Source organism: Phoenix dactylifera, chromosome 8 (assembly GCF_051530095.1).
Source record: "Phoenix dactylifera cultivar Ajwa chromosome 8, Ajwa_hap1_PhDact_Kaust_v1.1, whole genome shotgun sequence".
In the NCBI taxonomy this organism is placed as follows: domain Eukaryota; kingdom Viridiplantae; phylum Streptophyta; class Magnoliopsida; order Arecales; family Arecaceae; genus Phoenix; species Phoenix dactylifera.
The window spans coordinates 22,258,789-22,325,750 of NC_143197.1; the positions used below are offsets into that span (position 1 = coordinate 22,258,789).

General features: G+C 43.0%; 1 protein-coding gene, 2 long non-coding RNA genes and 1 other non-coding gene across 4 annotated transcripts; 1 reads left to right on the forward strand and 3 right to left on the reverse strand.

Annotated features, from left to right (window-relative positions):
- Positions 1-22,036: 22,036 nt before the first annotated feature.
- LOC120110081 (uncharacterized) lies at positions 22,037-23,717 on the reverse strand. The gene is made up of 3 exons (XR_005510837.3): positions 22,819-23,717; positions 22,424-22,687; positions 22,037-22,317 (listed from the first exon to the last, which is right to left on the reverse strand). It is a non-coding gene; the product is annotated as an uncharacterized LOC120110081 (long non-coding RNA).
- A 24-nt stretch (positions 23,718-23,741) lies between these two features.
- Positions 23,742-24,908, reverse strand: LOC148702755 (uncharacterized). Its single transcript, XR_015968145.2, has 3 exons — positions 24,720-24,908; positions 24,533-24,631; positions 23,742-24,422 (listed from the first exon to the last, which is right to left on the reverse strand). It is a non-coding gene; the product is annotated as an uncharacterized LOC148702755 (long non-coding RNA).
- A 1,266-nt stretch (positions 24,909-26,174) lies between these two features.
- Positions 26,175-57,618, forward strand: LOC120110105 (serine carboxypeptidase-like 31). The gene is made up of 10 exons (XM_088702123.2): positions 26,175-26,486; positions 26,561-26,668; positions 30,118-30,213; positions 45,004-45,096; positions 45,176-45,258; positions 55,598-55,888; positions 56,445-56,575; positions 56,667-56,762; positions 56,859-56,964; positions 57,116-57,618. The coding sequence occupies exons 1-10, from the start codon at positions 26,195-26,197 to the stop codon at positions 57,260-57,262; spliced, it is 1,443 nt and encodes a 480-aa protein (XP_088558249.1). The 5' UTR covers positions 26,175-26,194; the 3' UTR covers positions 57,263-57,618.
- Positions 57,619-64,468: 6,850 nt separating this feature from the next.
- On the reverse strand, positions 64,469-64,578 carry LOC148700258 (small nucleolar RNA R71). Its single transcript, XR_015972863.1, has one exon. It is a non-coding gene; the product is annotated as a small nucleolar RNA R71 (small nucleolar RNA).
- Between the last annotated feature and the right edge of the window lie 2,384 nt (positions 64,579-66,962).

A 66,962-nucleotide genomic window follows, 5' to 3' on the forward strand; every position in this document is an offset into this window, starting at 1 on the left:
GGCAGTTGTTTGAAAATCTCAATGAAAATTCTCTCCACCATGCCTCCTCCGCTCGTCAAGCACCCCCGAGTTCTCAAAGAAAAGGAACCATATATGAAGTTAGCCAGTCCATAGGTCTATCTGACAAAGTAGATGCACTATCCCGCAAGTTGGACCAGCTAATGTCTAAAGAACAGCTCCCAAACTTTGCCCAAGCACAAGTGTGTGCTTTCTGTTCTAGTCCGTCTCATACTGTTTTTGAATGCCCTTCAGCAGCTCAATTCCCTAAATTTATGCAAGAACAAGTCAACGCTGCTCAAACACAGTCCCGACCGGGTAATGATCCATATTCCACTACTTATAACCCGGGATGGCGTAACCATCCAAACTTCTCTTGGAAGCAGCAGACTCCCAATACTTCCCAACCTTATTTCCAAAACTTTCAACCATTCCAGAATATTAATCCCTACCGTCCTTCGACTCAATTTCAACACACTCCTCCTCCACCCCATAGAAACACAGCCTTTGAGGAGAAACTGTTGACCTCCCTTCAAGGTTTGGAAACCATTACACAATTGGTGCACTCTCACACGCAATCTATCGCCAAGCTAGAATCCCAAATGGGGCAACTAACTAATGCACTGAACAAGCGAGAGGAAGGAAAGCTTCCAAGCCAACCAGTGAGTAATCCTAGGGGACAATACATGGCCCAAGAAAATCAACTAAATACAATTCATCATGAACAAGCCAATGCTTTGACTACCCTAAGGAGTGGACGTATAGTAGACAATAGGATTGGGGAGGATAACAATAAGAAAGGTAAAGAAGAGGATAGAAATGTGTCAAATGAAAATCTAAAACCTTCTTATTCTTCTTCAGCTAGTCCACCTTCTGCCAAAACTCATATCCCAAAGGCCCCATTTCCTGAAGCCCTTAATTCACCCTCTCCCTTTGGCAAAAAGGGAACTTCACTAGAGGAGATGATAGAGGTTTTCAAACAAGTCAAAATCAACCTCCCGCTTCTTGATGCTATTAGACAAGTTCCCTCCTATGCCAAATTTCTCAAAGACCTTTGTACCCAAAAGCAAAAATCCAGGACACATGTGCCTAAAAAGGTCTTCCTAACTGAGCAAGTGAGTTCTATTCTCCAACACAACACCCCACCGAAATTCAAAGATCCTGGTGCTCCCACCATCTCCTGTGTCTTAGGAAATAATTTCATTGATCGAGCACTCTTAAATCTAGGGGCAAGTGTCAATCTCTTACCTTACTCAGTTTATGAGAAACTTGGGTTAGGTGAGTTAAAACCAACCTCGGTATCCCTTCAATTGGCTGATCGATTTGTAAAAACACCACGTGGGATAATTGAAGATGTTCTTGTCAAGATAGACAAATTCTATTTTCCAGTAGATTTTATCGTCTTTGATATGGAACATGAGCCTAATCCTAAGAAACAAATCCCCGTGATCCTTGGACGCCCCTTTTTAGCTACAGCCAATACGAGTATAAATTGTAGAACTGAGGTGATGAATATATCCTTTGGGAATATGAAGGTCAAGTTAAATATATTTCGTGCCTCTGATCAACCTGCAAAAGAAGTTGAGTGCTTCCTAATAGACAAAATGGACGATCTTGTAGAAGAAACCCTTCCCTATATTTTGGCAGATAACCCTCTAAAAACATACATGGCCCATTTTGACTTTGATATAGACAAGGCCATAGAAGCAGTCAACTTCCTGCCCAACAATTAGTCTTCCACAAATTTTTTTCCTTGGAGAACCCCGCATGAACCCGGTATGATTTGATAAGGATGCACTGCGTCTGGCTGAAGACGTTAAACTTAGCGCTTGTTGGGAGGCAACCCAATTCTCGTAGGTTATTTTTGCATATTTTCTTGTCGCATTTTTTTATTTTCTTAACAGGATCCCTCATATAACTGATAAAACTACGGTAAAATGCTTCTATCCTCCATATGCATCATATTTTTGTCCAAAATAAAAAATATATAAAACAATAAAAATAATAATATAATATTCAAAAAAAAACATTGAGGACAATGTCTGATCTAGGTTGGGGGGTATAGGATTCGAATTTTTGAAGGAATTTTTCGCATTTTCACATTTTTAAGTGAATTTCAAAAAAAAAAGTGAATTTCAAAAAAAAAAAATCTAATTTCTATGCCTTAGTGCTGAAATGATAATCACACAAAGTATATAAAATCTAAAAAACCGAATGATTAGTCAGGAATAAGTCAATTTGAGTTCTTTTCATTAAAAATTCTTTTAGCAAGTTGTAAGATAATTTTTATTTTGAAATTTCACAACACGTATGGCCTGCACTTCTAAGGGTTAGGTTTAACATGATGTTGTTAAGGCTGGTAGCAACCTTGAGTCCTGATGAATCATACCTATCTAATTCGCTATTAAAAAAAAAGAAGAAGTGAATTTAGTCAGGTACATCGAAAAGGGCTACCTATTGTCAAAGGTCAGCGGACTTGCAATGATGAATCCGAGCATAGGTCCGTAGGGGAGTCTTGATGCCTAACACCTTATGCCATCTGGTATGGGAGTGTTGACTGAATGCTCGTTACATGGAGGAATCATTACAAGAGTAAAAGTGCGTAATAAATAAAAAATAAAAAAAATAAAAAAAATAAAAAAAAATAAAAAAAAAAAGAAAAAGAGAAAATAATATTGACCTTGAAAAAGACGATAGTGTGAAAGCCGTCGTTGTAAAAATTCGAGTAAACTGGAATATTACAGATAAAGCCCATGAGGTATTAAAGTAAACATCCACAACTCTCGAAATCCTGCAAGGTAGGATGATTTTGAATCAGTGATTAGGTCTTATCTGACCAATTCTTGGAAACTACTAGTTTTAGCAGTATTTTGGAGAATCTAAAGCCTTAGCTTGTGTATGGTCCAGACATCACCGAGCACCCAAGTATAAATTAGCATTACAACTCTCTAACAGAAACTTAATGACTTCAACTTAAATTGCATACTGATTTAGAATTTGGGCTGACTTAGTAATTAAAACTTTGTGTGCTTTTAAAATTCTTGGCACTTATGCATTTAAAATTAGATTTTATAAAGCAATAAAACAAATTCATTAGGTAGAGACAACAGTTTGTGGGTATCTGAGCCGGAAACCCTCACGAGACAAAACTCGTCCACTAGGGCCACCTAGGGGTTTAAAGCCTTATTGCATACAGTAAATGCAATCGCGATTCCTGCGAAAGTGAGTTAGTTTTTATTTTGCTCGAGGACTAGCAAAATGCAGGTTGGGGAGTGTGATAAGTACTAAATAATGCATAAATTAACCTTTTATTCATAGCACTTATCATTATTTTAATTTGCATATTTCGTAAATTTAACCATAAAATATGTGTTACCATCATCATTGCATTTTAATAATTATCAGAGGTAATTCGAGTTGATTTAATTATTTAATGGTTGAGTCTAATAGATGCAGGTCAAGTCGAATTGATTTAGGATGATCTCTGAACCCAAATCGCATGCACCCCGCAAATCAAGACCCTCTGATTCAGTTACCTAAATTTCTTTCCACTCGTTCCAACTCTTCTTCCACATAATCCAATTGCTCTATTTTAATCTCAAAAACAATAAAATCCCTTTAATTATTTGTCCCTCATATCTCAAAGCATACCATCTAGTTGCACGGCTCCTAAAGCCATTTCCCAACTCTTCTACTCCTCACATCTAGCTTCATCTTCCCGAGATCCCAACTTCCCATCCCCTGTTCCACATCACCTCCCAGCTTTTCCTCAACCTTATCCCGGATCTCCCGCATCCTCCCAATACTCATCCAAGAATTCCCAACGCTATCAGCAGCTTCCAGCTCCCCTATTTCTAGCAGAACAGAACCATCCCAAGCTTCATCCCGAGCTCCATGGTTCCACCAAACCAACCATCTCCTGTTTCGGAACCAGCCTTGCATCCTTATCCAAACATTCAGATTAACAGCTTAGCATCCATCTAATAGATTCATCTTCATCTCATTCTTCATCCGCATGAAGCCAGCTTATCCCCTCCACGGATAAGCCCCAGCCATCAAAGATTCATCCTCTTCCCCTGTTCCGAAACAAAACTAGCAACTGTCCGTGATTCAAGGTTTCTTCCGGTTTGATCCCAACTCCACGCTCCCAGTTCATTTCCTTATCTTCCTCCCACTGCATCCAGCTCACGGTTCATCACTTCTTCCCAACCATTTCCCATCATCTGCGGAGGAGATCAACCTTCACAGCCTTCTCCTACTTCGGAACAGAGTCCCAACATCCGAACTTCACTTCCTGATTTTTATCCAACGCCCGAGCTACCGAATCCCGTGGATCATCTTCCCAGATTTCCTCTCAGCACTCATGGATAGCTTTTAAGGCAGGATCCCATGATCCGTGATGATCTCTTCCGATGAGATCAAATCTCAGTTCACAGGTCGCTTCCCATCCACGGACGAGTTCTTGTGTCCGCGTTTCATTCTTTCGTTTCTTCCAGCGTCCAGACCATCATCTCCTCCCACGACCGGATATTCCGCAACTCATCTCTATCCCATGAACATCCTTGCATTCGCTCCCAAACCGCCCCACATATCTTCCGCGTTCAAGGATCAAGAGAGATCTGCTCTTATCCAGCAGCCGTTCATCCTTATCTACACTCGAAACAGGGGAGGGGCAGCCTATAAAAGGAGGAAGCATCTCTTCCTTAGAAGCAAGCGGAGCTCACAGGCAAAATCCCACAGAAGACAGAGGAGGGAGAAGAGTTTCTTGAGTATTTTGGGAATGATTTTCCAAAGGAAAAGATGATCATGTGCCGAGAGGGAGCCGACGGGAGGAAGGAGGAAGAACCAATCATCATGAAGTCCCCCTGCAGTGCAACTGTTCAGCTCTTCATGGAAGGCTAATTTCTTCACTGGGGCTGGATGCAGCCCTAACAAAGGGACATGGGTTTTATATTTTATTTTATATTCTTGGAGTTGTATGATCTTATTGTTTTTAATGGATATCTTCTTTTGAATCATATTTAATTTTTGTGATTTTAAGTATGATGTTCGTACAACTGTTCTTCATGATTACTAAGTAAATATAAGATAGTCCATGCTTAGGGAAAATGCAGTGTCCTGCTATATTAGTTTAGGGTAGACATTTTATGCCAACTGAAGATGGATTATTCCCAAAATACTTTTGTGAATTTCTATTTAAATGCTTATTAGGCTTGTAGCCAATTTGCATGTTTATCAAAGAATAAATTAAAATATAATTAACCCTTGTTCCGATGTTAGTGGTGAATTCCTTACCCTAGGTTTCTCCCAACTGATATCATTATCAATTGCATTTTTTATTAAATTCCTTAGTTTAATAGTCTTCACAAACTCTTCCTTTTAAATATTTTTATTTTTAAGAAAACAACTGTACCCCAATCCCTGTGGATCGATACCCGTAATCACTATCCTACCAGATACGTGCTATTGCGTGGTCTTTAAAGTTGACTATCAATAACACATGAATCATTTTCTAACTTAGAATATAAGCATTTATCAGATTCATTTACTTTAAAGCCATAAGAAATAATTATTTCATCAAATTTTCTATGCCATTGCTTAGGAGCTTGTTTTAAACCATAAAAGAATTTGACTAACCTACAAACTTTTCTTTTCTGTCCCTGAGCCACATATCCCTCTGGCTGATCCATATAAATCTCTTCCTCTAAATTACCATTGAGGAAGGCAGTCTTGACATCCATCTGATGGATTATCAAATTATGGATTGAAGCCAGTGCAATTAAAGTACGGATAGTGGTTATCCTAGTCATAGGAGAATACGTATCAAAGTAATCTATACCCTCTTTCTGAGTAAAGCCCTTAGCAACTAATCTTGCTTTATATTTTCCAATTGAACCATCAGGTCTTAATTTCTTCTTAAAGATCCATTTATAACCTATAGCCTTACTACCAGATGGTAAATCAGTTAGAAACCATGTTTCATTAGTCATAAGTGAATTCATTTCACTATTAATAGCTTCCTTCCAAAACATAGAATCTAATGAGTTCATAGCATCTTTATATGTTTTAGGATCATCTTCTACCATAAAGGTATAGAAATCAGATCCAAAATCTTTCTTTTTCCTAATTCTTTTGCTTCTACCAAGTTCATTAATATCAATAAGTTCTTTTTCATTTTCATTAGAAGGTGAATTACAAGATTTATTATTTGATCTATCTATTATATTCTTTTCTATTTTATCCTTAAAAGGAAAAATGTCTTCAAAGAAAGAAGCATCTTTAGATTCAAATATAGTATTTTTATCTATGCCATTAATGTCAGAACTAATGACTAAGAATCTATAAGTAACACTATTAAGAGAATAACCAAGAAATATAACATCAAAAGTATTAGGTCCTAATTTTCTTTTCTTAATTAAAGGAATATTAACCTTAGCCAAACAACCCCAAACTTTTAGGAAGTTTAGGTTAGGTTTTCTTCCTTTCCAAAGTTTATAAGGAGATTCATTAGAACCTTTAAATGGAACCCTATTAAGTAGGAAATATGCAGTAAGCACTGCTTCCCCCCACCAAACCTCAGGTAAACCCGAGTTGGCTAGCAAAGATCTTACCATATCTTGCAAAGTCCTATTTTTTCTTTCAGCCACTCCATTAGACTGAGGTGAATAGGGAGGTGTTACTTCATGTAGAATTTCATTAACTCTACAAAATTCATTCAAGTCATTAGAGGTGTATTCTCCCTCTATCTGACCTGAGAATTTTTATTCTCTTGTCAAGTTGATTTTCTACTAAAGATTTATAAGTCTTAAACATCTCAAAAGCTTCATCTTTAGATTTTATTAAATAAACTTGACAATACTTAGAGTAATCATCTATGAAGGTAATAAAATACCTTCTACCCCCTTTAGTCAAAGTTCCATTTAGATCGCATACATCTGAATGTATTAATTCTAATAAAGTTGAATTTCTATTTACCATTTTAAATGATTTTCTAGGTTGTTTAGATTGAACACAAATTTGGCACTTTTCTTTTCTATTTAATGAAACATTAGGCAATAAACCAGAACTAATCATTCTTTTAATAGTATTATTATTCACATGTCCTAATCTAGCATGCCAAAGAAAAGAAGAACATACTGAAAGAATAACTTTATTATTGCTATAAGAAGGAATATCCAAAGGTACATCATTCATTTTATTAATTACATATAAGCCATCACACTCATAGCCTTTGCCTACAAATGTTCCATTCTTTGTTATAATCACTTTCTTTGATTGAAATAACAAAGATAGCCACTCTTTATCAGAAGAGATCCACTGATCAGATTCCTTCTTCCTTCGGGCACATGGTACACATTAACTAGAGGAAGCACATTTCCAGATGTAAGCCTTAGAAGTACTTTTTCAGTTCCAAGTACTCGTGCCGAGGTAGAATTCCCCATAGTCACTGTTAGGCCGCTCTGGACCTGATAAACAGTGAAAAGGGTACGATCAGTACACATATGAACATTCGCACATGTATCCACTAACCAATCGGTAGAATGAATTGCCAAATTTAACTCTGGACTTAAAGTTACATACCGATCATCAGTACTAGTAGGGCCAGTACTGGAAAACACCATGTTGGTTTGTGGATTGGCAGGTTGAGGAGGTGCATGTTCATAGTTCTGATACTCCTTCTTCTTCATCCGGCATACTCGTGCCATATGACCAGATTTTCCACAATTGTAGCAAATCGGCCTCCGATCATTCTTATTGATCTGGTGTTTTGGCTTCATGGATTTTCCTTTGTTCTTAGGTCCACCCTTTTCAAATTTGGAGTTTTTGAACCTATAGGTTTTATTCTGGCCTTCTACAAAGTTCACCTTAGTTAGAAACTCAGGGTTCATGATTTGCTCATTGTCTTTCTCAAGATGTTGCTCTTGAATCCTAATGGCAGATAGTAGGGTTTTCATGCTCATTTCCTCGGTCTTATGTTTTAGGGACAATCCAAAATCTTTCCAAGAAGGTGGAAGCTTGTCAATGGTACAAGCAACTTGAAGGCTCTCAGTTATACCCATTCCCCTTAAGCCTAATTCATGATAAATCACTGTTAACTCATGAGCTTGGTCAACTATGGGCTTGGTGTCTACCATCTTATAAGACAGGAATTGACTAGCAGTATACTTGTCCATTCCGGCATCTTGGATACCATATTTTTTATTAAGATCATCCCAAATCTCCTTAGAGGTTTTCAGAGTGCAATAGACATCAAAAAGAGGATCAGAAAGATAGGACAAAATTCTACCCCTACACAGGTAGTCTTTCTTCTTAAATTCCTCTAAATTACAAGTCCTAGCCGGTTCATTCTTATCCTCTTTTGGAGGAGAGTCAAAAATTATGGAAAATAATCCAAGCGTGGTTAAGAAGATTTCTATTTTCTCTCTCCAACGCTTAAAATTAGTTCCATTAAACTTTTCAGGAGGAACCGGATCACTTGCATTGGCCATTGGGGTAACTCTAATTACTAGCCTATTATACGTAGGAATCTACTTCAAGATTGTTGGCAATAAATTTGAAGCAGAAATAAAACTAAACTATTCTACTTCAATAAATAATAGGCAGTAATAGGCTAAAATAAAAATTAAAAGTAAAAATAGGAAAAATGGAATCCGAGATGCTGAGGCATGGTATGTTGGTCACTTTTCTTGAAGTAGATTTCGCCGCCTTACAGTGCACTAGGCTTGGATGGCGTTCTACTCCTAAGATACAACAGCCTCTCGTTCCTTCTGCCTCAATGATTTGCACGGATCAAAGAAGGCTTCGAACCCAGAATCAATATGCATCAAGCCCGTTAAACAATTTTGAAAGAAATATTTTAACTGATAGGAAGAGAGAGTAGAGAAAGAAAAAGAATTAAGAATTAATCTGTAGAGGTCGTCTATTTATAGACTTTTAACAGACGTATGGCTGTGGGCGCGTCTTTTGCGTGAGGTGCGAAACATTCGCGTGGATGGGCGCGTCCCTGAAGAAAGCGTCCCTTCGTGCCTTTTGCATGGTCGTAAAAGCAGACGGGCGCGTCCCGTGCCTTTTGCACGGTCGTAAAAGCAGACGGGCGCGTCTCCCTTTTGCACGGTCGTAAAAGCATCCTTGCTTTTACGTTCGTGTAAAAGCAGACGGGTGCGTCCCGTGCCTTTTGCACGGTCGTAAAAGCAGACGGGCGCGACTTCCTTTTGCACGGTCGTAAAAGCATCCTTGCTTTTACGTTCGTGCAGCAGCATCGTCTTCCTTTTGAAGCTTTGTATGGTCGTAAAAGCATGTGGGAAGAAGGTTTGCACGGTCGTAAAAGCATGTGGGAAGAAGGGGGGTGACACAAAAAAAAAATAGTGGAAAGAAGGACTCGAACTCATAACCTTGTGAGTACAAAACCCACAAACAAACCAACCATACCATCAAGGGATTGTGATAAAATAAAACATTTAATCATCAATAAATCTAATACATGTATTCACTAATATAGTCCTCATCCATACATCCAACTAAACCATTATTGAGTACAGGATCATAGAGAATTCAAAACTGATGATAATTGGCGCCTCACAAATCAAACACATGCATATAAGTGTTGGTGGAGGCCGGTGTGGGCCAAGTCAACAAGGCTCGCCCACGGCGGAGGCCGGTGTGGGCGAAGTCGCAATCGAACACTGGGGGGGTGCTTGGAATGGTCGGTTTAAAGACCATGGTTAAGCCTTCACTATTACCTGCGGGTTTTAGTGAGATGGCAGCGCCTACGGTCCTAACAGTGGTATCAGAGCCAGTGGCACGGGTTCAATTCCCAGGATATGCGATTAAAAGAAAAAAAAACTCCCTTGCTGGGGGGGAGATTGTTGGCGGAGGCCCGTGTGGGCCAAGTCAGCAGGGCTCGCTTGCTGGGGGAGAGATTGTTGGCAGAGGCCGGTGTGGGCAAAGTCAGCAAGGCTCGCCCGCGGCGGAGGCCGATGTGGGCCAAGTCGCAATCGAACGCCGGGGGGGCGCTTGGAATGGTCGATTTAAAGACCATGGTTAAGCCTTCACTATCACCTGCGGGTTTTAGTGAGATGGCAGCGCCTACGGATCTAACAGATACCAATTGTAGGCTCATGTGTGGCGCATTCAAAGGAAAACTAGCTCAAAATTCAGTTTCTGCAAGGCCAGGGTCGACTCATGGAAAGTTGGGGTCGACCCATGAAGAGCTGGGGTCGACTCTAGTGAAGGAAGGGTCGACCCCAAGAAGTTACAAGGAGACGACAGAGAGCACTTCTCTATCGGTCTCAGGTGGGGTCGACCCCAAGAAGTCATAGGGAGACGACAAAGAGCTGTTCTCTGTCATCTCAGGAGGTGGTCGACCCTTGAAGTATTGGGGTCGATCCTTGATCTGCAGGGGTCGACTCCAGCGCTGTGCCAGGCATGCCATTCAGTCAATGACGAAAATTTTTGGTCTTTGACTGGCTTAGAGACTTCGTGATTTATGCTCCTAAGGGTCTAAGTCATTCTTAGGCTAGGTTTAGACTCAAGGGGAGAGAGCATGTAAGTCATGGACTTGAGTTGAGTGCTTTCTAATGTGGCTTAGGGGGAGATTGAGTTGGCTTAGGATTAGACTAAAATTGAGAGCCTATATAAAGGCTTGATGTAATCAGTTTTAGGGTTATTACTTTTATTATTTCCTGAAGAAATAAGAGTCGCCAGAAAACTTTCTCCCACGTTCTCTCTTCTCTTCCTCTTCTTCTCCACAAAAATCCTAGTTTGTGATTGTGGTTCTTCATCTCTTCTTCCTTCTTTCTCCACGCGGCCTGACGCCCTAGGTTAGCGGTTATCAGGGATCCACACACTTCCGCACAGCGCCAACAATTGGTATCAGAGCGAGGTTTTGGCATGAGAAAGAAGAAACGAAGGAAAGACATCAAGAAGAAAGCATTCGCTCTTCTCCCTTCAAGGTGATTTCTCAAATTAGATTTGTGTTTATTTGTGATTGTGGTCTGGCCAATCATGAACAATAACATGAAGGTGGAGTTTGAGAAGTTTAATGGGAAGGGAAGCTTCTCTATATGGAAGGTCTGGGTGAAACAATCTCTTGGTGCAGAACTATTTGGATTTGGCTCTAGAAAATAGGCCGGAGGGTATGACAGATAAGGAATGATTTTCATTGGAGAAAATGACTTGCGCTACCATCAGAGGATGCTTGGCAGATTCAGCCTTGTACAGTGTCCTAGAGGAGAAGACACCCAAGGGATTATGGACAAAGTTGCATACCATGTATATGGAAAAGAATATGTGCAACAAGTTGATGTTGAAGAAACAATTGCACAGCCTTCGGATGCATGAAGGTGGAGATATTGTTCTTCATATTCGGAGGTTTGACCAGGTTTGCAATGACTTGCAGACTCTTGGCGTGAAGATGGAAGAGGAGGATAGATCTCTACTCTTGCTTTGCTCGTTGCCAGGTTCTTATGATCCTTTGGTTACTACTTTGCTGTATGGGAAGGAGACGCTGAATTATGAAGAAATAATTTATGTGCTAAGGTCCAATGAGCAAAGGGAAAGATTAACAAAGGATGGAGTTCCTCAGGAAGGTCTTACTGTCGAAGAGAGGCCTAGAAGAGGGAAGGAACGGAGCAAGCAAAGGGGACGATCAAAGTCCAGAAAAGGTAAGAAAGAGTTCAAATGTTACAAGTGCAATGAATAGAAGAGATGGAGTCGACCCTGGCACGTTCTGGCACATATAGCACAGATGAACAGTAAATGAAGCCGATCCCAAGATTCCTTGAGCCGATCCAAGGAAACCATGAGCCGGCCCCAGATTCAACCACTGCAAAAAAAAAAAGCTTTCTGAAAATTACTGAGAGGGCCGACCCCAAGCATTCTTGAGCCGACCCCAGGAAGCCTTGAGCCGACCCCAAGAGAGCATGAGCCGACCCTAGGATGAGAACTCAAAATACATGTCTCTGGAATCCCTGAGAGAGCCGACCCCACTGTAGAATTAGGTCAACCCCAAGAAAGTATAAGTCAACCCCAACCTGAAAAATTGAAAAAATAAGCTTCTGGATTTTCTGAGAGGGCTGACCCCACTGTAGCAGGGGCCGACCTCACTGTAGCAGGAGCCGACCCCAGCCTGATGAACAGTGACTTGAGCCGACCCCAGCACGGGTAACAATCCAACGACTAGTTCTACAGAATTATTTTTTAAGTCTCCAATAGCTATAAATGGCTACTTTCTCCATTTCAACGGTAGAAAAGTCTTCTTTAGAGATTGGGAAAGTATTTAAGAGGCACTATTCATCAGAGGAAGGCATCTTTTGCAAATAAAGAAGCACATTTAAGAGAAAACTCTAGAAAAGCAAGCCTCATTCAATTGCTTCATCTCAAGAGCCAAAAGAAAGTGGTTGAGCAGTTTTAAAGAGTCATCAATAGCTCCACCAACCCTTATGAAGTGAAGCAAGCTTGACAAAGAAGAGAATAGCTCCTCTAAAGCGATAAACATTCTCTAAACTCTTCTTTGTAATTTATAATTGCTTTATTTGCTTTTTTAGGAGCTTTCATTCATTGCTTATTACTCTTGTTGTAAGGTTTGTTAGTAAGCCCGTAAAACCAACATTGTAGGTTGTTGGTAAGCCCGCAAAACCAATATTGAGGTTTATTGGTGAGCCCAAAAAACCAATTGTAAAAGTTTTGATTGTGAGCCCGAAAAACAATCCTACTGTAATCCGAGGGATTATAGTAAAATTTTCAAGAGGACGCTTGGGAAGTGGATGTAGGTGCCTTAGGGTGCCCCGAACCACTATACATCATGGTGTTTATGTTGTGGCTTCATTTGTGATAATTCTTGCATTATCTTTCATCTTTGCTATAGTTTAATTCATTGAAGTAATTTAAGAAAGCATCCACCGCACTCAACTAAGAAAGTTTTTTAAAGCACTAAAAATTTAGAAAAATCCAATTCACCCCCCCCCCCCTCTTGGGTTATCACCTTGGGCAACAAGTGGTATCAGAGCAGATGCTCTAATAGTATTTGTTGATCTCACGATCAAGAGCAAAAGATCATGGCAGCCCATGTAGGAAGTTCTATGAGTGAGGGGCAATCCACAAATAGACCTCCCTTGTTTAATGGTATGAACTACACATATTGAAAAGCTAGGATGAGAATTTTATTCAAGCTCTAGATTATGATTTGTGGAGTATCAACTAAAGGACCACATACACCCACAATTAGCATAGATGGCACAATCATTTCTAAACCTAAAATGGATTGGGATGACAGTGATAAGAGGCTGGCGCAACTAAATGCTAAAGCCATTAATGAACTTTACTGCTTTCTAGATATAAATGAATTCAATAGAATATCCATATGTACCTCAGCCAAAGAAATTTGGGATAGGCTAGAAGTCACACATAAAGGGACTAATCAAGTTAAGGAGTCTAAAATAAATACGTTTGTACATAAATATGAACTGTTTAAAATGAAATCCACTAAGTCTATAACTAAAATGTTCACTAGATTCACAGACATCATAAATGGACTAAAGAGTTTAGGCAAATCCTATACTAACTCTGAATTGGTTCGAAAAATTCTTAGGTCTCTACCAAGAGTGTGGGAGGCCAAGGTAACTGCAATTCAAGAGGCAAAGGACCTCAACACGCTGCAGTTAGAAGAGCTTCTAGGATTACTCATGACCCATGAGTTGACCATGAAGTAAAATTCAGAAGAAGAGGTCAAGAAAAAGAAAACCATTGCCCTGAAGTCCACAACTCCAAAATAAGGCAGTGAATCAAAGGACTATGATGAAGAGGGAATGACAATGCTCACGAGGAAGTTCAGAAAATTCATGAGAGGAAAGAAGGAGTTCCACAAAAGGAAGCCCCTCTTCAAAGGCAGCTCAAGCAAAGAAAAGAAAAAGGACAAAGAGAAAGAAAAAGAAGCGCCAATCTGCTATGAGTGTAACAAGCTCGGGCATTTCAAGATAGATTGCCCAAAATTTTATGGATGGCAAGGAAGCTTAAGAAGAAGGCTCTCATGGCTGAATGGAGTGAGAGTGAGGAGTCAAGCTTAGAAGAGGAAGATCAGCAAAATATGGCTCAAATCTGCTACATGGCTAATGAAAATGAGGTAGATGCTGAACTTGATTGTGATTTTACAGTAGAGAAATTACATGATGCATTTTTAGATCTTATGGAAGAGCATAAGAAACTAATTTATAAAAATAAAGTTTTAATGGATGAAAATCAATTTCTTATGAAAGATAAGCTGAAACTATCTAACGACTATGAAACATTAAGTAAGAAGTTCACTAATAAAACCAAAAATCTAATTACCGAAAACATTAAACTAAAAGGAGATATAGAAAAATATAAATTCTTAGTGGATAAATTTATACTTAGCTCAACTAAATTAAACATGATTCTTGATAGTCAAAAAACTGTATATGATAAAGTAGGTTTAGGATATAAAACAAATAGAAAATAAAAATACTTAAAGAATATATTTGTTAAAGTCAAAAATAAACATACTATTTGTTATTGCTGCAACAAATTTGGATACAAAGCATATGAATGTAATTTTAGAAAATTCAGCTATAATAGATTGAGTGAAAAGAGCAAGCTGAAATACAAGAAAATCTGGGTTCCAAAAGGAACATCAAACACTAACCCTAAAGGATCCAACATAGTTTGGGTACCTAAAGTGTATCCTTGATTTTGATTGCAGGTATGTCTTACAGCCAATAAGAAGAATAGACGTTGGTATCTAGATAGTGGATGTTCAAGACACATGACAGGTGACATAGAGCAATTTATCATCTTAGAATCTAAAGATGGTGGAGTGGTAACCTATGGGAACAATGAAAAAGGACACATCATTGGAAAGGGTAAAATCCGTATCACTCCATCTATTTTTATAGAAAATATTTTGTTAGTTAATGGTTTGAAACATAACTTACTTTGTATTAGTCAGTTTTGTGATAAAGATCTTAAAGTTTCCTTTGAAGCTTCAGTATGCATAATCAATTTCCTTTGAAGCTTCAGTGTGCATAATCATAAATTCTAAAGATAATAGCATTGTACTTATGGGACATAGGTATGAAAATATTTATATAGTAGATCTTGATGACTTAGCCAAGAAAAATGGATTATGCTTAATCACTAATAAAGAAAAGAAAAATAAAACAAGTTGGCTATAGCATCATAGACTAGGGCATGCTAGTATGGACTTAATCTCAAAACTGATCAAAAAAGATTTAATAAAAGATTTGCCAAAATTAAATTTTGAAAAAGATAAAATTTGTGGTCCATGTCAATTAGGAAAGCAAACAAGATCATCTTTCAAATCAAAGAATGTAGTGTCAACCACAAGGCCTTTTGAACTCATCCACATGGATTTATTTGGACCTACTAGAACTACAAGTCTAGGAGGAAAAAAGTATGGACTAGTAATTGTGGATGATTTCTCAAGATATACATGGATTTCATTTCTTGCACATAAAAATAAAGCATTTTCAGCATTGTTGAAATATTATAAAAATGTTATAACTGAAATGAATTTCACCTTAATTGCAATTTGAAGTGATCATGGGACCGAATTTCAAAATCAACACTTCGAAGAATTCTGCAATGAAAACGATATTTCTCATCAATTTTCAGCACCTAGAATACCTCAAGAAAATAGGATTGTTGAAAAGAAAAATAGGACTTTGGCAGAAATGGCTCGCACTATGTTATGTGAGTCAAATCTTCCAAAGTACTTTTGGGTTGAAGCTATAAATACCGCTTGCCATATTTTAAACCGTGTTTTAATTCGTCCTATTACAAAGAAAACTCCTTATGAACCTTGGAAGAATAAGAAACCAACTGTCAAATATTTTAGAATATTTGGTTGTCGATGTTTTATTTTAAACAATAGCAGGGAAGATCTAAGCAAATTTAATGCCCAGTCAGATGAGGGTATTTTCTTAGAATACTCTATTTCTAGCAGGGCTTACAGAGTCTTCAACAAAAGAACTTTTGTTGTTGAAGAATCAATTAATGTTATTTTTGATGAGTCTGATAGTGAGTCCCTTAGGAGAGAAAGTATTCTTGATGATGATGCAGGGATAATAGAGTTTGAAAAGCTAAACCTTAATGACGTTCCAAATCAAAAAAAGGAAGATGAAGAGAAAAAAGAAGATGATCATAATCCACCACAATCTCAAGACTTGCCAAAGGAATGGAGGTATGCATATGGGCATCCTAAAGATTTAATTATTAGTGATCCATCACAAGGGGTAAGAACTCGGTCCTCTCTAAGAAATTGGAATAATTATCTTGTTTTTGTTGCACAAATAGAACCTAAAACTTATGAAGAAGCAGAACATAACATACATTGGATTAATGCCATGCAAAAAGAATTAAATCAATTGAAAAGAAGCAATGTATGGATACTAACTGAAAGACCAAAGCACAATACAATAATTGGAACCAAATGGGTCTTTAGGAATAAGTTAGATGAAAATGGAGTAGTTACAAGAAATAAAGTTAGACTTGTAGCTAAGGGATACAATCAGAAAGAAGGGATAGATTTTGAAGAAACGTTTGCTCCCGTAGCTAGATTAGAAGCTATTAGACTACTACTAGTATTTGCATGCTTTATTGATTTCAAACTATATCAAATGGATGTAAAAAGTGTCTTTCTAAATGATTATATAGAAGAGAAAGTTTATATAGAGTAACCTCCTAGTTTTGAAAGCTATGAATTTTCTGATCATGTATTTAGATTACATAAGGCACTACATGGGTTGAAACAAGCACCTAGGGCATGGTATGATCGACTAAGTAAATTTCTGTTAAATAATGATTTTAGTAGAGGAAATGTAGATAAAACACTTTTCATTAAAAGAAAAGATAAAAATCTGCTAGTGGTACAAATATACGTAAATGACATCATATTTGGTGCCACTAATGATATTCTTTGTAAAGAATTTGCTAAATTAATGCAAGAAGAATTCGAGATGAGTATGATGGGAGAACTCAATTTTTTTCTCGGATTACAAATCAAGCAAACTAAGGAAAAAAATTCCATCCATCAAACTAAGTATACAAAGGAAACACTAAAGAAGTTTGGAAATGAAAATCACAAGAAAATAGGCACTCCGATGAGCCCCACTAGTAAGCTAAACAAAGATAAAAAAGGGAAGAGCATAGACATGAAACTCTATAGAAGCTTAATTGGATCTTTGCTCTACCTTACTGCTAGTAGGCCTGACATAGTATTTAGTGTAGGGATCTGTGCTAGATATCAGTCAGACCCTAAGGAATCACATCTAGGTGCTGTCAAAAGAATTCTTAGATACCTAAGAGGGACTTCAAATATAGTATTATGGTATCCTAGAGATTCTTGTCTTGATTTGCTTGCATTTTTAGATGCAGATTTTGCTTGATGCAAGTTAGATAGGAAGAGCACTAGTGGGACATGTCAATTCTTAGGAGACAATTTAGTGTTATGGTTTAGTAAAAAGCAGAATTCAGTGACATTGTCGACGGCTGAGACCGAATACATCACAGCCGGAAGTTGTTGTGCCCAAGTACTATGGCTCAAGCAACAACTAGAGGACTATGGAATTAAGCTTGATAAAATTTCTATAAAATGTGATAACACTAGCACAATCAATCTCACTAAAAATTCGGTTCAGCACTCTAAGGCAAAGCACATTAAAATTAGGTATCACTTCATTAGAGATCATGTGTAAAATGGGAATGTAAGTATTGAGCATATGTGTACCGAGAAACAATTAGCTGATATATTTACAAAACCTCTTAGTGAAGATAGATTTTGCATGCTTAGGAAAGAATTAGGCATATATGACCCCTTTGCTTAGAATAGGAAAATTGTCTCTCGATACGCTCCTCTTATTTCGTAAATCCTATGAAACATTGATCAAATTATTGATTTATAAATTCTTCACATGTATATCAAGGTCTCATAAAAATTTGGTAAGGATCAGAAAGAAGAAAGATTAAAAAAAAAAATGGGAACCTGAACTGGGGCCGACCCGAGCCCAGAGTGGGGTCAACCCCACCTTGAGTCGACCCAAGCACAAGCTGGGGTCGACCCGACGGCGGGACCCCCATTTTTAAGGGGGGAGCCGTGAGCGCTTTTATCACTTCTAACCTCCAAAAACCCTATTTCCTCCTCTCCAATCCCCTCTAATCACTTCCAAACAATAGTAGATCCCTCTCCCAAGCCATTAGATCAAGTTCTAGGAAAGGGTTTGGTGAAAATGGGACCCAAACAAGTAGTGGCCAAGCATGCTAAGAGAGTGACACACCCATCTACTGTAGAGGAGCATCCTAGAGAGTCATCTTCAGTGCCTCCACAAGCTGAGCCACATGTAGAGCCTCCTCCACCTCCTTCCCCTTTAGTTCTACTTGCTAGGTATGCGGGGAGACCGGTTACTACAGGTAGAAGAATTCATTCTGAATTTTTGGATCAAGAGGGGTTCAGGTTGGGTGGTTGGATCCGACAATAGGGATAGGAGTATCTTTACTCCCTAGATTTACAGACCTACCCGGGATTAGTTCGTGAGTTTTATGCTTTCCTACGGGTCGGTCCAGGAGGGCTTGTGTTCAAGGTTCGTGAAGTTCGAATCCGTGTTTCTGAGGAGAACCTAGGATAGTTACTTCATCTCCCATGTGAGGGTGCCATATCAGACAGACCAGAGCACAAGATTAGAGCTCTACAGCTGATTATGGAGAGAGATGAGCTAGATTATTCAAATAATTTGGTAGCTAGCTCTTTTCCTGCTGAGATGAGTCTGCTTCATAACTTCACAGGTCGGATATTGTTTCCGAAGAGCGGAAGATTCGACTATATGTCTAAGCATGATCAGGCGATTATGGAGCATGTTATTCAGGCCATGATGATCAGACAGATGTATGAGGCCGTATCTAGAGCGAGAGCCTCTTTACCATATGGTATGGTACTCACACTGATATTTAGACATCATGACATATGTCTGGTTGGAGAGATCTCCAGAGATTTATTATAAACCGACACCTACACTGCACGATCACTTATTCGCATGGGCTACGAGAAGGTAGACGGTCACTGGGTGCGGGGAGGTACAAGGGTACAGGCACCAGAGCCTGGAGACTCTATTCTCGAGCCTGAGGTACCTGTCGACCATCCTTCGGCACATGCAAAGGCAGGACTTTCATCATCCACACCTACTAGATATACAGAGGAGTATTGGAGTAGGATGACTGAATTGTATCAGCTCAGGTGATGAGTCTCTTCGATAGGATGACGAGTCTCTCCGATAGTATGATGAGTCGGATGGACAGTATCACGGCTGAGGTCAGGGGAGTTTCTGCTCAGGTGACGAGTCTCAAGGACCGGATGACAGCTTTAGAGAGAGAGTTTCATGGTCCTCAGGGAGCTCGAGCAGCTGAGTCAGAGGTCTCGGCATAGAGCCAGCCAGTTCATAGGGCTCACAGACCCTCACAGTCATATCAGCCCAGACCTCCTCTCGCCACCTATACTAAGAGATCTAGAGCCAGATCCCAGCCTTTGGATGCCTCTAGGCCTACTGATAGCACTGCAGGAGCTCGTTTAGACTAGTGCATAGAGTTACTCTAGCTATCTATGTATTTTGCTTTTTGTTGATTGTAAATGATGTTATCTTATATGGCATCTTGGCTTATTAGAACATTGTAATTTTGGCTCCTATGAAATGTGATGTCTTATCCTGTTTTATAATCTTTGTCATTGAAATACTTTTCACCCATGCATTACATATCTTTTTGATGATGACAAAAAGGGGGAGAAGTAAGAGAAGGGAGAAGTTGCAATATAGGGGGAGAAGTAAGAGAAGTAGAATAAGTTATAAGAGAAGTTAGAGCAATTCTTCATACCTAAGATATAAAAGGGGAGTATATATATACATCCTTAAGCAAAGCTAAGTTGGAAGAAAATATAAGAAAGCAATTGTATAGAGATATGTGTAACAATAAAAAATTCTGCACTCTAAAACTTCAAAACAAGAAAATCTGGAGTTTAATCAAAAATTCTGAATGTGGCACATACTTCTCCTGTCTTGATACATAACTTGAAACTCTTATTGTGACACAAATTTTTGGAGTCTTATCTTCAATAAAACACAAGAATAAGGGGGAGCAAAACTAGAGTTCAATTGGCATAAATTTAGATTAGATCGAGGAAGATTTTGGTTGGCACACCCTTTAATTTAAAAAATTCTGAATTTTCAGCTTTTAAAGCATTTTCTAAACTTTAAACCTCAATTCAAATATAAACGCCAACTTCGGTATACTCAATGTTTTGTAATCATCAAAAGAGGAAGATTGAGGATGATAATGTTATTTTGATGATTAACACAACCATTGAGGCCATATCAAATTAGAAATGCAAATTAACTCGATACATCATTAAGGAATGGCACACCCTCGATACATTCACGATACATTAGGAAAATACAGTCAAAACAACTCTCAAAGATTAACAACGAGATAAAATTTGTAGTAGAGAATGATAGAAAGCTTTTAAATTCATTTCGGCAAAGTTTCAAGTAGAGTATATTCTAAAGGGCAAAACTATAATTTTCATTATTAAGGGTATGAAACTCTAATGTGCCATATATTCTAATTTACTTGGAATATGTTTTATTGATCCTATATGCTAGTCTAACTCTAATATGCAGACAATCATGATTAGAGTCGACCCCAATTAGTTTCGAGTCAACCCCGATATATTTGGCACGCCTGGGAACGAAGTGGCACGCTTTTGAAACACTTGGCACAAAGTATGAGTCAACCCCAGAAGAGATTGAGTCGACCCGGCACGTTTTGGCACGTTCTGACACATATGGCACAGATGAACAGTAAATGGGGCCGACCCCAAGTTTCCTTGAGCCGACCCCAGATTCAGCCACTGCAAAAAAAATAGCTTTCTGAAAATTACTGAGAGGGTCAACCCTAAGCTTTCTTGAGCCGACCCCAGGTGGAGCCGACCCCAGGAAGCCTTGAGCCAACCCCAGTGGAGCCGACCCCAAGATGAGAACTCAAAATACATGTCTCTGGAATCCCTGAGAGGGCCGACCCCACTGTAGCTTGGGTCGACCCCAAGAAAGCATGAGTCAACCCCAACCTGAAAAGTCGGAAAAACAAGCTTCTTGATTTTCTGAGAGGGCTGACCCCAATATAGCAGGGGCCGACCCTACTGTAACAAGAGCCGACCCCAGAAAAACTTGAGCCGACCTCAGCCTGATGAACAGTGACTTGAGCCGACCCCAGCATGGGTGACAGCCCAACGGCTAGTTCTGCAGAATTATTTTTTAAGTCCCCAAAGGCTATAAATGGCTACTTTCTCCATTCCAACAGTAGGAAAGTGTTCTTTAGAGGTTAGGAAAGTATTTAAGAGGCACTATTCATCAAAGGAAGGCATCTTTTGAAAATCAAGAAGCACATTCAAGAGAAAACCCTAGAAAAGCAAGCCTCATTCAATTGCTTCATCTCAAGAGCCCAAAGAAAGTGGTTGAGCAGTTTTAAAGAGTCATCAATAGCTCCACCAACCCTTGTGAAGTGAAGCAAACTTGACAAAGAAGAGAATAGCTCCTCCAAAGCGATAAACATTCTCTAAACTCTTCTTTGTAGTTTATAATTGCTTTATTTACTTTTTTAGGAGCTTTCATTCTTTGCTTATTACTCACTACAGGAGAACTTACCTTTTCCGATGCTATTTAGGGCCTTTAGCGACGCTTATAAGCGTCGGCTAAACATCCGGCGACGCTAATCAAAGCATCGCAGAAGTGTCGGCGATACCGGAGTGGAAAAATTTTTTGCCGACGCCAATTAAAAGCGTTGGCAAAAATCGGGATTTGCTGACGCTTTTTGCCGACGCTTTAAAGCGTCGGCAAATATTGTTTTCCGACGCTATAAAGCGTCGGAAAAAACCATCATGGCACGCGGGTTACGCCTAGGCCGACGGTTTTTACCGACGCTTTAAAGCGTCGGAAAATGTAATTATTTTAAAAAAAATAAAAATATCAAACTCCATATATTTACATATATCATAAAACACACATTATACAATATGAACCAAACATTCAAATTACATTGATATTGATACAAACATTCAGATCATTCGAAATATTTATATTGTCATATCTGATTAAATTTACATAAAAAGTTATGAATTACAATGTACTTTGAAAATATAAAAAATATATACATATCAAACTCCATAAAAAAATAATCTACAAAGTATCAGGGACGAGATTCAGCTCCATCATCATCATCTCTGCGAGCATTTGAAGTATCAGGAATCTAAAAAAAAAAAAAGAAACCTTAGATATTTGTAAAAATGGGATACATTAACTTATACATCATAATTGATAATATGTAAAGTATTTAAAAATATATAGTTAGTTACCTGAGAAGGGAGAAATCGTTGTAACAAAGATGAAATATTCGTAAGCTGAGACTGCAAATTTTCTTGGTTCGGCACTGGAATTCGACTTATTTATCCAACTTTTGTCCATTCTATTAAAATACTGATTGAGCTGCAACTAATATAAAAAAAAATTGGACAACTGAAAGGAAGAACATGCTCAATAATACATACAATTGCATGTGACCTATACGCAGCCAGCATGCCAACGAAGCTTGGATCAGCATAAGGGTAAGGAACGCAAGCCTGTTACAGAAACACCGCAATAACCATCAAGCATATGCAGAAGCATACACATGAACACAGAAATATGTGGTTACAAATGGTCTAAAGCAGTCAAGACCACTTAAAATTTCAAGAATATGGCATCAACTTACAAAAGGCCGACTATAATCGGGTCTTGGAGGTACAAAGGCAGCTTCTGGAGTCCCCAGAGATAAACCTGAGTTCATGTGACCCTCAACCCGCTTTCCACATGTATTAGCATTACCTAAGTGGGGAAAAAAAAACACCCAACATCAGATGGCTTACATCTGGTGGCACAATGGCAGACCTCATTACATTGCGAAAAAAAGAAAGCCTAAGATATAAGTTTCAAAAAAATATATTTGACAACAATCCACCTTATATATGCACACAAGGTCAAATCAGTGACTTAGAATACCATTCACAATTGAATAAATAATAATGACTGCCAAGCTGCCAGCTTATTGCCAATAAATTGGCCGCAAAACTTCTTTATATCGTGAGAACTCCCCAGATCAAAACTTGAAGAACATATTTTGTACCATTGATCATCTCTAAGATTGCATTAGGCATTTAGTCAGGATTTTGTCAAGTAATGTTCTTCTAAAGTAAGTACATAACAAGAGGAAAAAGTAAAAAATGGTAAAAGAATTGGCTACACAATTATCTACACAATTTGATGCTGAACGGACTAAACTACTCTCTGAATATTTGTTGCTAAAGGGTTGCCTGTCATAAGCCTTTACATTATTAAGAGGCATCTCTCAGTTCCACAGATATTGCAAGTCCTAAGAGATGTTGCACGCTTCTTGCTTTTACTGCAATATCGTTATAATAAAAAACTAAGCTATTTAATAATCATGCACTGAAAGGAACATAAAAAAACTGCAATCCAGAATTTAAATCATCCTAAACCACTGTCACAAAGAACTTGATATACATATTCCAGCACAATTGAATGAATTTTTATAAACAAGAGGGCAGTATCATTGGAAGGCTGAAATAAACATATTAAACCATACATCAAGAGTTACCAAAGTACATTAGCAACTAAATAGAATGGTAAGAAAAGGCCCAATAGATATCAAAGAAAATTTTTGAATTTGAAAGTTAGAATTGAACAAATACACAAAGAGAAACTAATAAATGGCATAAGTACCTAATCTGGGAAAAAACATCAAACTAGATACTAACGATCAAAATCAAAAAAAGAACATATTGCAGGTATTAGTTGTAGTTTTTAAAAGCAGTCCAGTTGGAAGCCTATATAGGCCATATAATTTTTTCTAAAAAAATTAGGAATAAGAATGACTAATACGTTATTTTTTCAAGTTGTATGTTTGAAGCTTTGATATCAAACCTCTTGATTTATTAACTTAGAAATCACATAACAAAAATTAATTATGTGCAAGAGTCCTTTGCTATGAGCAAAAAAAAAATATGGGCTGTATATTCAAAATAAGAGGAAATTAAAGGGGAGTGTGGGCACAAAATATTCATTCATTTAAATCTTAAAGTGTCCCTCTGATGATCAGAGCAACTTAACATCCAACATCCGGACAGAAAAGATTTCAAATAACTTGCAATAAAATCTACAATAAATCTAAACAAATCCAGCGTTGTTCTCCTCGATGAAGCTGATCGTCAAGTTGATCAGAAGCAGAAATGCACCATATGGGTTCCTGCCATATAATTTTTTAATCCCCACGAAATCCTGCCAGTCTGGGGGCTTCGCCTGTTGAACGGAATCAAGAACCCATATGGGTTCGTCACAGAAAAAAAATTAAAAAAGAAGAAGAAATGCACCAGAGAAAACAATCAGATTATCGTGTTTCCAGGACTCACCCCTCCGTTTGCGAGGGCGATGGCCATGATGGCCGCCGCCTCCATCACCCACGACAGCGGATTCCACATGAACCCTAAGAATTTTAGAAACTTGCTCTCCTGCAACCACAAACAAATTCAATAAATAAATAAATAAATCAACAGCTAGATTAAAAAACAAAAAGCACATACAAGAGGGTTGTCTCACAAATCTATATCAGTTGAAGTGGTGTGGGAAAGAACACATCCCCTCCCGCGTGCATCTCAGATTATCAAACACCTCCTTCAAGGGTATGTTGTCGTCGAATCACATCCCGCCCGCCACCACCGCCGTATCCTCAGCTCGGAGGGGTAAAACACCTTTCTCGACGGCATGGGGTCGTCCTCGAAGCTCGAAGGGGGAGGGGAATCCGGAGGGGGAGGGGGATCCGAAGCTCGGTGGGGGGTTTGGGGGGAGATGATCGGGGAGGAAGGAGGGGGGGAATGATGGCGGCTGGGGATGAAAGGGTTAGAGTTTTTTCCTCCGCACGAGAGAGAGAAAGAGACAGAGGGAAAAGGCAGGGGATCGGGAAAAAGGCAGGAGATCCGTGGGTTTGGTGGCCTTTTTCCTCCGACGACGCTTTGAAGCGTCGTCTTATTTTAATTTCATCCAACGCTATAAAAAAGCATCGTAGTATGTCAGCGCTGTTTCGAAATTTGCCGACGCTTTCTGTTAGCGTCGGCAAACAAGAGTCGGCAAAACCCTATTTTGTTGTAGTGACTCTTGTTGTAAGGTTTGTTGGTAAGCCCGTAAAACAACATGTAGGTTGTTCGTGAGCCCGCAAAACCAATATTGAGATTTATTGGTGAGCCCGAAAAACCAATTGTAAAGGTTTTAAATTGTGAGCTCGGAAAACAATCCTACTGTAGTCCGAGGGATTATAGTAAAATTTTCAAGGGGACGGTTGGCGAGTGGACGTAGGTGCCTTGGGGTGCACCGAACCACTATACATCGTGGTGTTTGGGTTGTGGCTTCACTTGTGATAATTCTTGCATTATCTTTCATCTTTGCTATAGTTTAATTCATTAAAGTAATTTAAGAAAGTATCCACCGCACTCAACTAAGAAAGTTTTTTAAAGCACTAAAAATTTAGAAAAATCTAATTCACCTCCCCCCCCCTCTTGGGTTGTCACCTTGGGTAACAGATATGCTCTTTGAATTTATAGTCATATTTCTTTTTAGTTGTAAAAAAGGTAAACAAATATTAATGTTATTTAAAATAGATATGTTATTCAATATTAAAGGTAAATATTTCTTTTCAGTTGCTATTATCTCTCCTGCATGCATTTAACCATGGTGGGCATCAAATTTGGAAAAACTTTATTACCCAATATTTGTGTTATAGTTGCCATCCTCGTCCGTTCAATTTTAGTATACAACATTTATTTATTTTGGCCACCTTAGTTTAGCCATCCTTTCATTGGGAGATAGATCGATAGAGTAACAAACTCAGAGAGAGAGAGAGAGAGAGAGAGAGAGAGAGAGAGAGAGAGAGAGAGAGAAGTCAGACTTGAGATACTGAGCATCCATGTCCAAGACCATTTTCTTGGTATATGTTGAAAGATCTAGTCCCATGCTAAAAGTGCTATAAATACCAGCAGGTTGATGGCAAGTTTCATTTTCATCTCAAGGGTGTTAGTTTGATGCTCTATAAAGAAATGAGATTGTTTAAGGGTTTGGGTCTCTTCATATGGGCTGCTTCAGCCTTTCTTCTTGTTCATGAACTACACCCAGTATCTTGTGGTGGTATAGGAAATAGGTTCGTTGAGAATGGAGACCTTGTCACCGATTTGCCTGGCCAACCAGTAGTCCAGTTCCGGCATTACGCCGGATACGTGACGGTGAACAAGAAGAATGGGAGGGCCCTCTTCTATTGGTTCTTCGAGGCTGCATCTCATGCTGATGAGAAGCCTCTAGTCTTGTGGCTCAATGGAGGTAAGGATCCTTGCTTGTTCGTGATATGATGGGGATCACAACCATCCTACTGAGCTGTTTAAATTTTGGTGTAGGTCCCGGGTGTTCCTCCGTTGGCTATGGTGCAACGCAGGAGATTGGTCCTTTCCTGGTTGAAAAAGATGGGAGTAAGCTCAAGTTCAATCCATTCTTTTGGAACAAAGGTATTGCTTGAAATAAAATGGCATACATATTAATAACATACATATATATACATATATGTAAGAGGTTTTTTGAAATTTAAACTGAAATTTGCCCGTTGAAGAACTTAACGAACGACAATTATAAACTTGAATGATTTGCGTGTTGAAAAAACTTAACGGATGACACAGTTATCAAAACCGTCTTGAATAGGGACCAACGTTTCCTTAGGTGAAGCCTTAAAAAAGGCCGCACCGAGAGGGAGAGAGAGGGTCCTCTCATTTTCATTTCTTTTTTAAAAAAAATACTAAAACGGGCATTTCATACATTACGGGTATGAATATACCCAATAGAATTGGAAAACAAAAGGTTCCGAAGTACTCCGGGTATCTTTCTCTCTCCAGTCCATAAGATACCTCCTGAGTAGCTCGCAACATATGCCGCCACTCAGTCGGCCGCCCCATTGGCATCATGATATGCATACACAACCTGAAATGTGACATCCTCCCTCGCCATCTCCCAAATGTCGCAGAGTAGGGGATGAACTCCTCCATAACTGCTCGAGCCCTTTCGGACCCGGCTGATCACCGTGACCGAATCTCCCTTCAATAGGACTGAACTTGCCTGAAACACTCGCCGCACATAACACATACCCATTCAGGCCGCCCGCAGCTCTGCCCTATGAGCCGAGGTGTCGAAAATCTGACAGCTACCTGCTGCCACCGTACCAGAACTCGGCCCCTTGATAATGAATCTAGCCCCACCTCTCCTACCTCCATCCAATATCACGGTTTTATGCGAAGAAAGAGCCTTTCAAGCCCTGTTTTCTTCCTTTTTTTTTGTTGAAAAAGATGGGAGTAAGCTCAAGTTCAATCCATTCTCTTGGAACACAGGTATTGCTTGAAATAAAATGACATACATATATACATATATGCATGCATGCATATATAATAGTATGCATATGTAATAATTTTGTTCTAACGAGAAGAAAGCAGATTCTTGGTCATAAAGAGAAGTTGATTTGGAGATGAACCAAGATATTGGTTTTTCTAGATACAGAAGGAGGACTACATGAATTCAACGATATATCCTAAGGTCTATTGGCCAAAATATGGTTTAAAAACTAAACATTTATGTCTTGAATTTAATATTTAGTAGTTCTCCATTTTATGTACAGAAAAAGAATATAATAATTAGTGTGTTGAAAATCATTCAGGATGATTTTACAAAAAGAAATCCAAAGGATCTTTGCTACTCTAGCTAGCTTAATTATCTAGTTTTCACAGTAGTTTTCCACTCACCTTGGTTGAGATCTATTTGTATTAACTACCATAAAAAAAGTTTATAGTAGCCAACAACATTTGCTTCTAGGATGAAGTTATAGTATTATACTTATTCAAAACATGTTTAAATTATAACATAAACTTATTCCAATTATATTATGGTATTTTATTTGTTAATAATTAATTGTTCTTGTAAAAATTCAATCCTCTTCCTTTTGGTAAAATAAATAACTCTATTTTCTTCTTTATAATAACTCTATTTTTAAAATATTTAAAAATACTAATAATTTCAATATATTTATATAGTCATTTAATTTTTTTCTAAAGTCCTTTAAAAATAGATAATGCATATGGTTCTTTTTATCCATGTTATAATTAAAAAGTAATGGTATTTAATATAGAATATTTTTAATACGTTATATTACATATTTTATTTAAGTAGTTTTAATTTTTATGTATTTTAATCTGAATTCTTGGTTAGATCGGTCTCCATGCAAGTTTTTAATAATTATATATTGGATCAGTACCCAATTATGGTGCATCATCTGCAATATTGATAGTGAATTTTATACCGAGAACTATTTTTGTCTATTTATTAAACTGACTCGACTCATGTAGTTTGTCCATTAAGTGGTTTTGGTCAAATCAAGTTGCAATAATATATTTAACCCATAAAAAAATTTAGGTGAAAATATAATACATAATCAATTTCTTTAAATTTACTATGCTTCTAATAATCAATAAGCATTAAAGATTACCTATCTTAAAAGTAGGTACATTATGCACCCTCTATATTAATAAATTATTTATAACACATCTTTACTAAATTAATAGTTATGAATGTTTGTAAAATTATTATAAAATAGATTAAAAATCCCAAGCTAAAGCAAACCTACATTTCTCCAACTATTTATCCAACTTGACTGATCATGTAACCCGTTCAGTTAGTAGGTTTGGCCAAATGAAGTTGAAAATAGCATATTTAACCTGCTAAAATTTGTTAAGTACAAATAGAACATATAATAGTTGATCAATATATGTATTTAAAACCTCATTACTTCTAAACATCATTAGGCAAATGTAATATATTTAGTGATGAAATACTATCATCACAAAGAATCCAAATTAGTTTGCAATGATACTAATTTATCATAAAAAATAAATTATAGAAAATTAGCAATCAAAACTATTAGTTATACAATGATGTATGGGGAGCAAAATTTATTTCATCAATAAATAGTCAGTATCGTGCAACAAAATTGTATATAATGCTAATTAAGTTTTATTTAACTAGAAAAAAATTATCCCAACATAAAAAAATTATTGCAATATCTATAAATAGCCATTATAATATTATATAGATCTTTTAAAAAAAAATTATAACTGTTACTATAGAATATGTGCCGATTTTATGGTATATATACCATCATTATATAATAACTTTTCAGTAACACTTCTGACAAACTGCTACAATATTATATATCTTTTGTAATATTTTTTTAAAATCTATTACAAGAAAACTTTCATAGAAACACATTTTGCCGAACATTACTAAAATTCCATCGCTATAGACTATTTTTGGTGTAGCCTCCACTGTTCCGTTAGCTATGCAATGTTTAGCTCTTTGCAATGCATGAAGGTACAAAACATTTGTGGTTGCTCCATAACATAGATCTAATGATTTTAATTCTTGGCCAGCAATCCAATAAAAATATTTTAGGACCACCACTTGCTGTTTGCATCCCATAAGTAGCAGAAGATAAGTGTGTTTTTGTCATCCTTAATTTGAATGACCAACATATCATATAATTCCTAGTTTCCTTCGTTGTTATAAAAAGAGTGGTAAGCCAACTTAATTCTTCAAATTCTAAGAACTTCACATAGGACTTCATTTAAAACATCAATATATAAACTAGATTTGATTACTTTAAATTATGTAATTAACTAATCCAAACCGCTTTTTAACAAAATTACTAACACCATGTAATCTTATACCACCAAAATAAGCATCTACATTCATAAAAATGGATAAAAAGAATGTAAGGATATAAAATATACCAGAATATGTACTTTACCTGCATAACAGTCATTCACATTAACATAACCAAGAGCAGTAACAATTCAATACACATAAACTTTCTTTGGTTAACCAAAATAAATGCGCTAATAATTGTTAACTAATTTTGCAGAGGCCAACTTACTGTTCCTTGAGTCTCCAGTAGGTGTAGGCTTTTCCTACTCAAACACAACCAGCGACTATGAGATTCTTGGAGATTCCTTTACAGGTGAACTATGTGAACTATGCTTATTGAAATACCTACTTAAGCTCTTCTTATACCACAAGCATCTAAGAATTAATACCACTATTCATGTTTGCCTGAGTTTTTTAGTTTGATTTACATATTACTTACATTTTTGTCATGCTTCTTTTATGGAATTTGAAGTATAGCACATTTAGCACCCTTTTTCACAACAAAATATCATCAAATAAAAAAAGTTGCCCACTGAAAGGAAGAGTTATATAATTATAATCTGATGTTGGAGATTGTCATAGGTTGAAGGCGAGAGACAAGCATTGCAGCGAGACAACATGTTCATGCAAATTAGTTTGTGGTTCTATTTAATTTTTGTAGCACTAATGAACTTTTAAAGAAAATGAATGACCTTAGCTTGTTTTACCTTTTACTTAGTAATTTCTTTGATTTTATAGTCATAAATTTTTAATTTTCTGACTTATATCCATATTTATATTCATACTTTTAGTATCGGATTTATATCAGTACCTATATAGAAAAATATTGATACTTTTAGTATCGGATTTATATCAGTACCTATATAGAAAAATATTGATATAAATTTTTGCATCCGACTAACATTCATATTCGTATATGTATTCATCAAATAAAACAAATATGGATATGGATATGCCGGTATCCAATCCGTATCCGATCTGGTTTAGCCTTAGGTCTTAAGTGGAATAGAAAATTTTTCACCTCTAAAAATATAGCAGCCCATTCTTTTGCAGTGATCACCCTCTAGTGGCCATTGTTGTCTAATACCGAAGATGCTTGGTCCTTGAAAATAACAGTCACCTCCCACCAAACCTTCCCATATACAAAGGATATGGCATCAGAAGAGCCCAACATTCAATACTTCAAACAAGGTTACTTCTTTGCATCAACATACCTGTGCAGCGCACGCACATCTCACTGGTTTTTCTAAAAATATTCCACTCTATTTCGAGATTTAAGAAATGATTAAAACATGAGAAATATAGAGAGTAAAATATACTCTTTAATTAAAACATAATATGGGTGTGTAATTTGTCTGATCTATTCATTATAAATATATTCTTAAATAAAACTGTTGGGGGGAATAAAGTTTCCCCCCAAATGACATAAATGCCCCTAAGAAGCCGTACAACCTCCGACCCCGGACAGCCGAAGTCAGCGTCCGACCTCGGAACGATCGGCCACAAGACGACCGACCCCGAAACCTCCGACCTAAGAGAAACTCCGATGTCCGAGGACCATACTCTAACACCCCTCCGGCATTCATTGCACATGGTCGCTGTAATCTTCCGGCACACTCAACAATAAATGCGGATCTCCGGCTTACTCCACCATTAATGCGGATCTCCGGCTTACTCCATAATAAATGCGGATCTCTGGCTTACTCCACAATAAATGTGCATGGCTCCTGACACCTACGGGTCCCCAGCTCTCCACGGCAAATCGACCCAGCAAGGTCTAGTCGACTATGATAAGTCTCTGATCTCAGCCATGCCGCCGACATCAGTGCAATGATTCGCCTGACCGAGCGCCGACCTAAACAACATGCCAAGCCGTACTACGGCCTCGCCCTGTTACATCACAGGTAAACCGACCCCCGCATATAAAAGGGAGCCTTGGCCTCTCAAGAGGGGATGGGAACATTCATACACCTAAAAATCACTGTTTATCTCCTTCTCCCCACTATTTGCCCCCTCCCTGACTTGAGCGTCGGAGGGCCGGCGCCGGAGAACCCGGCCACCGGTTCATGTGCAGGCACCCGGACGGAGGACGCCGCCAGCCAACGGATCGCCGCCCCGCTGCGAGGACCTGCTGTTCCTTCTCTCCGACCGCCCTGGACGGAGGACGCCGCCCGCCGACAGACCGCCGCCCCGCCGTGAGGACTAACAGTCGCTCCCTCTCCTCGATCGAAGATTGCCCCCGGGTCCAATTTCCAGCAACAGTTGGCGCTAGAGGAAGGGCCCGAGTAGCAGTCATGAAGTTGAGAAGTAAGGGAGCCTCTAACGTCTCCCGGCGTCCCCCGCAAAGTCCTGAACACTCCGTCCAGAATTCTCCAACCCCGGCTGACCCAGCTCCTCAGGTCCAGCCGGAACAGTTCAATGCCCTGGTACAGCAAGTCCAGGCCCTGGCCGCCGCCGTTCAGGGCCTGCGGCGCGTGGAGGCTTTACCGGCACTTCCCCCGCAGGCCCAGGCCCCGCCGGAGTGTCTCCCCAACGGCCCGGTTCTCCCCAGCCAAAATTTGCATGGCTCCTCCAGAGCCAACAATGGAGAACGAGCTTCTCCCCGGAGAGAGTTACCGGGAGAAGGTTTCGACCGGAGACCCCAACTTTCTGAGGCGGAGTCAGCCCCGGATCACCGTGAGCTGGCGCAAACCACAGCGACAATCCCACGGGTGGGGGAGCTCGACTGAAAAGTCGAGCATCTGGAGCGCCAGATTGCGGCACTCCACAGCAAGAAGGCAAGACAGGAAGGGGACTTTGAGTTCACTACCAAGTCCCCCTTCTCCCGCCAGATCGAGGACGAGCCAGTTCCCGCGAGGTTCAAAATGCCTCAGGTGGAGCCCTACAGCGGAATCACCGACCCCCTCGACCACTTGGAGAGTTATCGGGCCCTCATGGCCCTACAAGGGTCCTCGGAGGCCATACTCTGCAAGGCCTTCCCAGCAACCCTCCGAGGGACCGCTCGGCTTTGGTTCTCTGGTCTGAAGCCGAAAACGGTGTCCTCTTTTGAGCAGCTCGGCAGGCAGTTCGCCACCAACTTTGCTGCCAGCCGGCGCCAGCAACGGACATCAGACTCCCTCCTAGACGTCAAGCAGAAGGAGGGGGAGCCCCTCAAAGAGTACCTGGACCGCTTTACCGCCGCCACATGGGAGGTTCGCGAGCTAGACCAGTCGATAGCCATGTCGGCTCTGAAGACTGGGGTCCGCTCCTACCGATTCCTCTTCTCCATCGAGAAGAGCTTCCCGGCCGACTTCACCGAAATGCTGGCCCGAGCCCGGAAGTACGCCAAGGCCGAGGAGGCAGTCGCCTCCAGGCGGGGGGCAATCGAGCCCAGCTCGAAGAAGCGGAAGAAGCGCCGCGAGGAGCGCGGTCGACAAAGGAGCCGGTCTCCCCGCCGAGAGAAGAATCTCCCCAGACTGAGGAGCCCGCCCCGTCAGCAGGGGCGACCTCGGCAGAGGACACCTCCTCGTCCGAGGTCTCCACCACGGCCCCGGGCGCACCAGGCGAGGTACGAGAACTATACACCCGTCAATGCTCCTCGGGCCGAGATCCTGATGGAAATTGAGGGCCGGGACTTCTTCCGACCCCCGCCTCCTATGCGAGACACGGGATTTCCCCGAAATTCCAGAAAGTACTGCCGCTTCCACCGAGATCGCGGGCACGACACGGAGGACTGCTTCCAACTCCGGGATGAGATAGAAGCGCTCATCAGACGGGGAGTACTCAACCGGTTCGTGAGGAACCGACATGAGGAAAGGAGGCCGGCGGAGAATGTTGCACCAACCGAAAATCCTGGCGGCAACAGGCCTATCGCCGGCACCATCAACATGATTGGGCGGACCTCGGCAGGAACAGCCGCCCAAGGAGCACCCCCGAAGCGCCCACGCACTGATGAAGTCATCTCGTTCTCAGACGAGGACTTAGAAGGGGTCGAGACCCCTCACGATGACGCTGTGGTCATCTCAATGATTGTAAATAGGTTTGATGTAAAGCGTGTCCTAGTTGACAATGGAAGCTCAGCCAACATTTTGTACTACCATGCCTACCAAAAAATGGGGTTGACAGAAGGACACCTCCGGAGAATCAATGCCCCGCTGGTCGGGTTTACCGGAGATGCGGTCCCGGTTGAAGGTGAGGCTAGCTTCCTTGTCACAGTTGGCCTCGCCCCCCGGGAGAGCACTGTGAGGATGGACTTCCTGGTGGTCCGTCTGCCCTCGGTCTACAACGCCATCCTTGGGCGCCCAGGGTTAAACGCCCTTCGAGCCGTGGTTTCAACTCGCCATTTGCTCATGCGGTTTCCCACCGGCCAAGGAGTGGGCGAGGTCCGCGGAGACCAACTGGTCGCCAAGCAATGCTACATGGCGGCCCACACAGTAAAGCAACCAGCCGAGGCACCAGACCGCCCGATGGGCCCTTCACTGCCCATAGAAACCCTCGATGCGAGGGACACTCTCTAGAAGAAGCAAGTAGAGCCCGGTGAGCTCCTTATTCAAATCCCACTACAAGAAAATTTTCCCGAGCTAACCGTGCAGGTTGGCTCCGGCCTCGGCGCCCATAAGAGAAATCGCCTCGTCAGCTTCCTGCGGGACAACGCTGACGTCTTCGCCTGGTCGCCCGCGGACGTGCCAGGAATTGATCCCGAGGTCATGGTCCACCGACTCCAGGTGAGGCCAACCAGCAGGCCCGTAAAGCAGAAGAAAAGAGGCTCCGCCCCTGAGCGACAACGAGCTGCGGCCGAGGAGGTGGACAAACTCCTCGGAGCCGGCTTCATCCGGGAGGTCTCCTACCCGGATTGGCTCGCCAACGTAGTCCTCGTAAAGAAGGCCAACGGAAAATGGCGTATGTGCGTGGACTACACCGACCTGAACAAGGCCTGTCCAAAAGACAGCTTCCCTCTCCCGAGCATCGACCAGCTCGTCGACTCCACTTCAGGACACCAACTGCTAACTTTTATGGACGCCTTTTCAGGATACAACCAAATCCGAATGGCGCCAGAAGACGGCCTTCATCACCGACAAGGGCACCTACTGCTACAAGGTGATGCCCTTTGGCCTGAAAAACGCTGGGGCCACCTATCAGAGACTGGTCAGCCAAATCTTTAAAGACCAGATCGGCCGGAACATGGAAGTCTATGTGGACGACATGCTGGTAAAGAGCCAAGCGGCGGAACACCACATAGCCGATCTCAACGAGACATTCGCCAAGCTCAGAAAATACCAAATGAAACTCAATCCGGCGAAGTGCGCGTTCGGGGTCACCTCGGGCAAGTTCCTGGGTTTCATAGTGACCCAACGCGGAATTGAAGCCAACCCGGAGAAAATCCGGGCACTGCAAGAGATGTCGCCTCCAAAGACAGTTAAGGAGGTGCAGCGGCTCGCGGGGCGGGTAGCCGCCCTGGGAAGGTTTGTTTCTCGATCAGCCGAGCGTTGCCTCCCCTTCTTCAAGAGCCTCAAACGGCCGAAAAACTTCCGGTGGACAGAAGAATGCCAGCAAGCCTTTGAAGAGCTTCGGAGCCTTCTGGCCTCTCCCCCGCTGCTCACCAAGCCCCAGAAAGGCGAAATTCTTTACTTATATCTGGCCGTCTCCCCAGCTGCAGTAAGCTCGGTCCTCGTCCGGGAAGAAGACAAGCTCCAAAAGCCGGTCTATTACACCAGCCGGGTTCTCAGGGATGCTGAGACCCGATATTCTAAACTTGAGAAGACCATCTTCGCTCTCATCATCTCGGCTCGGAGACTCAGGCCTTACTTTCAAGCCCACACGATAGCTATATTAACCGACCAGCCTATGAAGCAGATATTGCAGAGGTCGGATCGTGCGGGGAGGATCACCAAATGGGCAGTCGAGCTCGGGGAATTCGACCTAGAATATCGGCCCAGGCCGGCTATCAAAGCTCAGATACTCGCTGACTTCATCGTGGAGTGCACCCTTCCGGACGACCCCGAGCCGCCATCTGAGTCCGTGGAGGAGACCCCGAAGCAGCCGTGGGTCCTGCACTCGGATGGGTCTTCGACCCCGGGGGGCAGCGGGGCCGGACTTATCCTCACCAGTCCAGATGGAGTGGTGGCCGAGCAAGCTCTGCGCCTCGAGTTCCCGGCCTCGAACAATGAGGCCGAGTATGAGGCTCTCATCGCCGGGCTCAAGCTGGCGAAAGAACTAAAAGTGGGAGACCTGACGGCCTTCAGCGACTCCCAGCTGGTGGTGAACCAGGTTCAAGGAGATTTTGAAGCTAAAGAGCCATCCATGCAAAAGTATCTCCAAAAGGTGCGGGAATTCACGTCTGCCCTGAATTCTTTCAATATTCAGTATATTCCCAGAGCGGAAAACCTCAGGGCAGACCAGCTATCCAAACTGGCCACCTCCCGCATGAGCGAGCTTCCCAAGGGAACAGCGCTCGAGTATCTTCGGGTCCCCAGCACGGAGGAACCCGAGCCCACTATGTGCATCGACTTCGAGCCAAGCTGGATCGACGGGCTCGTCTGCTATCTTCAGGATGGAACTCTACCTCATGACGAGACGGAGGCTCGCCGAATCAAGCGCCAGGCTCCCCGGTATGTCTTGTACGAGAATAAACTCTATCGACGATCATTTACTTCTCCCCTTCTCAGATGCCTCCGCCCCTCCGAGGCGGACTACGCCCTCCGAGAGGTCCATGAAGGGATCTGCGGAAATCACCTGGGGGGTCGAGCCTTGGCCCATAAGATCCTGCGGCAGGGATACTACTGGCCCACACTCCAGAAGGACGCAACAGATTTCGTCCGCAAGTGCGATCGGTGCCAACGAAACGCCAATATCCAGCGCCGACCTTCAGCTCTGCTGACCTCCATCATCGCCCCCTGGCCGTTTGCCCAATGGGGGATCGACATCCTGGGGCCCTTTTTCCTGGCCACCGGACAGAGAAAGTTCCTGGTCGTCTCCATCGACTACTTCACCAAATGGGTCGAGGCCGAACCTGTTGCCCGGATCACCGAGCAAAAGATGCGGGACTTCGTGTGGAAGTCTATAATCTGCCGATTCGGACTACCCCGTATCCTTATATCTGACAATGGTCGACAATTTGACAATGTTCATTTCAGGGAGTTTTGCTCTGAGCTCGGCATTGATCATCGCTTCACCTCGGTTGCCCATCCCCAGACAAACGGGGAAACTGAGGTAACTAACCGAACTATTTTGCAGGGACTCAAAGCTAGGCTTGATCGGTCCAAAGGACAGTGGGTCGAGGACTTGTACAATGTCCTTTGGGCGTACCGGACCACGTTCCGACTGCCCACGGGAGAGACCCCCTTCAACCTAGCATACGGTACCGAGGCCGTCATCCCATTGGAGATCGGCTTGCCTTCTCCGAGGGTGGAGCATTACGATCCCGATACCAATTCCTCCCAGCTCAGGAGCAATTTGGACCTCGTCGAAGAGACAAGAGAGGTCGCCCGGGTGCGCATGGCGAGATATCAACAGCGAACGGCCCAATACTACAACTCCAGAGTTAAGCCCAAGCTCTTCAAAGTAGGGGACCTCGTCCTCAGGAAAGCCGAGGCTTCTCAACCGACCGAGCAAGGAAAGCTCGCCCCAAACTGGGAAGGACCGTATCAAATCGCCCGGGTACAACGGCCAGGGGCGTACAAATTGAAGTCCCTGGAAGGGACTCTGATCCCACGAAGCTGGAACTCCGAGAATTTACGAATGTACTACCAGTGAAACCCCAAGGGGTTCAAGATAATCAGGATAATGGACTCAGCTCCTTTTTCTGCAAATATTTCTCTCGTTTTGATGACTGTAATCCTCTTCTAATATTGGGTCGTCTGTGATCCTCAGATTCCCCGGCCAAAATCGGGATGCCTCGAGGCTCGACCGTAGAGTCCCAAACTCCCTCGACCTCGGGAAGAATCGCAGGACGGTGAAACGTCGACTGGAGCAAGATTCCTCGACTAAGGTCGAGATGCCCCGAGTGTCGACAGTGCGTGCCCAGACCCCTCGACACTTCGGGAAGACGGGGTAGTACCTTCGCAGTCCCCCGTGGCGCTCAACACCAACAACGGGGTAGTACCTTCGCGGCCCCCCGTAGCGCCTCCTCGACTAAAGGTCGGGATGCCCCGAGGGTCGACCGTAGAGAACCAGACTCCCTCGACCTCGGAAAGGCGCCGTGAGGGGTGGAAAGGGTGGCTCCACCCGGGGCGCCACAAAGTGGACCCCCGGAAGCGGTCGACGATCCCAGATCCCCGAAGCGAGCGATCCCTCGACTAAGGTCGGGATGCCCCGAGAGTCGACCGTAGAGAACCAGACTCCCTCGACCTCGAGAAGCGTCGCCGGTCGGTAGAGCGTGCCCAGACCAGCCGACTTGACGAACGATCCCTCGACTAAGGTCGGGATGCCCCGAGGGTCGACCGTAGAGAACCAGACTCCCTCGACCTCGGGAAGGCGCCGTGAGGGGTGGAAAGGGTGGCTCCACCCGGGGCGCCACAAAGTGGACCTCCGGGAGCGGTCGACGATCCCCGATCTCCGAAGCGAGCGATCCCTCGACTAAGGTCGGGATGCTCCGAGGGTCGACCGTAGAGAACCAGACTCCCTCGACCTCGGAAAGCGTCGCCGGTCGGTAGAGCGTGCCCAGACCAGCCGACCTGACGAACGATCCCTCGACTAAGGTCGGGATGCCCCGAGGGTCGACCGTAGAGAACCAGACTCCCTCGACCTCGGAAAGGCGCCGTGAGGGGTGGAAAGGGTGGCTCCACCCGGGGCGCCACAAAGTGGACCCCCGGGAGCGGTCGACGATCCCCGATCCCCGAAGCGAGCGATCCCTCGACTAAGGTCGGGATGCCCCGAGGGTCGACCGTAGAGAACCAGACTCCCTCGATCTCGGAAAGCGTCGCCGGTCGGTAGAGCGTGCCCAGACCAGCCGACCTGATGAACGATCCCTCGACTAAGGTCGGGATGCCCTGAGGGTCGACCGTAGAGAACCAGACTCCCTCGACCTCGGGAAGGCGCCGTGAGGGGTGGAAAGGGTGGCTCCACCCGGGGCGCCGCAAAGTGGACCCCCGGGAGCGGTCGACGATCCCCGATCCCCAAAGCGAACGACCCCTCGACTAAGGTCGGGATGCCCCGAGGGTCGACCGTAGAGAACCAGACTCCCTCGACCTCGGGAGGTATCACAGGTCAGCAAAGCGTCCACGAACCCGCCGACCTGACGTGAGATCCCTCGACCAAGGTTGAGGCGCTCCGAGGTCCGACCATAGGGTCTTAAGCCCCCTCGATCTCAAAAAGGGCTACAAATCAACAGAGCCTCCCCAGATCCTCTCAACTCCGGCAGGAGTCGCCGGGTCCATGGGAAGCCCGAGCCCCTTTTACAAGTCAAAAATGATGCCGGAGGTCGACGAGGAAGGGAAGCGACCTACTCCACCATGCGAAGCATGACCCCGAGAATGTAAGAGGTACACCCAACTAGACGCCCTCCTTGTCAAATTTTATCTACATATTGCCGAGCGGGATCTTGTCCAATGTTGGAGTCTTATTTTGCCCCAAAGCCGGGCTTCTTCGTTGGGTCGGCTTAAGACCGACCTCCCAACTTCATTATGCCTGCTCTGTTCATCAAGTCTCCGCAATCCGCACTAAGGCCTCATAAAGTAGGGCCCAACTCGGCTCTTCTAAGTAAACTCCGACGTCCAGCTGAGAAAGTGGTCCCGGCCACGAATGTACCAGCCAAGCACAGGTACCAAGGCAATTTTTGGGAATCCCAGCCTTGTTCACCGAAATCTCGGCAGGGTCCGAGAACGATAACTATGAAAACCTTCGGCAATAACTTGTTTATTAGCCCGCGCTCCCTATGAGAGGTTCGGAGTTGAGTTCGGAAACCCGACTAAACTCTCCGAATAGCGGCACGAATAGACCTATTCCGGTCCCACTTGAAGGGCTAAGGCCCGACCTCGGTGCCTTAAGATTTTCCTAAAGGCCAAACGTGGCAACTCCCACGACTCTAAGATCCGAGTTATAGGACTTAGAGAAATTTTCTAGAAACCTAAGCTCGGAGCTCCCTTTGGTCGAGACGGCTGGAATCCGAGAAGGCTAAGATATTGCCAGGGAAAAGGGCAGCTTCGTTAAGCAGCCCAAAGATTAAAATACGAAGTTAGAGGTCGTCGAGGCGGTTAGCTAAGGTTCTAGCCTCATCCACGACAACAGAGGGAAAGATGAACACAGAATGACAAAAACATTTCTTCATTAATAAAGGGCCGGAAGGCCAATTACAAAATTGGAAGTCGGCCACTCAAGGGCCGACCCCGGATACAATGAAAAAGAAAAGAAAAATATGCTAAGTCCTAAGCGGCGGGAGCCACATCTGGGGGGTCATCCGGCATATTGATGACCTCATGATCTTCCTCCGGAACAGGCTCGGGGCCGGGAGCAGGAGCTTCGGGCGCCGCCTCCGGGACAGCGTCGATCTCGGCCGCCGGAGCCGCCTCCATGACACCGCCCGCCTCGGCTACCCCCGTCGAAGGCTCGGCGGGGTCCTGCTCGTATATTCCCGCCTCGGACGTCAGGATGGCAGGAAGGGCTTGCACGTCGGACCCCCAGCCCCGGTCCTCCCTCGGACGGACCGTCGAGAAGTCGTACTGAGGGCAGTACCGGCGCACCTGCTCCCGAAAGTTCTCGAAGCCTCGAAGGAAACCGTCGACCGTCTCCTCCTCCAACATGTCGCGGAACTCTTGCGACTCTTTGAAGAGTTCCACAGCATGCTCGGCTCGTTCGAGGGCCCTCCTCTCCCGGGCCTCAAGTTGCCCGAGTCAGAGGCGCAAGACCCCCTCCTCATACTCGAGGGCCGCGACCCTGGCCTGGACCTCCCCTAAGCGTGCCTCCGTGCCGCGCATGGTTGCCCTGGTCAGGGCATGAGCCGCCTTCTCCTCCTCGAGCGCCCCCACCATGGCAAGGCGCTCAGCCTCGGTGGCTGCCCACCGAGCCTCGGCCGCGGCCAACGCCGCCTCCAGCTCGGCGACTCTTTTCTTGGCCGGCTCCAGTTGCTGGCCGAGCTGTTGAACTTCTTCCCGATACCCATGGGCGATGAACACCATGGTGTCGAGCTCGAGAATATGCTGAAAAGAAAGAAACGAGGGTATTGTGAGTTGAAAAGCACATATGTACGCTAAAAACTCGGGGAAATTAAGAAGAAAGCTTACCCGGGCGGTGTTGCAGTAAGCACTGCCGACGACCTCCTCCAGCGAAATACCCCGGAACACGGCCCGGTCCGCTGGAAGCACCGCACGCCGCAACATGGAGCGTGCGACCTCGGCATCTTGAAAGGCCGAGCGCCCCTCGGGAATAGAAGAGTCCGGCTCGACCGACTCTTCTCGGAAAGCCCGGGAAGAGCTCGGCACGATCGAACCCGAGGTCCCGGAGCCGCTCGCCTCGGTGCCTCGGGTAAGCCCGGGTCCTGGCTGCTGCGGCCGGACCACGGACGGCTCCCCCCGCTGGGCAAGGGGGGTAGGGCAAGGAGAGGCCGACGGGCCCGCATCACCAACAACCCGCTCCCGCCTCGGGTCCGTTGCAGGGGCCCCCGCCTCGGGGCCACTCATCCCGGCCGACGAAGAAGCACCGTCTGTCCTCGCCCTCTTCCGAGGCTGGGGTGCAGCACCCCCGGCCTCGGCCTCTCGCCTCCTCAGGCGAGAGAAAAGTGATGTGTTGCTGGTCGGCATGCGTGGAATATCTGAAATCAAGAATTTTGTTAGGAGTCAGACCAGTGACCGTAAAGACGGAGAACAAGAAATAAATAAATAGAATAATGCAACCGCCCTTACCCTCGGGGCGCGCCGAGCTCAGACCCACGCTCGCCAGGGCGTCCTCCCGCAAGAGCTCGGTCAGGTCGTTGCCCCTCCCGAGGGCTCGCAAAGAGTCCAGGGTCCTCAGCTCCCTCCCCGTGGGCTCGGAGAGTTTGTTGAGGGCCTTCAGCCGAGGGTGTCCCCACCTTGGCTCGAACCCCCAAGGCGCCGCAGACGCCAGAAAGAAAAACTTCCTCTTCCACTCGTGAATCGAGGAAGGGGCGCCCCGGAAGAGTGACATACCGCCCCGAAAGGCGAAATATAACCACCCTACGTCCGCCGGGTTTTTCTTTAACAGAAAATACCGGCGAAAAAGGCCTACCGAAATCGGGATCCCGTGCCCGAGGCACAGGGACAAAAACCCGATTATGGTCCTCCATGAGTTCGGAGCCAACTGCGCCGGGACGAGCTGGTACTCGGCCAGCAAGTTGCTCACGAACTCATGAGCGGGAAAACGCAGGCCCGCCCAAAGTGTCTCGCGGTAAACTGCGATCCGACCTGAGGGCGGCTGCGTCACCCTGTCTTCCGGCCCTGCGGTTTCAAGGCGAAACCCGGGCTGGAAGAAGAAACGGGAGCGGATTAACTCCAGCTCCTCTTCCGACAGACCGACCCAACCTCTTCGGGACCGGAACCCATTCTCACAGAAGAGTGGAGTAAAAGTTAAGAGTAGAAAATGGAAGTTGACGAGGAGGAGAAAAGAGGAAACCCTAGTGAAAACAGGAAGAAAACCTACTGGACATTGCCGGAAATCGCTCCGGGCACCACCAGCAAGATTCAGCTGAGGGAGGAAGCAGGGGGGAAAGACGACGAAAATAAGAGGCAGCCAAACAAGACCTTTAGGGCAGACTCGTGGGGTTTATATAGACCCCCCTGACGGCCCAGATCGACGGGATCGGTTCCCATCCCCCCGACCGGGTTGCGCCGCGTGTCGACCTCGGAAGCCGAGGCACCGTATTCACTCCGGTTTAATAAATCGGCTACGAAATCGAAGCGTTGTCCCATCGGATCTCGGGGCCTCATCATGGGTCCACAGAGTCAAATCGTCTTGAGGAACGAGCGGACATAACCCCCGCTCCCCTCGTTTAATAAGATCTGGGACACGTGGAGCTCCGATAAGGCCTCCACTTCTTCGGAATTATGGTCCAGTAACATGAAATCGAAAGCGTCCGACCTCGGGTCGCGCCGCATGTCCGTTTCAAACCCCGTAACGGCACACTCATTAATGAGCCAGAAACGTCGATTACGGAATCGAGACACCGCCTCGACGAGCTCGAGGTCCCCCATCATTAATCCGCCGTAAAATGATCCTGGTAATTCAAGAAGCATGACGATACGAGCTCCATCATTAGCTCACCGAATAAAGCAGCCTCGAGACGCCAAAGGGCGCATATCTCACCATGAAAGCTCCGGAAAGCACAAGGGGGCGGGCGAGACCTTCCCCCCAACCTTAGTGACAGACTTTACTTCCCACGTCCGAGCCCCACAAGCCGCTCGAACTCGGAAGTCGGGGGGTAGTGTTGGGGGGAATAAAGTTTCCCCCCAAATGACATAAATGCCCCTAAGAAGCCGTACAACCTCCGACCCCGGACAGCCGAAGTCAGCGTCCGACCTCGGAACGATCGGCCACAAGACGACCGACCCCGAAACCTCCGACCTAAGAGAAACCCCGATGTCCGAGGACCATACTCTAACACCCCTCCGGCATTCATTGCACATGGTCGCTGTAATCTTCCGGCACACTCAACAATAAATGCGGATCTCCGGCTTACTCCACCATTAATGCGGATCTCCGGCTTACTCCATAATAAATGCGGATCTCCGGCTTACTCCACAATAAATGCGCATGGCTCCTGACACCTACGGGTCCCCAGCTCTCCACGGCAAATCGACCCAGCAAGGTCTAGTCGACTATGATAAGTCTCTGATCTCAGCCATGCCGCCGACATCAGTGCAATGATTCGCCTGACCGAGCGCCGACCTGAACAACATGCCAAGCCGTACTACGGCCTCGCCCTGTTACATCACAGGTAAACCGACCCCCGCATATAAAAGGGAGCCTTGGCCTCTCAAGAGGGGATGGGAACATTCATACACCCAAAAATCACTGTTTATCTCCTTCTCCCCACTATTTGCCCCCTCCCTGACTTGAGCGTCGGAGGGCCGGCGCCGGAGAACCCGGCCACCGGTTCATGTGCAGGCACCCGGACGGAGGACGCCGCCAGCCAACGGATCGCCGCCCCGCTGCAAGGACCTGCTGTTCCTTCTCTCCGACCGCCCTGGACGGAGAACGCCGCCCGCCGACAGACCGCCGCCCCGCCGTGAGGACTAACAGTCGCTCCCTCTCCTCGACCGAAGATTGCCCCCGGGTCCAATTTCCAGCAACAAAAACATACATATTATTTTAATAATTTTAACAAATTATCATGAAAGCATTATGGAAATACGCTAACATAGTTAATTTCTTTAATGTTTACAAATTTACTAGGCATATGCAGCAATACAGGTGATCTATGATAAATTTTAATTTTTTGTTCTTTGTTAAACTGCAGAAAAATATAGCATGTTTCAAATTTCTTGGGAGTTTCCTTTCTGTGCCAAGATTTGTTGATTTAAACAAAGTTTTGTTTATTTTCTTCGTATCCAATTTTAAAAATGTGCAGTTGTAATTTGAATTCGTACCCATCACATCTTCATTTGCTCTATTATATAGACTTCATCATCCATGTGATGGATGAGGTAGAAGTCTCTATAACTAGGTAACTTTTGCATGCCTTAGAGTCACAAGTTTGGTATAACAACAATTTGGTTTGGGGAAAGATTCAGAATTTGGATGTTAATGTTGTAACTTCAGCAATATCTGGAAGGAATTGGGATACTTAAAGTTTAGAAAAACAAAGTAGAAGAAGACAAGGTACATGTAATATGAACATTAAATGTTTTGCTCGTGCAAGAAAAAAAAAAGGGAGAACTAAGAGTACCAAACAGTTGCAAACAAAATCAGCACTAACAGCAACGAGTAATATCATTAAGTTGTAATCAGTAAGCTTTTAGTGAAAAATATGTACAGAAATCATGAGTAATTCGAGAACATGTCAATAATTACGAGAATATTATTAGTAGTATATGTTGGGTGAGCGTGTGCATGTGTACTCACTAGCTAGAGATGCACTTAATTTGTCAATATGACTTCACCTAGTTATAATCATTTTTAGCTTTTTGGAGTTCTTACCTTGCTTCGTTGTTATTTCTATGGAACCATTGTTGATTAGCAAATGATACATACACTTTTCTGCACAACTGGTTCGAAAAGTTCCCATCCTACAGAAACCGAACCTTTTACATGGCAGGAGAGAGCTATGCAGGTATGCTTCAGCTCTGGACTCTTTTGGTGTTTAATTTGTTGCTTCATAAGTCTAATATTCTCTGGTACTGCACTGCCAGGAAAGTATGTTCCGGAGTTGGCTGAGCTCATCTATGACATGAACAAGAATCCTTCATTGTTTATAGACCTCAAGGGTTTCTTGGTATTCCTCCCTCGTGTTTTATTATCTATAATCTCCAGTCTGATTTCAGCCCATAACAGCAATTAAAATTCCTTTATTTCTTCTATGGATGTTGATTAGTGGACAACATCGGTTTACTGCTTAAATAAGTTAATCATATGTTCAACAAGCATCTGTCATTAGTCCTGCAAGACTGAGCAGTGACATGTCTTGCTTACCAAATTTTTATGAAGCATACATAGCTTGACTGATAAGAGTCAATGGCGCATGTTTCTCATAGTCAAGGATACCGAAACTAACAAGGCTGTAAGGTTTTCTTGATTGTCTCTGTAATGTCCGGGCCCACAACCTACTAGGCCCAATAAGAAATGGGCCCAGTTAAGGGTTTGGGCCCAAATTTCACTGTGGGCAGTGCTGTTATAATGTTTAAAAAAAAAAAAAAACGAAGGGATAAGACCGACAGGGAAGGGTGACCCTCACCCCTGCTGGCAGCCGATGCCGGCGCACCGAAGACAGGGGGCGGCGGCGGCCAGTCCCGGAGAGGGGAGGAATGGAGCGGATGGGACCTCTCAGAGGGGGGTCTCATCCTCTAAACAATTATTAAGCCTCTGCCGGCAACCCCAAGTCACAGACCCCCAAGAACACTGAACGAGAGAGAGAGCCGAAGCCTTGGAGCCGAAGGCAAAGGAGCCTGAAGCCCCAAGAGGAAGGAGGGACTACCAGGAGGAGGTACTGCCCGACTGCAGCTGACCAAGGTAAGGAGTTTTTAGGGTTAGGGTTTAACAGAAGTAAAGAAACCCCTCTGTGGGGTGCTCTCCCCCTCTGTGTCAACAGTGAAACAGAGGGGAGGAGGCCGGCACAGGAGAGGGAGAAAAACCCACAAGCCCCGGGTCGGGCCGGACTCACAGACCGCGTACTCGACGACCACCCGGGCCGAACCCAACCGGGATCGGCCCGCGAACGAACCAGACACCGCGGCCTCGGCCGCAGGTACCCTGGGGTTCGGGGGGCAACCCGGGCCGCCGGATCTGGCCGGGACGGCAACAGAGGCAGCCACAGGGCCGCCAGCCCCGGCCGGACCACCACCTCTTCTCCGGCAAGGGGTGGTGGTGCCGGAAGGAAGGACCAAGGAAAAGAAGAGAAAAGAAAAGAAAAAGAGAAAGAAAGAGAGAGGAAAAATTAGAATGAACTCACCGGAGGAGATCCAGCCGTAACCCCACCTCCCGGCGCTTCTCCCCTTCTCCGGCATCGCTTCGGAGAAGAGGAAGGGCAGACCTTCCTTCCGCCGGCCCTCCGGGGGGGAAACTCCGCCTCGGTCTGTGGATCGGGAGGAGCCTCGCCTCCCCGGCCGCCTGCAAAAGAAAAAAAAAAGGGAGAAGGTGGAGGGTTACGAAAGGGACAAAGGGGTCGGAGGCTAGGGTTTTCGGCGGAAAACAAAGAAGAAAGAAAGATAGAGGGAGAAAGAGAGGAAGAAAGACCGGAGCCGGAGAAAGCCGAGGGCTCGGCCGGAGGCTAGGGTCTCGGCGAAAACAAAGAAGAAAGAAAGAGAAAGAGAGAGAGAAAGAGAGGGAGCGACGGAGGAAGAGAGGCCGTGGATTCGGCCGGAGAAGAAGAAGAAGGCCGAGGAATCGGCCGAAACATCCACGATTCCGGCGAGGGCGAAGAAGAGAAGAGAGAGGAAGAGCGTCGGAGGAGAGAGGGGTCGCGGAAGGTGAAGAGGCGGAAGCCTCTGGAAGGGGGGAGAAGGAAAAACATGAGCACGGGTTCGCGGGTCGGATCCGAACCCGCAACCCGTTAAGCCTAAAAAAAAAAAATTGAAATGGGTTAAGTAAACCCAATTAAACCGGACCCAATCTAGTTGGGTGAACCCGGATGAGGGATTGAGTGGGATCTGAACCCAATTGAACCTGAACCCGAGCCCAATTTAATTGGGCTAAGTCTGGACGAGCCCAAACTGCAAATTGGGTCAAATCCGAACCAAATTAGGCCCAAATTGATTTGGGTCCGAACCCAGTTGAGTGGAGTTAATCCCAGCAGGCCCAATTAATACTAAATTAGGCCCAGTAAATTGACAGAGGACCCAATTGGCTAGAAAAGGTTGGACCCAATTATAAACGAGGCCCAATCTGGTTTCAAACTGAGCCCCAAAGGCTCTAAATTGGGTAAATTGGACTTGGCTAGATCCTTGGATGGGATCCAAGCAAGTAAGTTCATAGTATGATGAACTAAGAGATTTTATAATAAATAAATGGGGAATAATGTAAACCCTATTATGTTGTTTTAGGTGATTAAGGATTTGTCACCTAGGCTTGAGCAATTTGGAAAGCGAATTGAGGTAAGTAATCTATCTTAATCTTATCGTAGATCCTGTATTATGTTTTATAAGATGAACCAGTGCTTTTCATACAACTTGAATTGTATACATGATTGGTGAGAAAGGTAAGTAATCTGCCCTAATCTTTATGGATCATACATGAAATTTAACATGTTATGCATGTACTGTAGGCTAAGAATGATATGTGTACCCGACATGCTCTAGTTACACAAGATGTGATGATATATGTTTTATATTCCGTTATGCCTACAAAATATTGGGATTACGTTACATGCTAAGATATGAGTTATGAAACATGAACATGAGTGGTACATGTCAGTCACATAATTCATAGTTGTGCACATATTATGTTTTCATAGCTCTTGTGATACATGCAAAATGAATGGAGTTCCATGTTATGATTTTTCTTAGCATGAGTGTAAAGAGTAATAATGATTTGCTCTAGCTGCATATTGCTTGTAAGGGGGTACCTAAGAACTACTAATGCTACGGGCCGAATGCAACTGAGCCGGCCTTGCCAGTGGCCGATAATGACTGAGCCAGCCCCGCCAGTGGCCGACTAATAACTGAGCAGGCCCCGCCAGTGACCATTAAAGAATTCGCCGTAGCATCTATGAGGTACTACCTATACGGAGCATTATTTATGAACTCTTAAGAGCTACTGACCCAATGTAACTGAGCCGGCCTTGCCAGTGGCCGAGAATGACTGAGCCAGCCCCGCCAGTGGCCGCCTAATAACTGAGCCGGTCCCGCCAGTGGCCAAGAATGACTTCGCAGTAGCATTTAAGAGCATGACCACGGTATGCCGGGGGCACGGTTTTATGTGCATGTTTTATGAAAATTTTGTGATTTGCAATACTGCTTTGTTTAAATTGCATACTTTATGAAAATGATATTTGAAGCATGATCATGAGGCTCGTTTCAGAGATTGGGTATATGAGGCGGGTGCTTCCAAATCCTGCAGATGTGTTTTTGGGGAGAAGCAAAAATCGGTGAGGGGTGAAGGACGCTTGCGTGAAGCCCCGGAACCGGCCAACATCTGGCAGGGGAGCCCCGTGTTTCCCCCTCATGTGGGCCCGATAGTCACGTGCCCTGCGCAGGCGGGCCGTGACATTTATGAACGTGCTTCGCCAAAGCATATATTGTTTTACAACGGGTTTTTCTTGAATATATCGTTATGAAATGTTGTATTTTGCTATAACCGCTATCTCCTTTAAATTGCATACATATTATGCCATGAAGATGATTAGATAAATATGCATGTCAGCTTCTCAAACCCTGTATAAACATGGTTACCGTTATGTTCGATCCGGTAAGATTATGTATGATTACTTACTGAGCCGTGTAGCTCATATCCGTTCATTTACTTTTCTTTCAGATCTTCACCACTGATAGCTGCCAGAGACACGTTAATTTGGTATCAGGGCTTCTGGGGTAAAGCAAGTATACTTTTGTGTACATAAACTATGTAGAAGCTCTGTATTTGGGTACTGACCAGCATGTTGTACTAAGAATGCTTTCATATGAAAAGATTCGGTTGGTTTGACTACCCTATTACCCAGGTATGAGGCTGCGTGCTATTGCGAGTAGTAGTCGGCAATAGCACGGCCGTGTCACGGATCCGGGTCCGGGGCGTGACAATTCTAGTGGTATCAGAGCAACAAAAAGAGAGAAGTTAGGGCTAATACACAACCATTCTAGGGGCATGATTGTGACTGGTATGGTATTAGAATTCAAGACTTAAGACTACTAAGGATTTTGGTATTTTGAATCAGAATGCTAGCAAGCCATGCCAAAATAAGAATAAGCTAGTTTGGAGATTTCTCGATGGAGTAATTTGTATTTGGATTATGATTAAAGTATATTTTGACGAATATTAAGTGGAGTATTAAAGTACATTGCGTATCAGTATATATGTGATTTTGGAAGTTTAACTTGATACTGAGTACTGTGGATATTATTTCTAGTTTGAAGTTGATTATTTTGATACCAAGATAGTGTTCATTCATAAGTTGTTTAAGGCTTGGACAAGGAAAGATATTTTTATTCTTCGAAGATGAATCTTCGAAATCTGTATGATAATTATGCATGAAACTGTTATATAAGAAGAAAATATATTTGAGGATGAGATTTAAGAGTTTCTCCTTTGTTTACTTGGAATGTGAAATATTAGATCTTTTCAAATTACAATGCAAGATTGGTATTTTGATTGGAAGTCATTTAGTAAATTCTGAGATAATTTTCAATCTTGAAGAATATTTTAGGCTCAAATGTTCTACTATGGATAAAGTGCAGTAGTTTGTGATCCTGTGATAAATCAATTAAACGAATATTAGTTGATGTTTTGACAGAAAAAAAAAAAAAGAGAGAGAATGATGATGACATGGGGTCATTAGGAAATGCAAGTGGAATCAGCAATAGAGTTGATACGGGAACATGCCCAATAGCACATGATGTTGCAGGAGTTTGTATTTAGTGATCATGCTTGTAAGATTTGAAATAAATTATTTTATCTATAATAGAGGGGCAATTATTAAATGCTTTCATTTATCACTAAGAAGCAAGTCTAAATTGTTTTATGAGGAAGGTGAAAAAATTATGGATGATAATTCCACATATCATCGTCTAGTGGAAAGAGTATAATAGAAGAAGATTTTTTTAAATAGAGATCTTACAACAAAAGTATACATCCTTTTCTTTTAACGGAGATGTGAGATCCAGAATCACCTTCTAGCAATGCTAAAGTAGGGCAGATTATTGTTCATGCAATTTAAAGATACCTAATATAAGATTGGGATATTGAGAAATAATTTTCAGAAGTTTACACAATTTCGAGCTTAAAATGTCCTAAGATGACTTGAGAGCTTATCTCGTATTAGGAAAGAAGGCTTATTTTCAATGAATGAAGTTGTTGAAAATGTAAAATTCATTTTAAAGCGTTGTCGCTTATTTAAGAGGATCTTATGTTGGGATACCCTTTCTTTGCTCGCTCATGGAAAAGTAAAAAGAAGTTTTGGCTAAGTAACATTCGATCAAGATGGAGGAAAGATTTGAAATGCAAATACAGATGAGGAATTAAATAGTTCTGTTTGTAGGCAAATAGTATGTTGATCAAAAGTTATTTGTGAATTCAAAGGAATTTGATCAGAATGCGCAGCGAAAACATAGTGGGCTGAATTAGTTCTCTAAGTTGGTCTGTAGTATTATTCCATTGATTCGGAAAGTTGTAATAATAAAAGATTTGATCTGTTTTCTTCTGTAGTAGGATTTTCCTTGATAAATGAAAAGAAAATGATCGGATTTTTTGGGATATCGCTGTGCTACCTTAGATTCTCCAGTTTTATGTCATGCTAAGAAATTCTTAGCATCTCGAGACTAGAATTAACGAATCATCAATTTTGATCTCAGACCTGGAATATGCTGATATAAACCTCCGTCCTCCTAAACTTGAAGCTTGAGCTTCTTTAATTAATATCAACCCTCCATCTGATTGAAAGAAATTGAGGTTGTCAGTAGACTACGAGGAATTTCTATCCAGAGTGGATTAGAGTTGTTTATGATCTAATCTTGTGATAGATCGGTTAATCAAGAGAAGTTGATATTTTGACAAAGAAACTTGATCTTCTTATTCAGAATTAAGATGTTGATTCTATGAATAATCTGGAGAGAGAGAGCTGTATAATTTTCACCAGTGAGTTTTTCTATTATTGGCAACTCCCGGGAGAATCTTGGCATCTTAAATTTAGTATTAACGAATCGATGGTGCCTTGGTTGGGCTTAGACCTGAAATGTTCCCTACTCCTAGCTATGACATCTTCGATCTACCTATCTAAAAGGGGTTTGAAGTTTTGCTAGGATAAAAGTTGATCATAAAATTGTAGGCAGGGTTAAGAGAAGAAAGAAGATTATAGATTATGAAAAGTGTTTCATGTTAATGCTCTCACCTATTTCTATTAACCCGATTACGACCGTTGTGTGGACTTAATCGAGAGCAATTAATTTCTTGGGCCAAGAATCATAGCATTTAAAATCTAAGGTTGGAAGATTAGTCTTCTTTTGGGAGAGATCAAAAGAACTCCTATATCATAAATAGAAGGGATCAAGTTTTGAGATGCCATGATTTTGCCAAAATCTTATCAGCAAGCATTTTAAGAGGGAGACTAACCGAGAACTAGAGGGTGACTCGATGGTTGAATACTTTTAAAGCCTGAACCTTAAGGTATGACTAATTTCGAGGACGAAATTTATTTTAAGGGGGGTAGGATGTAATGTCCGGGCCCACAACCTACTAGGCCCAATAAGAAATGGGCCCAGTTAAGGGTTTGGGCCCAAATTTCACTGTGGGCAGTGCTGTTATAATGTTTAAAAAAAAAAAAAAACGAAGGGATAAGACCGACAGGGAAGGGTGACCCTCACCCCTGCTGGCAGCCGATGCCGGCGCACCGGAGACAGGGGGCGGCGGCGGCCAGTCCCGGAGAGGGGAGGAATGGAGCGGATGGGACCTCTCAGAGGGGGGTCTCATCCTCTAAACAATTATTAAGCCTCTGCCGGCAACCCCAAGTCACAGACCCCCAAGAACACTGAACGAGAGAGAGAGCCGAAGCCTTGGAGCCGAAGGCAAAGGAGCCTGAAGCCCCAAGAGGAAGGAGGGACTACCAGGAGGAGGTACTGCCCGACTGCAGCTGACCAAGGTAAGGAGTTTTTAGGGTTAGGGTTTAACAGAAGTAAAGAAACCCCTCTGTGGGGTGCTCTCCCCCTCTGTGTCAACAGTGAAACAGAGGGGAGGAGGCCGGCACAGGAGAGGGAGAAAAACCCACAAGCCCCGGGTCGGGCCGGACTCACAGACCGCGTACTCGACGACCACCCGGGCCGAACCCAACCGGGATCGGCCCGCGAACGAACCAGACACCGCGGCCTCGGCCGCGGGTACCCTGGGGTTCGGGGGGCAACCCGGGCCGCCGGATCTGGCCGGGACGGCAACAGAGGCAGCCACAGGGCCGCCAGCCCCGGCCGGACCACCACCTCTTCTCCGGCAAGGGGTGGTGGTGCCGGAAGGAAGGACCAAGGAAAAGAAGAGAAAAGAAAAGAAAAAGAGAAAGAAAGAGAGAGGAAAAATTAGAATGAACTCACCGGAGGAGATCCAGCCGTAACCCCACCTCCCGGCGCTTCTCCCCTTCTCCGGCATCGCTTCGGAGAAGAGGAAGGGCAGACCTTCCTTCCGCCGGCCCTCCGGGGGGGAAACTCCGCCTCGGTCTGTGGATCGGGAGGAGCCTCGCCTCCCCGGCCGCCTGCAAAAGAAAAAAAAAAAGGGAGAAGGTGGAGGGTTACGAAAGGGACAAAGGGGTCGGAGGCTAGGGTTTTCGGCGGAAAACAAAGAAGAAAGAAAGATAGAGGGAGAAAGAGAGGAAGAAAGACCGGAGCCGGAGAAAGCCGAGGGCTCGGCCGGAGGCTAGGGTCTCGGCGAAAACAAAGAAGAAAGAAAGAGAAAGAGAGAGAGAAAGAGAGGGAGTGACGGAGGAAGAGAGGCCGTGGATTCGGCCGGAGAAGAAGAAGAAGGCCGAGGAATCGGCCGAAACACCCACGATTCCGGCGAGGGCGAAGAAGAGAAGAGAGAGGAAGAGCGTCGGAGGAGAGAGGGGTCGCGGAAGGTGAAGAGGCGGAAGCCTCTGGAAGGGGGGAGAAGGAAAAACATGAGCACGGGTTCGCGGGTCGGATCCGAACCCGCAACCCGTTAAGCCTAAAAAAAAAAAAATTGAAATGGGTTAAGTAAACCCAATTAAACCGGACCCAATCTAGTTGGGTGAACCCGGATGAGGGATTGAGTGGGATCTGAACCCAATTGAACCTGAACCCGAGCCCAATTTAATTGGGCTAAGTCTGGACGAGCCCAAACTGCAAATTGGGTCAAATCCGAACCAAATTAGGCCCAAATTGATTTGGGTCCGAACCCAGTTGAGTGGAGTTAATCCCAGCAGGCCCAATTAATACTAAATTAGGCCCAGTAAATTGACAGAGGACCCAATTGGCTAGAAAAGGTTAGACCCAATTATAAACGAGGCCCAATCTGGTTTCAAACTGAGCCCCAAAGGCTCTAAATTGGGTAAATTGGACTTGGCTAGATCCTTGGATGGGATCCAAGCAAGTAAGTTCATAGTATGATGAACTAAGAGATTTTATAATAAATAAATGGGGAATAATGTAAACCCTATTATGTTGTTTTAGGTGATTAAGGATTTGTCACCTGGGCTTGAGCAATTTGGAAAGCGAATTGAGGTAAGTAATCTATCTTAATCTTATCGTAGATCCTGTATTATGTTTTATAAGATGAACCAGTGCTTTTCATACAACTTGAATTGTATACATGATTGGTGAGAAAGGTAAGTAATCTGCCCTAATCTTTATGGATCATACATGAAATTTAACATGTTATGCATGTACTGTAGGCTAAGAATGATATGTGTACCCGACATGCTCTAGTTACACAAGATGTGATGATATATGTTTTATATTCCGTTATGCCTACAAAATATTGGGATTACGTTACATGCTAAGATATGAGTTATGAAACATGAACATGAGTGGTACATGTCAGTCACATAATTCATAGTTGTGCACATATTATGTTTTCATAGCTCTTGTGATACATGCAAAATGAATGGAGTTCCATGTTATGATTTTTCTTAGCATGAGTGTAAAGAGTAATAATGATTTGCTCTAGCTGCATATTGCTTGTAAGGGGGTACCTAAGAACTACTAATGCTACGGGCCGAATGCAACTGAGCCGGCCTTGCCAGTGGCCGATAATGACTGAGCCAGCCCCGCCAGTGGCCGACTAATAACTGAGCAGGCCCCGCCAGTGACCATTAAAGAATTCGCCATAGCATCTATGAGGTACTACCTATACGGAGCATTATTTATGAACTCTTAAGAGCTACTGACCCAATGTAACTAAGCCGGCCTTGCCAGTGGCCGAGAATGACTGAGCCAGCCCCGCCAGTGGCCGCCTAATAACTGAGCCGGTCCCGCCAGTGGCCAAGAATGACTTCGCAGTAGCATTTAAGAGCATGACCACGGTATGCCGGGGGCACGGTTTCATGTGCATGTTTTATGAAAATTTTGTGATTTGCAATACTGCTTTGTTTAAATTGCATACTTTATGAAAATGATATTTGAAGCATGATCATGAGGCTCGTTTCAGAGATTGGGTATATGAGGCGGGTGCTTCCAAATCCTGCAGATGTGTTTTTGGGGAGAAGCAAAAATCGGTGAGGGGTGAAGGACGCTTGCGTGAAGCCCCGGAACCGGCCAACATCTGGCAGGGGAGCCCCGTGTTTCCCCCTCATGTGGGCCCGATAGTCACGTGCCCTGCGCAGGCGGGCCGTGACATTTATGAACGTGCTTCGCCAAAGCATACATTGTTTTACAACGGGTTTTTTTTGAATATATCGTTATGAAATGTTGTATTTTGCTATAACCGCTATCTCCTTTAAATTGCATACATATTATGCCATGAAGATGATTAGATAAATATGCATGTCAGCTTCTCAAACCCTGCATAAACATGGTTACCGTTATGTTCGATCCGGTAAGATTATGTATGATTACTTACTGAGCCGTGTAGCTCATATCCGTTCATTTACTTTTCTTTCAGATCTTCACCACTGATAGCTGCCAGAGACACGTTAATTTGGTATCAGGGCTTCTGGGGTAAAGCAAGTATACTTTTGTGTACATAAACTATGTAGAAGCTCTGTATTTGGGTACTGACCAGCATGTTGTACTAAGAATGCTTTCATATGAAAAGATTCGGTTGGTTTGACTACCCTATTACCCAGGTATGAGGCTGCGTGCTATTGCGGGTAGTAGTCGGCAATAGCACGGCCGTGTCACGGATCCGGATCCGGGGCGTGACAGTCTCCTTGTATGTTATGTCTGCGGTAATTTTCACACACAAGTAGTCTGATGGATGGATGTCTCATGATCTCATTAACTCGAGTTCACTATTCTTGTTCCTGTTTTTTGTAGTTGGGTAATCCTGAAACCTCTGATAGTCATGACTGGCAAGGTTTGGTGGATTATGCTTGGAGCCATGCCATCGTCTCGGATGCAACACATGACATCACCAGAGATAACTGCAAATTTGACAGTGATGACCCATGGAACAACACTAAATGTCGGGATGCTGTCGATGAGGTCCTTAAACAATATGGTGAAATTGATATCTACAGTCTATACACTCCAACCTGCATCCAGAACTCATCAGGTTCCAACAATGGTGGAAGAAGACTACTCATGTTCAAGTCCACCTCCAAGATGGTAAGAGACTTGTTGATTGCAGTTTTAGTTGCCACCACCAATTACCTATAAATATTGCAACAGACCACTCCGTTTTCCACAAGGATCTGACATTTTTCTGAGAGTTCACAAAAAAGACTAATGCCTGAGCAATATTGATAATTATTTTGAAGGGAAAATTTCCAAATAAGAATGATTATTTGAAATTACCTACCAAAACAAGATTATTTTTAGTCATATAAAATATATAATTCTTCTTCATTATGAAGTGCGGACACATTATGGTGATCAAATAAACAGTATCAATTTCAATAATAAATACCAAGTTATCATAATGATTTTATGGAAATATATGCAAAGTGCTTGATCATTTCAATGTTTATCGAGATTTTTAAATTTTTATGAGCTATGATACTAGGTATCCTATACAATTTTAATTCAAGAATTTCCCATATAAAATGTGAGAGAAGCAAAATTGTTTTAAATATCTCAGGAGTTTACTGCATAATAATAACCCAAAAATCGGATTTTTTTACTGCGCCTACAATGATTGACTATGATTAACATGATTGATTAGATACCGAGGATCATGGGTAGCTACGATCCATGCCTTGATGGTTACACAACATCTTTCTACAACAGACCAGATGTTCAGAAGGCCCTCCATGCTAGTGATGGCCACAACATCAGGAACTGGAGCATCTGCAAGTAACTCTCTCTCTCTCTCTCTTTCTATGTGTGAGTGTGTTTTTCTTATTTTTGGTGATTGTGCTTATAGAAATGTTTAAACTGAGCACAGCAAACAAATTTTTAACGAGTGGAAGGACTCGATGCCCTCTGTTCTCCCCATATACAAGAAGCTGATTGCAGGAGGGCTCAGGATATGGGTCTATAGGTATGATCTCGAAGCTGACATCCCATGATCCATCAGCTTACTATGTTAATATTTCCATGATCATGACATCCATGAAATCCTTGTTTGCTTGTCCAGTGGTGACACAGATGGAAGAGTCCCAGTGCTGTCAACAAGATACTGTTTGGACACCCTAGGATTGCCTACAGTTGGTCCCTGGAGGCCATGGTACCATAAGAAACAGGTGCTGCAGTGAATCATACATCACTTGATTTATGATGCACTGACATATTCATGCATACGAGTGCCGACAGGTGCACGCATGCATGAAACCACATACTTCGATTCTACGTAAACCGATGTGCTAACAAAAATCTGGTACATTTCGTCCCCAGGTGGCTGGATGGCTACAAGAGTACGAGGGGCTAACTTTTGCAACATTTAGAGGAGCTGGCCATGATGTGCCAACGTTCAAACCAAGCAGTTCCTTGGCTTTCTTCACTGCCTTTCTTGCTGGCAAAGCTCCGTCGTCTACCCGTTGAGTAAAACATTTCTCTGAAGGTCTAAAATCAATGGCTTCGTTGCAAGCTACTCAGCTCAAGAATGTAGTTTGATGGTGAATAAACTGGACACAATTTAAAAACAAAAAATAATGTAGAATTGTTGATCTAATCCAAAGTCATTATCTTAGTGAACAACTTGTTTGAACTAATTGTGATTGCGTCAAGAAATAATGTAGCATTTCTTGACTTCGTGCATTTTTATTTTCAGGCCCCAGTCAAAATGAGTTCTCATTTAGTCACACCTCTGATCTTAGATCATATGTTACAATTGATTATAATCTCAAGCCATGAACATTCTTGCATGCATCCACTTTATCTTCATTTACTTCTCCATTTTATCCTATAATATTGTATCATATTGTAATGAAAATATGAACAGTTCGTCATTTCTCAAGAGGTAATATTATTACCTCAATAACAGGGTAAGGGTATCTCTTTCGAGAGCTATTATTGCATATGCAGTTTTCAATTATAGTCAACTAAACAAAGCCCATTTCTATGGCTGCAATTCTAATTATAATTTAATTTTAGGCAATTGAATCACTGGCAATGAAATGGTGCCTTACTATAAACCCAAATTACAGGTACAGTAACCAATCCACAATAACTTTACACTTGACACAATTGGCACCTCTTAATGTTTAATAGACCAAGATTTAATGAAATAGAAAAATCTTGATAAAAAAAAAAACTATTTTCAGATTTTCTAGAACAAAATTGAGTTCAATTATTCCAAATCTAATATTTCTAGTTACCATGCATGTATCATAACTGATTCTTAACAAATGCCCCAGGTCATTCATTAACAAGACCCTATCTTCAGAAATGGAAACTTATATTGAGAACGAAGTCTTGCAACATAGGCATAATGTTCTCGACAGACTCAAGCAAGCAAATTTATGTCTATCATAAAAGACACAGAGCAACAACTATAAAAAATTATTTGTATCAAAGCACCCCCTCAAATCCAACTTGCATCTTGATAGATGGAGAAATTGCTGATTGTTGATTTTCTTTTTCCCAATAAATTATGAACCAGATCAACAGTTCTCTTCCAAAGAATATTGTCTCCATTAGTTAGCTGCGACAGACTCTGATTGTAGTTTTGATTTTTCTAAGAAACCTTAATAAGAAATCGAAGGACGTATCTGAAAAGTAATGACTATAGAAAGACTAGGCATCCTTACCATCCCACCCACCACCACTCCAGAAGCGAAGCTCCTTTGCCGAAGTAGTCAAAAAGCCATCACGAAGACACTGCCACCTCCCTGGGCATGTCGCATTGAAATCTGAGAAACTGCTCAGGTATGGCCGCGGACTGCTTGCTGCAACCCCAACCATACCGACCACCATCTCATCCTACAACCTCTCGGGTCCTCCAAAACCTCACCTCCATCTATTCAAAGCAAGGGTTTGGCTTCGCTGTGGAGGAGGAGACCACTACAAGGCCTCATGCAGGATGTGGCCATGAATTGTATATTTATTGACATGAAAAGATAAACTAGGTGAACAAAGTGAAACACATCCTTGTTGGCTACAATAACGAGGAATATGAATAGATAAGTCATACAATACTAAAGTTTAGTAGTAATCTGATTTTAGTCCTGGCGAGGAGGCGTTCAATATTCAAAAGAAAATCAGTTGTACATCTCCGATGAGCAAAGAACCATCACCATTATATCCACCAACAGGGTAGAACTCCCCACAGGCCACACTTCTTCAAGAGGGAAAATAACCTTGAAGGGGAGAAGTTGGCTATAACATCACTTACAAATCCCAATACTTTTCAACAAGGTAATATTTTCCAATAAAAACACATTAATTATGTAACTATAAAGATATGATGGGAGAAGATTGTGCCAAAGAAGTACCCAAAAGAGGAACAAGTTATTTAATCAATTGCAGGCAATCAAAAAAGCCGCAAGGGTCCACAAACCAATTTACAAGGTGAAATGCAATGTTGTGCCAAAAATACAAGGCATGAGATAATGCTATGTAGTATTTAGGTCGTATAAATGGAGGCTAGTTCAGATCTTTTTAAGCAATCACATGAACTATTGATCAGTCTGCTAATATAGAAATCCGCACTTAACCAAAAATCCCGGGTGCTTGGTAAACCAATCTTAGATAACAGCATAGCCATAAGAGGGATCATCCCCACTACATATTTTTCATGATATGTAAATGTGCAAATAAGCATATCCGATATACATTTGCTTGCATGCAACATCAAAACTAGACAACTAGAGACATCCATTAATCTCAGATTTTCTAGGATGGTCCGTTACAACACATGTTCAATGAATGGACATGCTGTGTTCATCATTCGTGCTACAAATATTCATTGGAACAGCAAGAACATACCAAATTTTTCTGCTAATACTAATAAGCTTGCCTCGTCATCCAACACTCATTGATTCTTTGAGAAAAGACAGTTCATTGATTAGTTGGTTTTCCCAAACAGACCCGTCAATGTAATCAATCCGAGCAAATTTGGCATTTGACAAATCAACCTCACGTGTGTTCATATGCTTACAACAAAGAAAATGTTACATAAATTGCAGTATAAAAAAACTTTGCAGGTCATTTGAGAATTGGAAATAGCAGTGCATCAGAAACCTTGGGATGAACATGTATTCACTAATATAGTCCTCATCCATACATCCAACTAAACCATTATTGAGTACAGGATCATAGAGAATTCAAAACTGATGATAATTGGCGCCTCACAAATCAAACACATGCATATAAGTGTTGGTGGAGGCCGGTGTGGGCCAAGTCAGCAAGGCTCGCCCGCGGCGGAGGCCGGTGTGGGCTAAGTCGCAATCGAACACCGGGGGGGCGCTTGGAATGGTCGGTTTAAAGACCATGGTTAAGCCTTCACTATTACCTACGGGTTTTAGTGAGATGGCAGCGCCTACGGTCCTAACAGTGGTATCAGAGCCAGTGGCACGGGTTCAATTTCCAGGATATGCGATTAAAAGAAAAAAAACTCCCTTGCTGGGGGGAGATTGTTGGCGGAGGCCGGTGTGGGCCAAGTCAGCAGGGCTCGTTTGCTGGGGGAGAGATTGTTGGTAGAGGCCGGTGTGGGCAAAGTCAGCAAGGCTCGCCCGCGGGGGAGGCCGATGTGGGCCAAGTCGCAATCGAACGCCGGGGGGCGCTTGGAATGGTCGATTTAAAGACCATGGTTAAGCCTTCACTATCACCTGCGGGTTTTAGTGAGATGGCAGCACCTACGATCCTAACAGATACCAATTGTAGGCTCATGTGTGGCGCATTCAAAGGAAAACCAGCTCAAAATTCAGTTTCTGCAAGGCTGGGGTCGACTCATGGAAAGCTGGGGTCGACTCATGAAGAGCTGGGGTCTGTTAGATGTATGCCCTAGAAGCCAATCTGGCTGACACATTGTTAATTCTAGGGACATAATTTTGTACTTGACTATTTATTATTGAATAAATAAAAGGCATCTTTTCATTCATATTAATTATGTGTCTATGAATCGTCCAAGAAATTAATAAAATGATGATGCATATTCTCAAAAGTTGAGAATTTGAGCCATGTATCATTGGTGATTAATTTCTAAATGCTCCTGATCAATGGATCATCACGAGGACGGTGATCGATCCGATCAGTGCACAGATCACTTTCCTTCTGGATAGACGAGACTTGAGTCCACAGTGTAGGGACACTGAAGTGTGATGAGAGCACAAAAGTGCGATCTATATATCACTTAAATTAGTCTTATAGTTAACAGATGATGATAATTTCGTCGAGTTAATATTATACTTTTGTTTCATATAGGTTATCGTAAATCAGAAATAAAATGCATATTTGATACAAATTTGGTTCAGGAAGATGCATAGCCCAAGCTGTGCGACCCGATCTCGCCATGGCCTAGTCGAGCCCATCATCTCGCAAGCATCTCCACATGCAAGCCGCATCCCCTCAACCAGATTTCACCCACCTCAACCATTCACGAGTCCAAAGAACTGTGATCTTTCCCCCAAATCAGGATATGTGATCTGATCTCCCGCACCCAATCTCCAGCTCCTCTCACGCGTGCATCCCCTGTTTCCGCTCACCCAAATTTCGTCCGCCCGCGATCGCCTCCCAGCAGCCCGTGAACAGCTCCCGTGCACAATCACAGCGTCCGTCCGAGCTTCTCCCCAGCGATGCAACCATTTCCATCTCCAGCCCGCGATCAACGCTCCCATGCTTCAGCCCGTAATCATCTCCTCCTTTCACCAGCGTCGGATCCAGCCGTCCCCAGCATCCCGTGAATGGTCCCAGCGTCCGCGAAGCACCCGCGATCAACTCCCGTCTTCGTCCGCGGCTTCCAGCAATTTTCTCAGATCCACATCGTCCGCCCGCCTCTTCCGCCCGTCCAACTTCCGTTTCAACATTCTCCCAGCATCATAACCGGAAACAGCATCCGAGCAACCCGCGGCCAGCCGGGATCCACCTCCCTGATGACCGTTTTCTCCCAGATTTCATGATCCCTTCCCGCATCTCCTCCATCGTCCGACTGATCCTCCCACGTCTTCTCCGCGTGCGCCTCCTTCCAGCTCCGCATCAGTCCTCCCAAGCATCCGCCTCCTCCACAGCGGTTCACGATCATCTCCCGGACCTCCACAGCTCCCGCGAGCCCGCGATCACCGCCCGGCCGTCCGCCTCCGCCCGCAATCACCTCCACAGCTTCCTCCCGTCAATCCCGTGGCGACCTCCAACGTTCACGGATCTACCTCCCGAGATCCTGCACCCGCTTCCCCTCCACTCCATGCTCCGGCAATCTATAAGAAGGGGTGGAGGAAGAACAAGGGAGGGGGCTCTCATTGACGAAAACAGAGGAGGCGGCCCCCTTGGTTGCAAACGAAAAAAAAAAGAGAGAAAGGGAAACAGGGGATGCCCTGTTTCCGAAAATAAAAAGAGAGAAAAAAAAATAGAGAGAGAGAAAGGGAAGGATGTTGATGTTTGTGATGGCTGGCTAATCCCTTAGGTGAAGGGTGATGGAGGAACCCTTGATGTATTGCTATCATTGAAGTAAATTCTAAACCTTTAATTCTTATAGATTTATATTTCGAATATATTATAGATTCTTGCATAATTATTTTATAGATAGTTCTTTAATGGTTTATGTTGATCGACATGTGGACCGCTTTAGTATTTGATTTGTCGTTGATTTAATAGGCACGATAAATGCTTAGAAATAGAGTTCATATGTCCCTAAAATATATCCCATGCTTTGATCTATCTTACATTGATATCTTTAATCAAGAATCGAAGATTTATTTCTTGAATGCAAAATTATCAAGGGGGATTCCAGATCCCTACTCCATCTTAATCTATCCATACTTTGATTCTCTGTGCATTGATTTGTTTTCTATTTGCAAAACACCATCTTAATCAACAAATTATTAATCTGAGATTACGCTAATAATCCATATTTCGTTCCCTGAGGAATCGACCTCGGACTCCCGAGTTATATTACTTGTGCGATTCTCCTGCACTTGGGAGAACAGTTTTATTTTAGCACCAAGTTTTTGGCGCCGTTGCCGGGGAACGGCTGAGTTATTAGCATAATTTTAGATTTAATTTTTACCTTAGTAGTTAGTATTTTTCTTTTGAAAAAAAAAAAAATTGCATCTTTACTACTATTTTTAATTCCCCGCACAGTTTGCATCAAACTCTGATATCATAGCAATTAGCCGTCTGATTTGACTCAAATTTGGTCAGCTAGTGCAAGACACATTGTTGAATAATCTGAACGGTCTGATTGACATTCTGAGACTTTTAAGACCATTAGATTAATATAAAATCTTGCTGATTTCTGTTTTGAATTTTCTGCATTTAATTTTTTTTTTTAGAATCAGAATTTTATTGTTATTATATCTCATTAACCCTTGTTGCTAATTGAAAATTAAAAAAAAAAAAAAGGAAAGAGGAAAAACCTAAAATTTCAAATTTCAAATTTCAAATTTCAACTCATAAAATTTAAAAAAAAAAAAGAAATAATTTGCTTGATCACCTATTCAATGAAATTTAATGTCATGCCATAAAACATTAAAAAAAAAAAAAAATCTCTTGATTGTTGCATATAGTATAAGGCATCTGCATAAAATATTTTAAGGGCAGAACCCATTTAAAAAGATAAGGTCGGGATTTCATCACTCGTCCTTAGCCCAAAAATCACCCCAGTGCATAAATATCCTAAGCTTAACTAAAATCAACTAGACGTTGGCCCCTAAGGACATTCGAGCTCAATAGGACGAAGACTACCGAAAGTTGCACCAATTTCGCTCTGTGGCTTAGTTGATGTCTAGGCAAGCTTTGTCCCTATAAGGGAGACAGTTCATCTGTTCGAGGCAAGTGGGTTTTAAGTGGGACCTTTGCGAACGCATCGTGACCCCTCCACTTACCTGGGAGCTTACCTGGTCAACTAGGTTCATTAGACCGGATTGGAGGCTTAGGTGTCCTCTTCAAACCAGTTAGGAGCTGTCTAGAAATTTAAGAAAAACATTAGAAATTGAGGTGTAATGTTTTGTTGCATGATTGATTGAGAGTAAATTTTTGAATTAAGGTGTCGTTTTAGGGTATCTTTAGTTGGTACTTATATTTATTTTTTTTATTTAAAAAAAATATAAAAAAAAAGAGAGGGAAATATTTTGCATGCTAAAGTGGAATAGGGACGACACCGGTCGATTAAGTCGTACAACTTTAGATCATCCCTTAGGACATACTTCTAAAATTCCTTCGCAATATCTCACACCTTGTGAGATGGCTGATCTAAATGAAGATGCTGGGAGTCACCACAATAGAGAACGAGAACCCCATGTTATGACTCTAAGACAATACCTACAACCGGCTAGGACTAGTCAGCCTTCATGCATAATTTTTCCTGATAATGTAGGACATTTTGACATCAAACCAGGGGTAATCCAATTGCTGCCCAAGTTTCATGGGTTAGAGTCCGAAAGTCCGTATCTTCATTTAAAGGATTTTGAAGAATTGAGCATTACATTTAGAGTGCCAAATGTCACCGAGGATGTCCTCAAGTTGACATTGTTCCCTTTCTCTCTAAAGGATAAGGCCAAAACATGGCTAAACTCTTTGCGACCTAGATCAATAAGAAATTGGCAAGATATGCAGAGAGAATTTCTAAAGAAGTTCTTCCCCACACAAAGGACCAACTTTTTAAAAAGACATATTAGCAATTTCCAACAAAAAGATAATGAAACATTTTATGAATGTTGGGAAAGATTTAAAGACCTTCTTCTCTCATGCCCTCATCACGGGTTCGAAACTTGGAGAACCATTAGCTTCTTTTATGAAGGTTTATCTCCACAGTTAAAACAATTTGTAGAAACCATGTGCAATGGTAGATTTTTAGAAAAACACCCTGATGAGGCGTGGGAATATTTGGATTCTCTTGCTGAGACTGCCCAACTTTGGGATAACGGGGATAGAAACACCAAGTCTTTACCTAAGCCTACTAACTCTGTACAGGGAGGCCTTTACAACCTCAGAACTGAGGATGATCTTCATGCTAAAATGGCAGCCCTCACTAGGAAGGTAGAAGAAATTGAGCTTAGGAAGGTTGAGCCTGTCAAGACTATAGAGCTTAGAAACGAATGTTGTGGTATCTGCGATATGTCGGGTCATACTACTACAGATTGTCCCACCATACCAGCATTCAAAGAAGTCTTGCACGATCAAGCAAATGCGATGAACTCCTACCAAAAGCCTTATAACGATCCATACTCGAATACCTATAACCCTGGTTGGAAGAATCATCCAAATTTTAGGTGGAGAAACGATCACTCTCAACAGTCACATCATTTAGCTCCTCCACCTGCACATCCTACTTATGCACCATCACCTTCTCAAAAGCCAAATATTGAGGATACCTTGCAATCCATACAAACTTTTCTACAAGGTCAAGCTAATATCAATGCTCAAAATACTCGAAATTTTGAAGACATAAGGAACCAATTGTCAATGTTGACTACCGTCCTAAGTACCCAAGAGAAGGGTAAGCTTCCAGCTCAACCCCAACCTAACCCACAAGTGCACGGTAGTAATAATACGGATCTTTCTAGTTCGCATACAGAACATGCAAAGAGTATCATGACTTTGCGTAATGGAAAAGTCATTGATCATACCGTCCCATTAAAACCGCAGGCCACTTCTAATTCTGATGCTCCTAAAGTTGATGAAAGGGACAAAGAAGAAATTGAGGTTCCAACTTCTACCGAGAAAGTTGAATGCCCTTTTCCTCCACCTTTTCCACAACAATTAAAGCCGTTGCAAAAGCTCGAACCTAATTCTGAAATTCTTGAGCTTTTTAAGCAAGTAAAAATCAACATACCTCTTCTTGATGCAATCAAACAAGTACCTTCATATGCCAAATTTTTGAAGGACTTGTGTACCGTCAAACGCCGATTAAATGTTAAGAAGAAGGCATTTTTAACTGAAAATGTGAGTGCTATTTTGCAGCACAATATTCTCCCTAAGTATAAAGATCCAGGTTGCCCAACCATCTCATGCATCATAGGCGACTTTAGGATAGAGCGAGCATTGTTAGATTTAGGAGCGAGTGTGAATTTGTTGCCATATTCTGTATATGAGCAACTTGGTTTAGGTGAGTTGAAGCCAACCTCCGTCACTTTGCAATTAGCTGACAGATCAGTTAAAATTCCAAGAGGGATTATCGAGGATGTATTAGTCCAAGTAGACAAGTTCTACTTTCCTGTAGATTTTATTGTATTGGACACACATCCGGCTTCGAACTCACAATCTCAGATTCCGGTCATTTTAGGACGTCCATTCCTTGCGACTTCTAATGCATTAATTAATTGTAGGAATGGTGTCATGAAGCTTTCTTTTGGTAATATGACCTTAGAACTGAACATTTTTAATGTGTGCAAACAACCCAATGATTCCGAAGAGAGTAAGGAGGTTGATTGGGTTGAAACCATCGCAGAAGAATATTTGTTAGCTAAAGCAATTAACGACCCATCCAATGATAGCTTAATTGATTGGTGTCCTAATGGAACTGATGACGATGATTTGTCAGTCACACCTATTGTGGATAATCTGGATATCAAGATGGTCAATGGGTGGAGACCAAAAGAAGGAGAATTTGAGAGATTGTTGCCTCGAGAGGTAAAAATAATTCCATCCCATGAGCAAGCACCCAAGCTCGAATTGAAACCCTTACCAAAGGAACTTAAGTATGCATTTCTTGGACCCGAGGATACTTTTCCTGTAATCATCTCGTCTGGACTTGATCATACCCAAGAAAGAAAATTAATTGATGTTTTAAAGAATCATAAAGGAGCCTTAGGATGGTCTATTGCCGACTTGAAGGGAATTAGCCCCTTAATTTGCACGCACCGGATATATTTGGAGGACAATGCCAAAACCACAAGGCAAATGCAACGAAGGTTAAATCCTACGATGAGAGATGTGGTTAAGGCAGAAGTCCTCAAGTTGCTTGATGTGGGTATTATTTACCCAATTTCCGATAGCAAGTGGGTAAGCCCTACTCAAGTTGTTCCTAAGAAGTCGGGTTTGACGGTAGTAGAAAATGAACAAGGTGAACTAGTTCCAACTCGTGTCCCGACGAGTTGGCGCATGTGTGTTGACTACCGAAAGCTTAATTTGGTCACACGAAAGGATC

Bases quoted from the DNA above. Each gene is read 5' to 3' on its own strand.
- LOC120110105 (XM_088702123.2), top strand. From the start codon at position 26,195: ATGCTCTATAAAGAAATGAGATTGTTTAAGGGTTTGGGTCTCTTCATA. The intron at 26,487-26,560 runs GTAAGGATCCTT...ATTTTGGTGTAG, and splicing joins AGTCTTGTGGCTCAATGGAG to GTCCCGGGTGTTCCTCCGTT. The intron at 26,669-30,117 runs GTATTGCTTGAA...CTAATTTTGCAG, and splicing joins TCCATTCTTTTGGAACAAAG to AGGCCAACTTACTGTTCCTT.